A 72089-nucleotide genomic window follows, 5' to 3' on the forward strand; every position below is an offset into this window, starting at 1 on the left:
ACAGAATGTTGTCGCTGATGCCTTGAGTCGTGTGCCTTTCGTCAAGCAGAGAGTCAGTCACAGATTACTTGAAGAGCCCTACAAGAATCTCCTCTCCGAAGTCCAGGATGTGTCGAGTGCTTCTGTACAGGACGCCTTCCGGTCGTCCAATGATAGTGGTGACACTCCACGCCAGGCAGAGAGTTACGCTCAAAGTGTCCCATCACCTCTGCATGTCCACGCTCAGTCTATGGAGATGGATGAAGTGTCTGTTGTTCTACAGTCATATGACGATCTGTGGGAGGTCGGAGCAAGAACGCGCGCTGTAGCAGTCTTGCACCATTTGCCTCAGTTAGTCCCAGGTGGTCAGGACTCACTTCCTGCTTACAGTGAGAAGGAACTCCGGGATGAACAGCTCAGAGACAGGACTCTCTCTCGAGTCTTGTACTATGTGGAGAGACATCGGAGACCCTCCAGGAGAGAGAGAGATAAGGAATCAGTCACAGTCATGAGGTACCTGAAGCACTGGGAGAAACTTGTTGTGAGCAATGGGATACTCTACAGAGTCTCGAGGGATCAAGTCGTGAAGTCAAAACGCCGCCAGTATGTGGTTCCTGAGTCTAAGAAAGTTGAAGTTCTGAGAGGTGTTCATGACCATGCTGGCCATCAAGGTCAGTTCAGGAGTCTTGGCTTGGCCAGACAGAGGTTCTTCTGGCTCAACCTCGACAGAGACGTAAGAGACTACGTCCGTAACTGCCAGCGGTGTATTGTCAGTAAGACTGTTGAACCTGCTGCGAGGGCGCCTTTGCAGAGTATCACATCAACCAGGCCACTTCAGCTGGTTTGCATTGATTTCTGGTCAGCGGAGGACTCAAGGAACAAGTCGGTTGATGTGTTAGTTGTTACTGACCATTTTACAAGAATGGCCCAGGCATTCCCCTGCAAAGATCAGTCAGCCAAACAGGTGGCGAGAGTTCTATGGGACAAGTTCTTCTGCGTCTTTGGGTTCCCAGAACGTATCCACAGCGACCAGGGAGCTAGCTTCGAGAGTCAACTAGTGAGTGAGCTGCTCAGAGTCTCCGGTGTCAGAAAGTCGCACACAACCCCGTATCACCCGATGGGTAACGGTAGTGTGGAACGTTTCAATAGAACTCTCGGTAACATGATCCGAGCGCTTGAACCAGAGGCAAAAATCAACTGGCCGAGGCGTTTGCAAACTCTGACGTTCATGTACAATAGCACAGTGCATGAGTCAACTGGCTATGCACCTTTCTATCTGATGTTTGGGCGTCTCCCTGTCGATATACTCTTCCGGACAGTCCTGAATGATCCAGCTGTGGTCAGCTACGACAAGTATGTGATGTCTCTCACGAAGGATCTGAGAGAAGCTATGGTCATAGCCCAGGAACATGTCATAAAAGAACAGCACCGTCACACAGAGCTCTACAACAGACGAGTAAAAGGGCCCACCATTGACGTCGGAGACCGTGTGCTGTTGGTGAACAAGAGAGAGAGAGGAAAGAGAAAGGTGGCTGATCGTTGGGAGTCTACTGTATACACTGTGGTGGATAGGAACTCTGAGACTCACACATATAGGATACAAGACACTGTCACTGGACGAGAGAAGGTAGTCCACCGTAATCTATTGTTGTTGGTGAACTTTCTGCCGGTGTATGATACGAGTGTGATCTCTGACCCAGTTTCATCCCTGTCTGCTGTTCATACATCAAATGAGCCAAGTGACATGTCTGTGTCGGAAGTGGAACAGGATTCCTTGCCTGGGGAAGTGAGTAGAGGAACCGCGTTCGAGTCGGAGAGAGTGGATTCCTGTCCTGGGAGTGAGGGAGGGGAGGTTGAAGACATGGAGTATGGGGGAAGAGCTGTTCGGGAGAGGGATGTTCCCTTGACTGTTCCAGAGCCCAAGGATCCCAAGGGAAGAACCCTGGAGTGGGTCACCCAGTTACCATTCCCTGACCACTCACGGACAGAGGCTACTAACACTGTAGTGTCTTCAGTCTCGTTTGCCCCTCAGAGGGTTCCCGAGCAGATGGCTGAGGAGCAAATGGTAGATCAGTCCATTAACTCTGATTCTAGATTTGTGGTTAGCGCTGATGATTGTACTGATGTTTCTGGTAACACAAATCAGACAGATGATGCTAGTGACACACAGCGTACTGACACTTTAGCTTCTGTCACACAGTGTGAACATCCTAGTACAGTCACACAGGTCAAGTCCAAGTTTGGTCGCCTTATCAAACCAGTTGACAGATTGATTTATACTATGTCAGGACAAGACATTATTCAAGACACTAAGTCAAACATTCGAGCTGTTTGCAGGTCAGTGTTCCAGGCTTCCCACAGTTAGATAAGCCGAAGCTCAGTTCAGTGCATGTATACACTGTGCACACTGACATCCTATGACATATAGGTTTGTTCGTTATTCTGATTGTTTCATAAGAGGTTGTGGCCTCTTGAAGGCTAGTAATACACAGTGAAAAAAAGGGTCTTGTGGGGTGTAGAACGCATCCTACCGCCAGTAGTTGGTTGGAGAGGTAGTTTACCTCTCTTTCCACTTCATCCTTATAGGATACTTTTCAAGTTGGCTGTCCTGTCCTTTGGCGGCCCTATGTAATAGTGTAAAAAGTAAAAAGTAGTATTTAAATGTATAGTTGCTGCTCAAGGTTGGCGAAATTCAGGGGAGGTGGGTGTAACAGAGTTGGGAATGTATGTTTAGCTGTGGTGAATGTAGATGAGTTTCGCCGTGCTTTGAGCAGCCCTGGTTGTTGTTGGAGCCCCCCTTTGGAGTTTGGGTGTACTGCAGGTCTGCACGTTCGTTTGTCCTTCTCTTGTTGCCGTACTTGCGGTGGTGCGTCAGAAAATGGCCGCCAGCTTAATGGGTATGTGCGCATGTAAAACGCTCCTCGTGTTTTGTTGTTTGTATGGAGAATCTTGTAATGTAGGGTGAAAATGTTGGTGTAGTACTGTGCTGTTTGTTTTTACATGTATTGTGATGTATTGTGATGATGTGAAACAGAACATTTATTGTATGTTGTTTTGAACGTGCAGATTCACAAGCAGACCAGAGAAGAATTGTGTTCTATATGTCTTCTCTGCAGGTATGTCGCTCCACATGTTGTTTGTAATTGTTATTTGTAATGTTTGAGGGAAGTTTGTGTTCTTTCTGTGAACAAACTGTCCTGATGTGAAATGTACATAGACGGTGGACCGAGAAAATGGCCGCCAGCTTAATGGATTCACAAGCAGACCAGAGAAGAATTGTGTTCTATATGTCTTCTCTGCAGGTCAAATAAACGAATTAAATGAAAGAAGTTTGGCTGTATGACCATCGTTACACATGCACAGCCCAAGAGAGAGGTACAGCAGCATCCCTTCGTGTTTCCTGGATCTTAGCAAAGAAGAAAAGGCCATTCACTGATTCTGAAACCATGAAAGACTGTATGCTGGCCGTCATAGATGAAGTGATAATTGACAGCAAAATTAAAACGAGTGTGTCATCTGCTATTAAAAACGTTCCCCTGTCAGACACTTCAAACATTCGCAGGGTTGGAATTCTTGCTACAGATGTGTTTGAAACACTGTTAAAAGAACTGAAGAAAGCTGATGTTATGTCTATAGCAGTAGACGAGTCCACAGACAGAACCGATATCGCACAATTGTGCATATATGTCCGTTTTTTTGACGGCAAATGCTTCCGAGAGGAATTGCTCGGTTTACTGCCGTTAGAAGGACACACAACTGGTGAGATAGTCTTTAAGAACATTTCAGAATTTTTCAAAGACAATGGTCTAGATATGAAGCGTGTGGGAATGCTTGTGACGGATGGGGCTCCATCCATGACAGGGAGAGTAAATGGTTTGACAGCACGCTGGTCCGCTGTTGCACCTCAGATAACATCCTTACACTGCATTGTGCATCAGACGGTGTTGTGCGCAAAACTCAGCGGGGAGCTTAAAACAACAATGGACAACGTGATGGCTACAATTAATTTTATTCGCTCCACTTCGAGCCTCCAACATCGCTTATTCCGCAAGCTGCTGTCAGAAATGTCTGCTGAGCACCACGACCTGCTTTTGCACAACGACGTCAGGTGGCTGTCCAAAGGCAAGGCACTGGAACGTTTCTGTGATCTCAGAGAGGAGATTACAACTTTCCTCCGCAGCAGCAGCAAGCAAACGAAGGCAGAAACACACTTGAATCGCATACTGGACGACAACTTCATGGCTGATGTCTGCTTTCTGAGCGACATGTTCAAACACCTGAATGACCTAAATGTGGGGCTACAAGGCAGAGACAAAACTGTGATTGATCTTGTGGAACAGACGCGCGCGTTTCAAATCAAACTGGACCTTTTCGCGGCCGACTTGTGCACCGGCAGAATGCTGCATTTTCCAACGCTCCGCAAATGCGTCTCATCCCCGGCACAAATCACAGATGTGATGACTGATTTCATTGCGAGGTTGAAAGAGAACTTTGCTGGTCGACTGGATGGGCTTGCTCTGCCCGCAGAGGTGATGGGCTTTGCCAGAGACCCGTTCACTGCTGCAATAGAAGGGGACTTATCCACCAGAGGAAAGGGAGTGGTGCCTTCCATCGACGAGGGGAAATTCGTACTTGAACTTGTTGACATGCAGTCATCCTTAACCATGGCACAGGAGCTTCGCACTAATGGACCTGCGAAGTTTTGGAGTGATGTCAACGTGCACCAGTTCCCTAACATTAAGAAAGTAGCAATCCATGTGCTCAGTATGTTTGGATCAACATACACCTGTGAAGCAAGCTTTTCACACATGAACACAATAAAAAGCAGCTCTCGTTGTTCCCTGACTAACAGTACTCTTCACCAATGCCTTCGGATTGCATTGACATCTTATGAGCCAAATGTCACTGCTCTTGTTCAGAATAAAAAATGTCACTTCTCACACTAAGAAAGTCAGCGGGGTAAGATTAGATTAGATTAGATTCAATGTTATTGTTTAACTGTAACTGTAACTTGTTTAATTGTGCACTCAAGGCATTGATGGTTATTTTCATTCAGTTAAAAGCACTTTGTGATGTGCCTGGGTCAGCTATGACCAAAATGTTTATTTTACAAAAGGCCTTTTTTATTGGTATATGTACACTTTTGTATGCACTTTGAGATGTGCATGGGTCAGTTGAGACCAAAATGTTGTTGTTTTACCTAAAAAATGAAAAAAGTATTGATATTAGGTTCTGTTCAATTACAGCTCTTTTATTGTGTTCAGCTATGACCAAAATGTTTATTTTACAAAAGGACTTTTTTTTTATTGGTATACTACTGTACACTTTTTAATGCAGTTGAGACCAACATGTTGTTGTTTTACCTAGAAAGTGAAAAAAGTATTGCTATTAGGTTCTGTTCAATTACAGCTCTTTTATTGTGTTCAGTCAAGTCTTTTTGACGTGCCTGTGTCAGATGTTACCTAATTTAAAAGGAAAACTATAAATAAACTGCTTGTATTTCTTTAGGCCTACATTCATTTGTGTTGGTTTGAAATGTGTCATTACCTGGTGCCTAGGCTACTGGTCGCTGAAAATGTCTGGCCCAGCAACATTTCTTGGTTTTCAAATCTGGCCCAACTGAATTTGTAATTGAATACCCCTGGCCTATTGTATTCGGTTGTTAAGTCGCGACGTGTTTCCGGTCCAAAGTTGGCTGAGGCGCTGTCTTCGAAATGCCGCAATAATAATAATAATTAATTATATTTATATAGCGCTTTTCCGAGGCTCAAATACCCTGACAATATGGGGAAAACGGGAAAGTGCTGTGTCCCTTGTTGTATGAATAGATCCGAGTCTAAAAAACGATTAAACTGTCATTCTACCTCTGTAGTACACTGGTATTCTGGTGCGGAGAATTTCTGGTTTGGACCCGTAAATTGCAAAACGTCACGTTTCACGTCAGACTTAACAACCGGATATAGCCCGTAAGAATACCTCTAAACTAAACAGATGTTTACAATACTACCTCTGCACACTACATTAGCGGAATGAATTATGTGTGAAATTAGCATGTTAGCAGGTGTTTTCATATAAAATGTCCATACCTACATGAAAGCTATAGCTGACTAGTGAGCCTGCGTCAACCTTAATGCTATTCAAGTGCTAAGAAGATTACATTTGCCTTCCCAGTTTAAGATACACACATTCGGACCTTGATGATGGTCTTTTAATGGCCACACACGGCAGTTTTACACTCTGATCACACACATGCAAGTTTTTAGGTGAACACACACACAAACACAAGCACATGCACTATCTTCGGCGGGTTGCCAGGTGGAAATTGTCCTCTGCCTTTGTAACCCATCCGGGCTGCCATTCCTCCACTGGCAGCCAGGGGCAGCGGTCGCCCTTTTGGCGCGGCATGAGCCGACGCCCGGCGCCCCGGGGACCAAGTAGCGTTCTTCACCATCGTGGTCAGGGACGGGTGTTCACTTTGGCATGTCTTTCCATGTGGGGTGAAGGAGACCCCTAGTGGACATGGGGGGAACATGCCAACCCCAAGCCACATATATGTGCCACGGCAACCAGGCTTTCACCCTTTTTGGACTCCCATCCAGGTTACTAACCAGGCCCAGCCCTGCTTAGCTTCAGAGATCTGACGAGATCAGGCTTGACAAGGTGGTACGGCCGCACACAAGGTAGTACGGCCGCACTCATCGGTGGTAGTAAGCACACAGCGGTAGAATGACGTCACAGGCGGACAGTATTTGGCCGATTAGTCGGGGAATGTGCGGAATGCACGTCGGCATAGCAACAGCGTTCGAACGATCTGATTTTTTTGTTTTGGTCGTTGATGGCCCCGACTAATTGGCAGGTGGACAAAATTTGGCAAGACAGTGCCCCTGTCAACACATAGCCTCATACTTTATCATCAATAATATCATACCTCATACTTTATTTCGCCAAGATGGACAGAACATCGAAGGAAAGAAGAAATGTGCTGATAAAGCTCCAGACTAAATTATCAAATGAATTCATCAAATTAAAAAACAGCATTAAAAATGCATTCTAAGAGTATAGGTAATAAATTAAATATGACTAATTGACTCATTATTTAAACATTTATAATATGATTTGCATAGTTTTTTTTTTCCCCTGATAGGAAATAATAATGGTTGGTTGTCTTGTAGCGTCTTTCATGACAGATGAAGCTAGCGTCTTTGTGTTCCCTCCTCAACCCTCTCTCCTGCTAGCTTCTCATTAAAGTTTAAACAGAGAGGCTGTTTTAATTGTCAATCCGTTGGCAGGTTCATAAAAGCAACTTGACAATTAAGTTCATGGGCTCCGTTATGCATATTAATTAGATCGTATTTGGGTTTTTATTGTTATTGGAGGGAACACTCATGGTGTAGCGAAATGTCAACTCTCTTCTTAAAGTAATTAAGTCTGCCATCGTGAGACTACCAGAGACTCTGGAGAGATGAACTTTTAACAGTCATTGTTTTAGTTTTTTTAGCAGTCATTGTATCAATGAGTAATGTAAGTCATGTGACACTATAACAACTATGTCATTACCTCAAATCAACAATTCAAATCTATAACAGTCAGACTATCACGGACAAGATTCGATTCATGGACCAATGAATTGGCTCCTCTTTCAGGTCAACTCTTTGGGACAGAAATAGATTGCTGTTTAAGATCATTCTTAGGATTCTGTAAAGCCCAGTTCAGACACAACGGCAGAGACAAGACGGAGGTTTGTGGTTCTAGATTGCAGTTTTAAAACGTCAGATGCCGGCTGTTGTCTCCAAGATTCAACATGTCACCGCTCAGCTGTTGTACAGTATCTGAACCGGTTATGGAGTTTGACACATCTCACATCACATCACATCAACTCTGCCAGTTTTCCATAGTAAGGTTTTTGACTATAGTGCAGTTAGGAGAGAGTGAGAGAGTATGTAGAAAGAGAGCAGAGAACATAGTGTGTGTGTGTGTGTGTGTGTGTGTGTATGTGTCTATGTGTGTATGTGTGTGTGTGTGTGTGTGCGTGTGTGCGTGCGTGCGTGCGTGCGTGCGTGCGTGCGTATGTGTGTGTGTGTGTGTGTATGTGTGTGTAAGTGTGAGAAAGAGAGAGAGAGATAATACAGGAAGAAAGAGAGAGAGTAGTGTAGAAAGTAGGGAGGTGGTGAGGAGACCCAGCACACTGTACACACACCTTATACACACATACACACACACTGCTCTTCAGGGCCCACACACCCAAATCAAAGCAGTACCCAGTATCTTCTGCCCCGAAGCTCAGTCGGCCCCTGTCCACCTCCCATGTCACTCCACACATCCTCCTGTTCATGCTAAATAATTGACTGACCTGTTTTACAGCTCAGCATTTGCTAGGACACGGCAGTGTTACTCTGAATGGGGCAGGAGGTCCGTGAGGCCTGCTGTGTGGACGGTTGGCTGATAAATCTTGGCTACTAATAGGCTTCAGTGTAGGGAAAGTTCAAACAAACCTGCATTGTGGAAATCGAATGTTATTCAAGTTGCTGTCTTTCTGCTTTGTATGGAATTGGAGGTCTTTGCCCGCCCACACACCTACTTCAAAAAGGGAAGTTGACTATTTTATGTTGTACTTATTGACTGCTGAGGTTGTTGGCCGCCACTCAACAGCGACAGAATGCCCATGCATGGAGAAGGACAACGGCTGCCCAGGGTGTGTGGGCAGGGACTGGTGTGTTTGTGCCAAGGGCCATCTCTGAAGTCACATAAGCCATTATCAGTCTGTCAAGCCAGGTCTCTATCAAGGTCTCTTAATAACAGTTAAGCGGTTTGGTGGTCCCTCTGATTTGATGACAGTCATAATGGCTCCCTACAACTGGAATGGAACAGTGGTCAAAAAGTTGAAGGGAGAAACTGCAAACTTTGCAATAAAAATGACATTGAACAATAACATATGAAATCTAATTATACTATCGGAGGCAATGAGACCAATTTTCAATAAATAAAGCAGAAATGCCCTCAAAAAAACTAAAAACACAATTGGTCATGAAAAGGGAGTACAAGGAGGGTGTTAGTGAATAGTGACTGCGAGGCTTCACTGTTCCTCACACTCTGCACACTCACTGGGTGTGCCTAGATCTCCTGACGCACGTAGATCTGATACAGCCAAAACATTTGAGCAGCTCGGACAGATTCTATTGCTGTCATGCAACAGGTATCGAAAGGCCCTGTTCATCGCTGGTCGACAACCGATCGAAATCGATCCTCTCAAACATGGTTTTAAAAGGGATGTTTATTCATCATATCCTGTATAGTATATGTGACACGTTCTAATGCTTTGGTCCTCATATCGGCAACCAATCAACATGTTCTGACTTTTCTTTTGAAATGAAACTACGTTTCAACGTTGTTGAGAATCAATGAAAACACAAACTCGTTAGTCAAGCCAAAATACTGCAACGCAATGGATTCGGTGAGTAATTAATAATCAATTATAACACTACTTTACATTGTTAGCAGGCTCACAAAACAAGCTGTGTTAGTTGACTAGCGATGTGTCATTGATTTTCAACAACGGGAATGTATTCACATTTTTTCTGAAGAAAAGTCAGATCATTACATCGGATCCCGATATGAGGTCCAAAGCATTAGAACTTGACACATAATGTGGTAACTTAACTTATGAATATAATGAATGCCGCCCAAGATTCAGGTGAACTGTTTAATTAAGAACTTCACAATTACACGTGTCACTTCACTTGCTAGCCTATTCTCCTATTCTTCTTTAGCCTAAATAATAAACAGATAACTAATGCGTTGGGCACTGATGATGGTACCTTACTGGTGTGGGGTGGTACTTCAGGTAGTATTACACAAGATATCACAGTCAATTTGAGGCGTATCCAAATGCAATAAACTAGGACCGTGCCATGAGCATGGCGAGCATTAAAATGTGTGGTATTTAACAACCTCGATTTCTCACCGGTGTGCATACGGGTGGTCGTCCACATGTTAAATGATAAATCACAATTATTCTTGTGAGTACGAAGGATTTGAAATCATTTCTCGGCATTAATAATAAATGAGGACCCCTGGATGTTCATTTGATACTTTACCTTGACCTCTGGAGTGTGTAGTCTCACCACTGCCCTCAGGGCTTGGATTGGTCCCACATCCCCCCACCCCCAAACACCCCCTTCCACAAACACACACACACACACACACACACACACACACACACACACACACACATCTAACCCCCCCCAGGGATGAAAATCTCAGTGTGGGTGTGTACCATGGACACCAGACACAACACCATTAGCTACAGCTCCTCATTAGGAACCCCGATCAATATAGCGGAACCATCCTATATCACTCTTCAGTTTTATTGTGAACAGTAGTGGTGCCCAAGAATTAGAGCTGTCCTGTTTTCTTTACGTCGTTTTACAGGGGAGGGTTAGCAGTGACAATGACAGTAGTTAGTTCAGCTAATTACAACTCTTGTTTGTTTTAGGACCTCCAATGTGTTACTGTGTGGAGTTGTGTTTTTTCCTGCAATGAAATGGAAGCAAAAGGACAATGTCATGATCTGCTCTTTCGTCAATGAGCTATTTGTATTGTACGGTGACGTAGTAATAAAACAACCTAACGGGGAGAAAGAGAGTTAAACCATCACAGGGAAGGTCATTTGATGGTTAGGGCTAATGGTTTCATTATTTACTGCAAACTAATTTGGGACCCTCAAATGATGACATCAAAGCCATTAAAAGAAAAGTCAAAAACAAAACAACAAAAATAAAACATGTTTGGATCATAGAGCAAAAAATTGTTTCTCACATTCTTATCTTTGAAACCTGAGTTCTGGACATATTATTGACAGGAAATTGTAGATTAAAAGGAAAAAATGAGAGTCCAACTGTTTTTGGCTGAGAGAGGATCACACCGAAGCAACATTTTAGAAACAAGAAAAAGGGGAGATGTATTGATTTTTGGTAGAGCCCAGGAAAAAAGAGAGAAGGAATAAAGAAGTGCTCTTTGGCCTATGTGTCCAAATGAAGTCTCAGGGGACCTGCTTAATGGTGGGGGTGGGAAAGGGGCTGTGTGGAGGTTAAGGGGGTGAGGTGGGGGTGAAGGGGGCAGGTGCCTATCCTGACTAAGGCACGGAACTGCCCTAAGGCTAGGGCTAATGGTATTGGCTGAGCTTACTTTAAGCAGCTCTTTCCTAATGGCCAACTATGAGCGTGCTACTGAACAGACAGCTATTGATTGGTTCAAATGCTCTTGAGTTGACAACATCTGAAAATCCCTCAAGCATAATATACGATCCTGCAGCAACTTATGTCACACAGAAAGGTGATTAAAAAACAATGGGCTAGACTAGGTATACTAATTAAAGGTTTATATCATGTTCTGCCTCTTTCTCTCTCTCTCTCTCTCTCTCTCTCTCTCACTCTCTCTCATATACAGTATATATATATACTACGTATATAAATATATACTGGATAGTGCCTCCCTTTGCTCTTAAAACAGCCTCAATCCTTCGTGGCATTGATTCCACAAGATGTTGGAAACATTCCTTCGAGATTCTTGTCCATGATGACATGGCATCGCATTACGCAACTCCTGCAGATTTCTCAGGTGCACTTTCAAGCTCAATCTCTCATTCTACCACAACCCAAAGGTGTTCTATTGGATTCAGATCCGGTGACTGGGAAGGCCACTGAAGAACACTGAACTCATTGTCATTTTCATGAAACCAGTTTGAGACGACTTTTGAGACATGGTGCATTATCATGCTGGAAGTAGCCATTAGAAGATGGGGACATTGTGGCCATGAAGGGATGCACATGGTCAGCAACAATACTCAAATAGGCTGTGGCACTCAAGCAATGATTAGTTGGTATTAACGGGTCCAAAGTGTGCCAAGAAAACATTCCCCACACCATGACACCACCTGAATGAATGAGACGGTGTACAGGTGTTCCTAATAAAGTGTTCGGTGAGGGAATAGCATTGTTGTCTGCCTTGGTCTGAGTGAATGACCTCCCCACATTTACTCTTAATTCAAGGTAACCCTTTACCATCCATGAGGAGACTCATAATCTGATACATCCTAACATGATAGATAATGACAGAAAAGACCCATAGGCCTATAAGTAAAGAATGAGCCTTCTGTTTCTTATCTTATATCTTATTCAAACAGAAACTTCTAGTAGTACATTATATCATTGTCCCTCACAGAGTCTACAGGTACAGATTTGGTATATGTGACACATTCTAATGCTTTGGTCCTCATGTCGGGATCTGATGTAAGGATTCGTCTTCTTTCGGAAAATGTGAACACATTTACGCGTTGTTGAAAATCAATGCCACATCGCTAGTCAACTAGTCAACACATCGCTAGTCAACTATATAGTAGTGTTATAGTTAACTAGCTGTGGGGATTACTCAACGAATCCATTGCATGCAGTATTTTGGCTTGACTGGCGAGTTTGTGTTGTGATTCTCAACAACGCTGAAACGTAGTTCCGTCTTTCAATGTGACTGTGTCACATATATTATTGTCCCTCATAGACTCTACAGGTACAGATTTGGTACATATCCTGACAGCTCTACAGGCGGTGTGATGTTTATGCCCATCTTTGAAAAATAATGCTGTGTACAAGATTTTATCTTATTCACAAGGGGCATTTTCCAGACTGCTAGAGGCGTCTTCTTTGATTGCATAATTCCCCAGAGGAGTAAAAGCAGAAAACAAAAATACTGACTGAATTCAGACCTATAATATACTGAACAAATAACACACCCGAATTGGAGAATAACTGAAAGGGGGGTGGTGGGACTGGAAACAGTTTGAGGTTGTTATGTGGTTACAATCTTGTAACCACGTGTGGTTATGTGTATGTGGTTACAATGTTGTATGTGGTTACAATGTTATACCAATGTGTAGCATTGCTATAGCAAATAGGCTATAAGTTGTCAAGACAGGTATTTTTTTGTAAGCCAATACAATTAATACTTCGATACAAGTCCATGTTACAAATCCCTCTCTGATTTTCTTCATTTAGCAAATTATCGGTACATGAAAAATGTTGGTAGCTTAGAGTAGCAGAGTTTAATATATCCTTCTATTTTATGCTGGATGGAAGTTAAGACACAAGCTAAGTTATGCCCTCCCGACACTGCACTCTTTGCACTTTTATTTGTACTGCACCTTGCTTTTAGTGTATTTTTCTTTCAGTTTTCTTTAATCTGTATTTGATCTCTTTTATCTTGTTTTTCTCTTTACAGTTTATCTGTTAAGCACTTTGGGCGGCTCTTGTCGTTGTACATGTTGTGCTATATAAATAAACGTTACTTACTTACTTACTTACATGAACTAAACTTCATTGTATGAACAAGACTTAAATAAAACGAGAGGAAATTGTAAAACCTGAAGAAGGCCTGGCAAAAACACTCTTTTGCTGCAATGAAACGATACGATAGGGCAACCCTCAAAGCCACAAGAGCCACAGTTTAGTTCTCTTTTGATTAAATGCCTCTTTCTCTGGCTGTTGGCTTGGTGCTGTTCAGTGGAAGTGCAGTGTGCTACATCGCTAGCTACTTTCTTCTCTACAGGGGCCCCATGGGCTCTACCCAGCAATAGGAGTAAATTAGAGAGCACCTGCTCCAGCTCCCCGATAAGACATCTCCAGAGGCCTGGCTCTGAGTAAAATGAAGTGAGTGAAGAATAAACAGAATATCACAGCATTACTCCACCAAGGTGAAGTTGCTGCCACTCATGGGACCGTGTTTTTCATGGGTTTGTTTTGCACACACACAACACCCTGTGAAAATATCCTCTATAAACCTCTGCGGAAGACCGTGTCGGACTGGTGGAATGGTCTCTGCGCCGCGTAGAGAGGATAGAGGAGTGTAGTATGATGTGCTAAGACAGAAACGTATTACTGCTTATTGTTGAAACGTACTATTGCTTTTCGACGGTATCTGTTTAAATCGTTATTGTTAAAAGGGTCGTTTTCAACAGGTTTAGACACAGCGTGAACATAGTCAAACATGCAAACAGTATATAGATTTGCCTCCACTCACAAGGGGCGCTAAAACAATAAAACAATACGTAATATTGTATTTTATCTTTACCTGTTCTTTTTACTGTTTTCCCCTGTTTTTATATTCATTCTATGCTTGTATATGTTTTTATATATGTTTTTATATTCACTTTATGTTCTTATTCCTGTTGTAAAGCACTTTGAGCTGCATTTCTTGTATGAAAGGTGCTATATAAATAAAGCTTTACTTGCTTTTTTGTGCGTTATTTATTTTGTGAGTATTTAAAAAAAAAAAAAAGTGTTTAATTAGCAGACAAAATTCAACGAAGGAATTTGCCTTTTATGCATCTCCCCCTTTCTACCCGCCGGCCTAACCACATGACTGTTTCTTCTCCTTCTTCTTCTTCTTCTTCACCCTTGTTTCATGTTTCTTAGGGGAAATAAAAGATACAACCCCAGTGTGATATCTGAACACCACTGGCCAGAGTATGTAACATACTGTTGGTCTCCATATAAAAGGAATGGGTAATTAGAGTTTAAAATGTAATTCATCCGCCTGCGTTTGATAATCAAATAGATATTGTTTCCTATATGCAACAGAGTATTCTAATAACCCCCCTACGATGAGCCTCCCTCTCGCCAGTCCTCTGTCTCACCCTGCCCTTACTTCCTCAAAACCAGATTATCATTATTGTAACTAATTGCATAGTTTTGCCTTAATGTGGTGTTAGAGTCTCATGATCTAAGGTTGAAACGTGGATAGGGGGGCCTGGTCTTCCTCACAGCTTGCGTTACTGTATGGTGCTAATTACTGTAGCAAGGGGCTACGGCCTACTCCTCACTGTGGGCAAGCTGTGGTCCAACCTGAATTAGGTGGGTTGGGTTAGGGGTGGGTGTTTGTGTTTGTTTGTGTGTGTGTGTGTGTGTGTGTATGGTGGGATGGGGCGGGTTAATAGAACATAGAGGTGGGCTGGAGGTGGGAGGGATGCTTTAGGGTGGCACACGGGGGCACGGGGACATGGCAAAAGAGGCCAGGTTAGGGGGCGTACTATAGGCTTTGGGGATGGTGGATGGTGGCTGGGTCTAAGTGTTGGATGTGGGTCATAGGGAAGGAGCACCCAGAAGACTATAGTCAGTTAGCACCGCATTACCCTCCTCTGACAGGATTTGAGCCCCTCGGTCCCAGCAGAGGTTAACCCTGGTATCCTGGGAGCTACACGGGCTAATCTACTTCCTGGAACAACGTTTCCCTTCAACTGTACGGTCGAGAGACTGAGTTTAAACATACATACAGGCCATGGAAAGATGACTTACGGGAGAAATAAGAGAAATATAAGTTTTGATCATACATGATTTAGCTCTTCCCAACATATACTGTATGTATGATTACAATCCTAATTGTATCCTAATATTACAATACAAGAATGCAAAAGTGTACACATTTTTATAGGAGTTGAACTGACGATCGAGTTATATCAAATATTGATGCTCTCCTGCTCTCCATGCTCATTGATAGGATAGGATTACGATCGTTATCTAGATTTCTCAGCACAGTTTTGGACAGAAGGACAATAAATGTTATCCCACACCCCCCATCACCTTGTTGCTCTGCAAAATCTATAATAGAATAGAAACACTGGGTTCCACAGGAACAATAGCAAGTATTCACTTATTAACTTATTTTGCCTCTTGGAACAGTTCCTGTATGATTGTATTGTATCATTTAGGGTTGATCTGGGTACTAACAAAGGAGCTGTAACATACATACATACATAAAGTGAACTGCTATCGAAGATGAAGTTTGCCCGAAAACGAGTCAGGAAGAGCCTATTTCCACAACACAACACATATCCATCAAAACACAGCTGTATTCATTTATATTTCATACCTACTCTTTCTCCCGGTGCTTAAACACTGTTCTTTGATCAAAGGAGAAGTCGGAGAAGTCGGTTTCTCTACAGGAAGGTTCCCTGCCAGCATCAGAGGAGATGAGAGAAGGGGAGAGAGGGGAACGCTGCACACACACCACACCACGTATAGCTTCTAGCTGAACCTCCTATTCACTAAAGACAACGACCATGTTCATTTTAGTCTGTTAGAGATATGAATGAATGAATGAATGAATGGTCTTTATTGTCATTGATATAGTACAGGTACCATACAACGAATACGATATGGACTCATACTGTCACAATATTCAGGATTCATGTGATGTTCAAGCGAAGTTCATATCCAGTTTTATTGTAAACCTGTATGTACATCAGTGAGTGAGTGAAAAGTTGTTGCATGTTGTTTATGTTTAACATTCATGTGACATGCAAGGTTTGAATTGGTGCACTTCTCACTAACTTAAGTCGTGGCAAATTGATCTTGGATTGTGAATAATTCATCTTATATGATAGAATGATGATGTTGGATGAGCTGGGGGCACGGTGCTTAGACAGCTCAAGAGTGTCACCATGTGGGGAAATGTGGACATGACAAAAATGTCCAAATGGCATATAAAGTATCATTATCAACATTACATTTGTTTTTGTCTTGCCATAGTCTCACCAATTCATGGCAATGGAGCTATGTTGCTCAGACACAAACACAACATCATGTATCAGATATTTGGAGATTCTGTTTATTCATCTTTCAATTATGTGTTAACTGCCAACCAATAATAGGAAGCATTCAGAGCACCTTCTAACTCTCTCTTCTCATGTTCCTCAAGAAGGTATTCTCACTATACAATGGAGATGCCAAATATTGAGTAACAACCTTTCCTGAGTTTAGAATGATAAGGTTCTATCTCCATCTAGGGCAGTTCAGAGATATTGAGCGTCAAAGTTTTTACATGCCATTATGTTTTGTGAGATGGAACCTTTGTATTTTATGAATTACTAACTCAAAAATGTCAACATTTTAAAAATAACACCACACAGGCATTAATAAACACCTAATGGATCAGATTATGTAAAAAACTCAATTTTGACCAAAAATGGAGATAGAACCATATAATTCTAACGTCACGCTTTCTAAGTACCGCTCTCTGAAGTGTTTGAAGACCCCGCTCCTTGGCATTTAAACTCCCTCTGAAGACTAGACTTTGCCTGCCTGCGGGATCATACGTACGACCCACATAAACCTTTAATTGATATTCAGTCTCATTGTTCACTCTGGGGAAATTCAACCAAGCACCTAATAATGAAGACAGGACAAGCACCGGATCAGACATAATAACTTAATCATACACTCAATATCAACCAGCTTACCTAATGAAGAATGCTTGAAAGTGATGATTTGTTTATCTTCAATTCAAGCAAAAATGATCTTCAAAATATGTTTAAAACTTTAATTTCAAAGGCATGGCGTGTACTGTACTCCTTGCACCTATACTGTAGCTCGGACTTTACATTTAGGTATGGGGTTACATTTCCACAGTCCCATCTCTCAACTTCATCCGAAAATAAGTGGCAGGTCAACCATTTGGCTGGTAAACAATTGAAGTATTGCACCTATCATTTTGGATATAATAAACGTTAGCATGGGTATTAAAAGCTACATGTCCTCTAATGTGCTTGATTGACAGATATATTACAATGAAATACGGTATCCTTGAATAAGGCCTTTCCTAAAGCTATTATCCAAAACGGTACTGTTTTTGAAGATAAATAAAAATGACATCAAAATCAAAGTATCAAAACATGTATCGCCCTTCATCACAGTATTCCCTCAGAGCTGGGGACAAATAACAATGGGCCATTCTACCTACCTATCCTTTCCCTCTCAGTACGCCAATGGATGTGACCTCCAAAGGCTCCAACAATGGACCAGAAACAACACATGCACTTGGCTTCCAGCCACAACCACTAAAGCCCAATAAGGGTGCTTTCATCTCTCTTGTTATATTTAAAGATGACATCCTAGCCTAACCAGCCCTCTACCTATTGTCCCTCTCCATGATTATTTTTCTACCGTTGTTCCAGCTCCAGTTTTGCAGGGTCTTTGGCGAATAAGGTCGCCTTCTCGATTGGAAAACAGTCATTAAAATGCGGTGGGTACTATTCACCAGTGTGCATGGGGGAGCAGACTCAACTGAGCTGGTTAATCAAAAGTTAATTATATAATTTTCATGCAGATGAGGGGAACCATGCGAAATGAATCCCCTACTCTACGATCATTACAAAAAATAAATAAATAAAGAATTCTTAAAATGCCTCAAATGCTCAGGGAGTTAAGAGGCTGTAAACAATATGAAGTTTAATTTGAGGTAAACAAAGTGGATAGCCACCGGGGGGTATGGGAAGGAGAAAGTGAGGTTAAATCAAATTTGGAAACACAGATACCAGCAGGTTGCTTTCTGTCAAGACGCATGCAGTTTAAGGGTCCTTGATGAGGACGTTTGGAATAGAAAGTTATATCTTCAAACAATGCATGGCTATTCTATAGCAGTATCTGTGGGAGAAGGCAAGAGCGTTGTTTGAAACATTGGACAAACTAATACCATACAGTAAATGCCATTTAGGCAGACCTAAAAGTATTTTGGCCATGTTCACCTACTGAGAAATCAACATAGGAAAACCCTACAAATAACAAAATGAGAAGTTATTAAAGAGGAGGTACACATACAGTATATGAATGAATGAATGAATGAATGAATGAATGGTCTTTATTGTCATTGCTATAGTACAGGTACCAAACAACGAATTTTAGGAGGGGTGGCTCCCCCGGTGCTAGGAAAGAAAAAAAAACTAAAAAAAACACAAGAAGGAAAGGAGCTGGTTTACATAAATAAAGGCTATGTACACTATCCACTATACTATACTGTACAGATAGACGACTAGGGTTGTCATATTGCACATAGTGTTATTGCACATTCATTTAAAGTGTCGCAGTTTGCAGGCTTGAAATGTACATATTTGTGCCTCAGCACTACACCTGATTTTTTCAGTCCAGCAGCTGCCATCAATCCGTCCAGACTGTCTCTCTGAATCACTTAAGCCTTTACCTTCATACTATTGGACCAACCGATACTTGAACAACTTCAGAAACATCTAAAGGTAAATTAAAACCACTTCTCTCATCAGAACAAAATGATTGCATTATGCAAATCACCAACCATGAATATTAAACCAATGATGTGAAGTATCACAAAATGAAGAATCATTGTTCTAAGAGTGCGATGGAATGTGGTTTAATTTCTTTCTAATTCCATGTGCCTTTTTTTTTTGGTATAATGTGTTTTTCCCAGATGTACAAGCTTGGTTCGGGGTTCATTGGTGTGCATTACAACCACGCTCTAACAATGCAGGCCTCTCCCTGGTGTCAACACAGTTCATGAATCACAGCCCCTTATGCACCAGGCGATTAGTATGGTTCTCTCTCTCTCGTCTGCGGGGCTTTGCCAGAAAATGAGTTCTCTTTAAAACAACCGCCCCACTACTGAGTGCTTTCCTTCCCTCATATGAAATTCACATTTTTATAATGAACAACCAATTTCCTGGGTACAAGAAGGAAAGTTGTTTACACATTGTGTGTTTGTGACATCTACGATCCTGGAAATCTAGGGGTGTCAATCCATGTTAATATTTCAGAGAAAGAAGTGAAAATCTAAAATTCTCTAAATACTTGATACACGTGATATGAAATATGAAAAATATTTTTGTGTACTTTCAGCATGATGTATGCCTGACAGACAGTGAAACAGATATACAATTAAACAGATATAAGATACTGTTTCAAATCTAAAGAAGCCATTCAATTCCACTGAATTGACTTGATCATCGCTTGTCAGTATGGTAACACTGTTTAGTCAGCAACACCCCAAGGTGTGAGTTTAGGCATGGTGAGGAGCACATAAGCTACAGTATAGTAAAAAGATCAAACAAACTTTTGAATCAGTATTTTTAGACTGAAATCTTTATTACATTTGTACAGGCAGATCTACATGCTTCAAGTAAGTAACATCAATATAAAGGTGATGTTGGTAGGGAAACAAGAGATACTCTGCACTGGAGTGGTCCATCATGTGTGGTGATAATGATGTTTTCTGCTCACTGTTGTCCTGTGGCTTCTTTATATGAAGATGGTCTTCTAGCCCCTCATTGATGGAGCATCCGTTTCTTTGCTTTGAAATGGTTCGATTCATCATCGATCTGGAATGAAAGTGTTACGTGAGAAGTACACAAACGTTTATATTGTGTGGTGTCTATAGTGTAAAGATGTGTCCAAAAATATATGATGATGTACCTGGAATTAGAGCTAGTGGCACACTAGACCATCTGAGAAAATCTTAATTCACATTCAAATATACAAACAAAAGATGATAGATGTAGAGGATCAAAGAGACGGTTAGGAATTCATAGAATGCAATGTTAAATTCAATTGAATATCCAATATGTCAATTAGGCATATGAGTACTTACTATCTTGTACGGCCTAGGCCTCTCATTAGAGTGAGCACTTCTTTCTTCTGGGAGAGCCACTACACGTCCTGTGTCCATCATCTGAGTATAAAGACATCACTTTTACAAGTGTGGAAAAAGCTCCAAATCTTTGGGGGTTCTTTTCTCTACTTTGTGATTTCAGATATACCAACATTCAAATACGCATTTCTTCTTCAACTTGTTTTCCAATTTCAATGTATGACACGTCATTTGAAAGCTTACAAACTGTCCTTTCAGAGAAGAAAAAAAACAGAAAGATTACTTTGGCTACTGGTTGAACTTTTCACCAGCAACTGTCACATTCTTTGATAAAAAAATATATACTGAGATATTCTACACATCGCCACCTTCTTTAAATAATGGGTTATGTCACTTTTGAGGAAAATTATGTTTTTCCCTAAATATCATATGTCTATTATATGTTTATTCAGTTTTTCTCACAACTTGAAAATATGGCTTACGCCATTATTTTAAGAAGGTGACGGCATGTTAACGTGTACTTACCCTGATGGTGGCCTCAAGCTCTCCAACACCTCGTTTTCCCCCTGGCAACCAGCCATATGACCAGTGCTGTGACAGAGTGACCTGCGCTATCAACGCCAACACAACCACCTGCATAACCGTTTTGCTGCTAAGATCCATGGAAACTGGAAGAAGGGGCAAAAAAGTTGGAAAAAAAGAGTTGCAATTATCAAATGATGGACATAGGCTTACTACACAACATTCACTCCAGATAACTCATACGTTAGCTAACAATAACCAATTATTGTTACAAAAACCAATGTATATGTGATATAAACAAGCTATGCATTGTTTTACCTGTGTGTATGCCTTCTTATGTGTGGTCGGAGTAACCTGGGATCTCTTTTATAGATGTTGAACATGACACAGGTAACGTCATTGTGATTCTAATCTTTCCTCCAGAGTAGTGACACTTCAAATGACTAATAGGACACAAACCATCACTAATGGGACCGGCTAAGTGCATGATTGCATCATCAGTGTTGAGTCGATTCTGCAATAAATGGAAACATACAGTATTAATAGTAGTAAGTAAGTAATAAGTATGTAATAATAATAATACAGTATATCATACAAATTATGTAATGGTACATATTATGCAATTAAGTATATTGAAAAAAAGTAAATCATCAAATAATTATCAAAAAAAGAAAACAAGTTTATTTATTTTCAATTCATTTATTGCAATCAGCATTTGCAAATAAAATGTAAAACGTCTTACAGAGTTATTGTAATAACAACAGACAGTAGAGGAACACGATGCTTGTGAACTAAAACTCAACCACAAACAGTTTCTAAACGCTCCGAATGAAATCCACAGTATACTTCTGACTCTGCCTAAAAGGCTGCAAATCTATAACTGTAACTTTGGTATGAGAAGCATAGCAAGACTGCCTTAGTTGATAGCCTGTTAACTCAAGATATGTTACTGTATTTACATGGTATGTAATTAATGGTCATTGCTGTAATGTAACTCATGTAACTGATCATAACTTTCCAGAAATTCCATCTATCAATTACATTACAGTGATCAAATATTCAAATAATTGACAGTATTTCAGGGATACATTTTCCTGTTAGTTCTTGATAATAAGGGTCTGTTACTAAAAGTGACACTCTGATTGAAACCTGTCTTGAGCATCAGTCTGTCATGATGTCTGTTGAGCATCAGGTTCTATCTCTGCGTTCTCCTCGACCGCCCCCCCGCCCCTACACTACTGTAGCACCACCTGAGGGCACCACAAACTGTAGGCAGTTTTCAAAATGACCTCAAAGCATCCTCTTTAGAAAGGCTTTGCGTTAGTTTGGGCTGTGCTCCTTGTCTCTGTCCTTTGTAGTCTCAGCGTTGTTATTGTTTTTATTGATTTTTAAAGCACTCAATGTGGCACTTTGAGATCATTTTACAATGAAAAGTAACACATTTAAATGTATCATTATTATTATTATTATTATTATTATTATCATAATGATCTATTAATTACACTTTCCTGTCAATGCATGAGAATTGCAGAAATTATAAGAACCACTGAATGTACAAATAAATGGACTTTGTTGTAGTACATTTTGGATACACTCTTGACATAATCTCTACCCCACCCACCCAACAGCCCTCCCCCCACAGCCTGTGAAGAGATGAAGACCTATACAGACATTTTAAAATAAATAATATATATTGCATTCTATCTACGGTATTTATCTATTGTATTCTCCCCCTGTCTTCGGTAGGTTTTAGAAATCATAGAACATTCTGCTGGCGCACATCTATTAAAAGTTGAAGTCACTTGGTGACAGTAATTACATGATCAGAAATATTGTCTGATCAAACATATGGCAAGTGCAAGTGTTTAAATGCTACAGTACGTACAGTTGTTTTTTACAACACGATGCAAAGACAAACTAACAAAGCTATTCTTGTACTGGTGTTTCAATGTGTGAATTGGATTGCTTCAGGGTAAACAGTTATTCACTAATTGACTGCAATGAACATAATTAAGTTAGTAGTATGTACGGTTAGATGCTAATAGATGTAGTGTATATTAATAGATATACATACACATAAATAGATATAGACCATATGCACAAACACATTTTTGTAATACATTTCCTAGTGGTCCTATCTGAACATACAGTATAAACACACATATATTACAATATATTACAACATTTTTTAAGTACTGTGGGCAAGTGCAAAAAGTGTAAAAAAAGATCTTGAAAATCATCTGACAAAATTGCATAAGTTAGAGAGAAAAATCACATGGCATTATTGGCATACAACAGATACTGTCATTTGAAATTAGCGTAGTCTGAAAAAATGTCAACAAAATCTTGCACCACCCTGTAGCAGTAGTCATACTGCTCCTAGAAGGAAACACAGAAAAAACAGAAAATAAGTACACAACACAAAAATAAAATGAGTCCTTGACATTGCTGACTACATGCAGCGCTATGGTAGCTATGACTATAACCGTTTTTTTATCTGAACTTCAGTTCTACAAGAGTGAATGTTGCTAGTTCATTTGTTCCAACATTATCACTGAATAAATTATACAGTTTGTAGAATTATTTGTTCTTTCATAAACTGTCAAAAACAGAAAAATGACCTGCCACTACTTGCAGCCTTTTCCACCAGACCCTGCCACATATGTTATGTTCTAAACAGGAAGAATACAATGCAATGAGAATTTGTTCTCAATTGACTGGCCTGGTTAAATAAATATTATTATTATTATTATTATTATTATTATTATTATTATAAAATAATATTACAGTTTTTTACGATTGCTAACTCACCATGTTCAATACTGAAACCACAGTTTCACAACTCTTCATACAGTCTGCATTCGTAACACTCATGTTGGCCAATGACTTCATTCATGTCTCAAAAGAAGCTCGTTCAACCACACACTGTCAACAATGTTCACTCAGAAGCATACACTGTCATTCATAACATTCTGACTTACAAAATACTAACAACAGGGAGCATTACATAGTTTGAATGATTTTCACAAGAATGAATATTTCATTATAAAAATGGTTTGATTTATAGTAATCATAGACAGAATAGTTGACTGTACAATTGTAAAGTATTAGGCAACAAGAATGAATCAGAAATGCTGCAATTTGCTTCTATCCTTTATCCTATCTTTTGCTTCTATCCTTTACTGTATTCTATCGTTTATCCTTTTTTTTCAGTATCTTTGCAGAAAGTAAGTTACGGTACATTTACTTCAAAGTACACTACATTTACTTGTGTAAAATCAAAAGTGAAAAATAAAGTGGAAGATGCAAAGTTCAAAGTAACAAAAAAGAAAAACTGAAATTCCAGGGCTACAATACAATAGCAATCACACCAAAAATGTCTCACTCCTGAGGGTTTTGGTCCACCCTCTGGTCTGCATCTGGTCACATCTAATGTCTTCCCTGGCAATGCATCTAGTCTATTTCATTTCATTGTATATATTCTGCTAATATTTTCTACACATTTCAATATGATTACTGCAAATAGTGAAAATACCACCGCTCATCCCTTATCAGACTTTGCTGAGGTGCTGGAACTGAAGAGTATCAATAGAGTGCAAAATAACAGCATCTGCACACTCAAACACTGTGCAAAAAAACAGTTTATTGCGAGCTTTCTGTCATATATGATAGGAATATGATTACTGCAAAATTGCACCAAATAATTCAGTTTTGAACGTGTTCTTCAGAGTTTTGAACACAGTATGTTAGCAATGAAAAAATGTGTTGCAAATACATAGTATTTTGCAAGTGGGGGAGTTTGAATGAGAGAAGTGTTATGGCATTTGGAGAACGTAGTCATTGAATGCATTCTGTATGAAAGCAATGCACAAATCACAGAGAAAGAGTCACAGTTTTGTTCACATGGGTTTCTGCTCTGCTGACTGTATGAAGAGTAGTGAAACTGTGGTTTCAGTATTGAACATGGTGAGTTAGCAATCGTAAAAAACTGTAAATAAACAAACACAAGTTGCAGATGTAAGCAATCTGCATCCAAATAAACATATACATGCTCTTTAGGCCACTAGGACCACGTTTTCTACCTACCACAGTTTGAACCATGTGCGGTCTCTGCATGCGTAAGCTCTTGACCGTTTGAAAGACGTCCAGTAAGCCCTCAGCTTTCACCCGCTCCAGGATGTTACTGAGGGCGATGAAGGTCCCGGTCCGACCTGCGCCAGCACTACGAAATAAACCCAGGATAAAACACTCATATATAAATAAACCCAGGATAAAACACTCAGCATATTCAGCCACAGTACGGTTTATCATGGGCCAACATAGGCTAACAGTGGAAGACCTTGAACGTCAAGTCAACTTTATTATCCCAGAGATGTGAAATTACTTTTGGCAAGCTTTCACATTATTCAAAATCACATAAAACATTTTAAAAACATACAGCACTCTTGGTCAGTCGTAAGAGTTTAACAGACGCTTAGAACTGGCGCAACTGAATTAAATTGTGAATGTAAAACTGATTATATATCAAGAAGGGTTTCTCAATGGAGCAAGTGAGGTAAATTAAAAGATAGAAGATAGCAGAACTGTTTTTAACAAACAACTCTCTGATAATGTTTATTTTCTCCAGCCACACCCACACTCTCCATTTGAATTAGAAAAAAATGACAAATGCTGGAGAAAAGGTGATCTTTGAAGAGTACACATACTCAGCCTCACTTACTCACTTAATTAAACGATGCTAATTCAAAAGCTAACACGAATCAGTCTCTCTCTCTCTCTCTTTCTCTATGTCTCTTTCAGGGAGGGAGAGAGAGAGAGAGAGAGGATTGCAATGGGCTAGCCTCGTTCCCAATGGAAAAGGGAAACGCTATAAAAAAGCCCATCTTAGACAACTGGTGATAAAGGAATAGAAGAGTGATGACACCATTTCCTGTTGTTAGCTCATCTTATCAGATTAATGGAAGGAGGGAGTTGAAGGAGATTTCACTTTGAGAGGTTTTAATTGACTGTGATTCAGTGGATTGGACCAATCCCGGAGGACCATGCTGCATTAGAGGAACGTCACCTGCGGCTAGTACTTCCTGATCAAGGCTTTCACAGCTAAGTCTTTATAAGGGATAACATACGTGGTTTAGGCATAATGCACACTGTCAACTGAAGCGACGTGTAAGATGGCAGGTTGGAGATATTGAATGTAAAAATGGGTGTTTAATGTCTTTAATAATGACACGTAGAAATGTAGGAATTGAATATATTATGTAAATGTTCTAATATGTTTCATGTCTATCCATATAGGAAAGGTGAGACAGTCCACTAGTACATTTGTGAATGGTGATCAATGCCCCTCTCTCTCAGCATGGAACATATTATGATTATTAGAATCATATTATCGTATTTATAGTTGATAATAGGCCTGGTGGACGTCTTGAAGATATCGCGCCTGTCATCAATTTCTTTTTGTTTGAAGAAAGATACAGGCAGACCATCCATTATTTGAGTTTTGGGTTAGGTCTATGGCGGGCACCATTCTCCTGTCTCCACATAGCGCTAGACATATGGTTAAACTTCCCTTTGTTTACTACAATTTGTTTCTTTTATATGTTTCTTTGATGCTATTAACACTAGGACAGACGTGCCTATTTCACCTACTCTTAGTGCCACCTCGGGGGTCAAATGACCATAGTCTTTAGAATGGGAAGCTGCTACTTACACACAACGACCACTAGTTGGTGCCTCTTGTAAATTAGCCTGCTTCCTACACAGAAAAACTGCAAAATAGCTTTATACTAGCTTATCCTGATGTGATTTTGAAAATGTAAGAATACTGGGTGGTAGAACACACATATCTAGGAAAAGTCATGAAAGGAGGGTCTTGAAATTTGATCGAGTGCAAAGGTATACTTTTTTTTTTACTTAATTGGTCAAATGACCGCACCCATGGCAGTTCTAGTGTTAAATTGGTTAATTTGTTGATACTCTGTTCTCATTTCTCCAAGGTGCATTAATGTGATGTTGTGCACTAGATAAAGGTCCGTTAAAACAGCATCATATATTCATGACCAGGTTATCACAGAGTTGAATCTAGGATCCCAAATGATCGAGCGTCTGTCACACAGGGAGGAGAAAATCATTATCAATCATTATTAAGCATTAACATTATTATCAATAATTATTTAAAAAATATTTTTGGGGAGTCAGATATAATGTAATGATAACTTTCGTTCGTTGTGTGACCACTTGTGTGTAGAGTCTGCTTTATCATGCCCATAACCTTCTGAAGTTGGACTGGTGAATAAATTCGTTTTTATTCTTAACCTGTTCAGTCCTTTCTCCAGTCCTTTTTTTATACCAATTCTACTGTTTAATAAGAAGAGGTTTAGGGTCTATTGAAAGTCGTGAGCTTATAATTATAAGGTTCTATCTCCGTTTAGGGCTGTTCAGAGATATTGAGCGTCAAAGTTTTTACATTCCATTATGTTTTGTGAGATGGAACCTTTGTATTTTATTAATTACTAACTCAAAAATGTCAACATTTTAAAAATAACACCACACAGGCATTAATAAACACCTAATGGATCAGATTATGTAAAAAACTCTATTTTGACAAAAATGGAGATAGAACCTTATAATTCTAACGTCACAAAGTGTAGTTAAAGTGTTTCTTTTGGCTTACAAATATGGTGTTAAAAGTTACAGTAGTGCATCAACAATGTGTCATTGATGATAAAAGAAGACATCTGTGTTTAGTCAAAATATCGGGGGCTTTTTCAAGTTCTAAGTGTGTGACAAAGTGTGTGACAATATGGATAATTTACATGCGAGTAGAGGTCTGTGTGTGTATTACTGTATAATCTGTATAACACATGACCCTCACCTGCAGTGGACTATTATGGGATGGTTCCCAGACTGTTGCTGCTGCTTCTGCACTGCAGCGATGATTTCGATCATCCCCTTCCCTTCTGCCGGGATGCCGACCTCAGGCCATCCATGGAAGTGAAAGTGGCGAACATGACGTGACTGCTTTTCCTGGAGATGGACGGGAGGCATACAATAATACTATACAATATGTGACATAGAACACACATACAATATGTGACATAGAACACACATACAATATGTGACATAGAACATGCCTTTACATATTGTATTTTATTGTAATGGTATTTGTTGTGTAATAGTTCAAGTGTAATAGTACTTGAATGTACGTTTTTAATTTGTATTGCTATGAATTGTATTGTGTCTCACAACTCCATGTGAGTGGTCCTCAACTTTTTAATGCACCTTTTGTTGCTGTTCTTTATACCATACCTGTTTGTTGAGGAGTGACACATAAATAAAGATATATCTATCTATCTATCTACAATATGTGACATAGAATACACATACATATTATGTGACATAGAACACACATACAATATGTAGAATACATACAATATGTGACACCTTCTAGTCTTTTGGTCCGCATATCGGCAACCAATCCAACATTTTCAGATTTTTCTTTTGAAACACGGAACTACGTTTCAACGTTGTTGAGAATCACAACACAAACTCGCTAGTCAAGCCAAAATACTGCAACGTAATGGATTCGGTGAGTAATCCCCCACTGCTACCTAGTTAACTATAATACTACTTTACATTGTTAGCAGGCTCACAAAACAAGCTGTGTTAGTTGACTAGTGATGTGTCATTGATTTTTTAAAAAGATATATTCCGATCAGTACACAACAGTACTCTACTGTCATACAGCTGATACTCATGAACATACCTTGACTATTATAGTTCATTAAACATAGTACAGTCCAAGACACAGGAACAAAGAAGCCCTACTATTTCTAAAAAATAAAAAAATAAAAATTATAATATCTCTTCACTGATCATTTATTTATCAAGTGTAACTTACTGGTCGATAGGTGAGCACCATGTCCTTCAGAGTAAAGGTGTCACACAGTGCATCTCCTGTCAGCTCCAGAGTGTACTCTCCAAATGTCACACTGCCTTCTGCTGGCCAATACTGGAAACACTTGTCCTAGGAAAAGATAAGAACATATTATTAACAGTAAATGTAACACAGAAAATGTTTAATCACATATTTTACTTTACTTTACTCCCTAAAAAGAACACAGTTTTAGGTGAAATGGGACATTTGTGTCTACATTTACATTTTTGGCATTTAGCAGACGCCTTATTCCAAAGCGACTTACAATCAATACATTTGAATACTAAGCATGTGAATCAGCAGTCCACCATTCGTTGCAGGAAGAGTACTCTAGCTCGGGCCCGGGGCCACTGATAGAAGGAAAAACCTTCTCCCTATTATCGCCTTCTACTAAAACGTTTTTTTTTTTTTTGTCTACTGGCTATAGTTCTGGAGTTTAACAGCAAAAAGAAAAGGAAAAATGCTGCACCCTGTGTTCTATGCTTCTTCAACCCAAGTATGTTAATACAAAACTAAACAGCAGTTAAAGTAGGCCTTTGGGACTTCATCAGAAGCCACAGTGCTGTACCTGCTCCCTCTCCTTGAGCTCGGTAAGCATGACGATAGAGTGACACCCCCACTCCCACACCATCCTCCAGAAGTCCTCCACCGTTTGGGACAAAGGACCCTGAGTTGCGATGAAGTGGTCCTTCTGGCGGTAGCCCTAAAGATGGACATATACAGATAGAAACATATATATATATACAGTATATGGTTGGTCTAAGCCCATTCACCGTAGAGTAGGTAGACACTTGTGTAAATCTGAAAGGATTGGATCATTTTGAGCAATATGTTAGTAACTATATTGTGCACTCTGAAAGGTTAGATGGAATAGCTATCTTTCTAAAAACGTGTGCAATCATTTCAAAACTACTGTACATACTGTAAAGGTCTATTGAGAGAGTCTGTGTTTTGTCTGAGAAGTGGCCATATTCTCAGAAAACATGGTATTGGTAAGACTTTGAGCATGCATATGGAACAAAAACAATGCAAGTGGTAGATAGGACATACTTACATCAATAAAGGACGCGTTGATGTAGTCTGTGAACTCCTGGCCCCTTTTCATTGATAGAATGACCCGGTTGAAGTCATCTACAGTGGAAGTGGAAAATTACTAAACTTAACTTTAAACTTCACTATTTTCATCAAAGTTATATAAAACATATGCATTTCCAAACATTAAGTCTGTATTTCAAGTATATCATCCTGACATCATCAGTGCAGTAGTTATGTGATGAAATGAGTAGTAATAGTAGTCCTTGATGGTGGTGGGTTCAGATGCCATGCCCCCTGGGGTGTTCTTTCCTTGGCTTACTCCTGGGGGTCTGTGATTGGGTGCTAGATCAAATTGTCTGAACTGTATTTATTGTATATATTGTTTAGTATTATTTTGTTGTGAAGCACTTTGGGACATTTATCTGTAAAAAGCAAATAAACTTGATTGATTGAATGATGAGAAAGTGTTCGCCTCCCAGCACAAAATGCGAGAGATTTTTTTTCCCCACCGAATACCGCTTTTCACTTTCAGAATGTAAGAAAAAAAGTAGATTATTAAAAAAAAATATTATAATATTTTTTTTAAAATAAACAGAGAAGGCTTACTTACAAAGAAAAAGGAAAATCTACTCTCAAATGCAAAAATGTGGGGAGCATGCAGCGTTCTGGCCTACAGAGAGAGCTGTAACAGGACTGTGGTGGAGAGTGGTTGATGGGATGATGAACACCGGCTGGTGTCCATCATGTCATCATCATTTGGCCATTTAACTGCACTGCTGAACGGACATTATTGTTATTTGTGTTGAACGTTTGATTAAAGACTATTCCAGCACTCCTGTCGGTTGTTGACAAATAAAACGGGTGGCGTCCCAACTACACATCTGTGTTCCGACCTCCCTCTCTGCCTGAGTACTCTAGTCTTCACCACCAACTCTCTTAATACGTTAAGTTAAGTCCATCTGAGTGGAATGAATCTGAATAATAGTTTAATCTGATTTCAGAATTCATATATTTGTCTAAATGGGTCCCTGATTTTAATATGGATCAATTACACCGTGTGTTGATTAAGCCATCACTACCAGCTCAGCAAATGTGTGTTCTATTGATCCTGACAAACTCCCCAGTCTGCCAGTGACAAGCATACCCAGAACTTGATGATGCTCCATGCAGCTACAGTACCACTCTTCTACACATGACGGATGGCGGGTGAAAATGGCGATGTGTGTGCTGAATTAGCACTATGATGAACAAATATTTCTAGCCACTTAGAGGTATTTGACAGAATTATTGCAAAAATACTTATGGATAAAAACATGTTTTTTAGTGACTGGAATGATGTTGCCCCATCGATGTGTTTTTTCCTTTTACGTTGTTTTTTAATTTTTTTCTGAGTGGGGCAGTCCCACTCATATTTTTTCTTTTTATTGACAGATACAGTCGAGATTTAGACAGGAAGGATGGGTGAGAGAGAGAGGAGGGATGACATGCAGGATATGTCCCCGGCCGGAATCGAACCGGGGACCCTGCGGTTACATGGTCATCGCTTAACCAGCTACGCCACCTAAGCACCTCCAAGCAGATTCTCCCCCCAGGCCCCAGGGTAGCATTGCTGAGCTGTTTTGTTCCTCTCCGTTTGCTCAGTTTGCAGTGACAACGTGATCAACATACAACATACAAATTAATTGTTAAAGATTTGGTATTTCAGCTGTCAGAGAGGTCCTTACATGGAATGATCTGAAGCACACGGTTCTTCTTCATGTTGGCAGGAAGGTTCCCCGTCCGCATGTTCTCCTTCATGACACGCACATTGGTCAGTTTCTGAGAGGAGGAAACAGGGTGACATTAACGCCCAGATTCTGTTGATTGCAGTTAGTAAAATATACAGTAGCTGTTACTAGAGGACATTGTTCATGATACACATGTTATTGGTCAGTTTTTGAAAGTAATATATTAGGTTTAAATGAAGACTACTTGATAATAATAATAATAATAATAATAATAATAATAATAATAATAATTCATTGTATTTATATAGCGCTTTTCCGAGGCTCAAAGACGCTGACAATATGGGGAAAACAGAAAACACAGAAACAACAAGCAACAGATAACATGAGCACAATGTCCAGGTGGGGGGGGGGGGGGGGGTGGCAGGGTTAGGGGAGATGGTTAGGGGTAGGGCCATGCTGTACGAAGGCGAGTCTGAACAGATGCGTCTTGAGTCTGGTCTTGAATGTATTGATGGTATCAGAGCATCGGATGGCTGGTGGAAGGGGGTTCCACAGCTTGGGTGCAGCAACAGAAAAGGCACGAACGCCAAGTGTGCATCGCTTAGTGCGGGGTATGACAAGGAGATCAGCATCGGAGGATCGAAGACCACGTGCAGGAGTGTAGGGTTGGAGTAGGTCAGTTAGGTAGGCAGAAGTCAGGCCATGGAGTGCCTTAAAGGTGAGGAGGACCAGAGATCCACTAGCTGATGGTTTGTGAATCTCTCATGTTGCCTGTTTCCAATGATAACTGGGATACAATTAGACTGAGGACAGACTAACCGACTGGCAGAGTTTCAGGGAGTGTTTGTTTAGTAGTCCAGGCTCACTGTCGAGACAGATCGAGGTCGAAGTTGTCAATAAAGTGGATTCCAAGGGTTGTGCACTGCCTTTTGTGGAGAGAGCCAGTTGTGGAGAGAGAGAAGCCTGGTAAAGCGGCCATGGCCACGTCCCAAAGTTTGAATTGGACCGGACACTAGGGTCCCTTTACCTGTGGACAGGAGTGGAGCTCCTGGTCACTCCTCACTCTGATGCCCCTCACGATGGAGCTCCCAAGGACAATGGTCGATGGGGTGGTCAGGCTGAGAAGAACCAGGAGGATTGCGGGGATCGGTGGGATGTGCTGGACTGAGGTGGCTGGCATCTGGTGGTGAACAGTGGAGAGGCATAGGCGAGTTGGTGAGGCCTCCCCGTCCGGGAGTCCCTTGTGACCATGAACCACCGCCTCAACCCAGGATGACTGATGGTCAGGTGTTGAGCAGAAGGAAAGCCATGGATAAATGGAGTAGAACACAGTCCTCACAGGGCGTAGTTAGCAATGTATGTTCCACTCAGTTGAAAGCTCTGTTTCTGTTGTTTATCTGTAGTAGAGTTCACTGTCAAAATCCAACATTATAGTCCCTAAATCAGTCTGTTAGATTCTGTCAAAATGCAGATAGAACAAAACATCAAAGGAAAGATGTGTCTATAATCCAAACTCCAACAAAAATAATCCCAACTCGGTGTCTCTGTGTAGGTAGGGTATATAAGGTAGGGTATATAACAACATATAACATCTGCATTTTCTCCTGCTACAGTAGGTTAACAATAACCTGTGGTAATATCTACAGTATGTACCTATGTAACCCTATGTAATAGTAGATATGGGAGTGGGAGTACTTTTATTCATAGCAAATGAATCAGACAATACAGAGTTGTATGACAAAATAAGGAGAAAAGAGGAGAGGGACGGGATAGGAGAGGAGAAGTGGGGAGAAAAAAAGAGGAGAGATAAGGAGAGGAGAGGACCGGAGAGGAGAGGAGAGGAGAGGTGAGGAGAAAAGAGGAGAGATAAGGAGAGGAGAGGTGGTACAAGACTGCAAGGGAGAGACGAGAAGAGACGACAATATTGTGGGTGGAGCACAAAAGAGGAGAGGGGAGAGGGAGGCGAGGTGATGCCAGAGCTAGGTGTGTGTGACTAGGCCTCACCCTGAACTCCTCCTCCAGGCCCAGCCTGTCCAGGGGCGCTCTGGTGTGGTGGAGCTTCTGCAGGTGTCCCTCCAGAGAGGACACGTCCAGCTCCGTGTCTCCGTATAGGTAGTACTCCAATAGAGCCTGGTAGATGAACGAGTACTGCATCTGTTCATAGAAAGAGAAAGACAAGAGAGACAGAGAGAGAGAGAGATAGGGAAAGGGGGCAGAGTGAGGGAAGAGAGAGAGAGAGATACTGTACTTAGAGACTTGTTACAGAATGCAGTTTTATAATGGAAGGAGCATATAATGTAATTGTGCACCAACCTACGGACCTTTGGGGACAGAGCATTCAGCGTGGCCGCACCTACTCTCTGGAACTCCCTCCCCTCAGTGATCCGCAACGCCCCCACCCTGGACTCCTTCAAACTAGCCCTCAAAACCGATCTGTTCTCCAAGGCATTTGGCCCCTAGTCATTGTTTTAGTTTTTGCTTTGTTTGTTTTCTGTTTTGTCTGTCCGTTTTCATCCCCTTGTACAGCGTCCTTGGGCTTTTGAAAGGCGCTATATAAATTATAATAATAATAATTATTATTATTATTTTGCTGCAGTAAAGCTGTCCCAATGAGGGAGAGTAGACGTACATCTGTCTGGACGAGTTGAGAGCGCTGCTCTCGTATCCTGGACACGCAGCTGAACACGTCCACCCTGCACTCCATGTGCATCATGTCAATCATCCCGTCTATGACGATGAAGGTTCCGGTCCTCCCCACACCAGCACTGTGGAGAGACACAGGGCAAGAATATCCTCTCCATTACTCTCTAGACCGGGGCAAAGGGGTCTACGAGGTAACTGAATATTCACTAGGTTCTAATAGTATAATAGTATATTGTACCATACTGAATGTTAGCGAAAATAAAGAAAGCAAAAAGTCTGGGATGTTGTTGACATGTCGCCAACATCTCTGTCTCTGTCATGCCAAAACATCAATGGCAGGAATAGTCTATGGCAGTCAATGGCCATAGGAAAATTTCGAAATCATAACCAGGTTAATGTTATGGTTCAAAGACTGAAACGTGTTACATTCCTTACACGTGTCAACAAGCCAATAACACTCCCAGTGCAGTGGGCCCTTATGGGTCATTTCAACAGCCAACAGCCAACGGGACTGTCAGAGATGCCAGTTCTGGGTGTGGGGGGGTTGTTCAATGGTACCCATTCAGTAACCAGAGCCCAACCCTCAAGCACCTGCTGCAGCAGTTGTTATGCTGTACGTCTCCAAATTCAGTGGTGGTTTTTTTTACATTACAACACAAACAAAACTGACATTCCATCTCCAATACCAATACGAAAGGGAAAGTGGTTGGTACAATAATTCGGACACAGTAATATGCAAACTATTTGACAGTGTTTCTAAGGAAAATAACACCCTGACAGCCATGACTCATATATACCACCATGGTGGCCTTCATACGATATAATAAGAATGTATGGTGTATACAGAAATGTCCAGTAAGAATGCGCATCCACACACAAATGCAAACACACACACACACACACACAAACACACAAACACACACACACACACAAACACACACAAACACACACACAAACACACACACACACACACACACACACACACACACACACACACAAACACACACACACACACACACAAACACACACACACACAGTTCCCATAGTACAGTACCTGCAGTGGACCACTATGGGTCCTGCGTAGGGAGGGTTGACCGTCTTGACCTTCTTGAGGAACTTGAGCATGCCAATGGGGGAGAAGGGAACCCCAAAGTCAGGCCAGCTGGTGAAGTGGAGCTGGGTAACCAGGCGGGGGGCCCTGGGGCCATCGCTGCCCTGCTGCTTAATCACACACAGACAGATCACACACTAACACACACGATTCAACTAAGGGTCTGGTGATTAGTTTCATCTAGGGCGCTAAGAACAATAACATGCAACAACAGTAAGTGTCCAAATCACTAATACAAGGTACAAACATGATTTATGTTTACCAGTTATTCTGGTCAGAAAAGCACCCCTTGCTGTTGTTGACATAATAAACATAATAATATTTCTGTCATGGGTTCTATCAGGGACATGTTATGTAGACGCACTACATGGCCAAAGGTATGTGGACACCCCTTCTAATTAGTGGGTTTGGCTATTTTAGCCACACCCATTGCTAACAGGTTCATAAAAGCAAGCATACAGCCATGCAATCTCCATAGACAAACATTGGCCATAGAATGGGTCGTACTGAAGAGCTCAGTGACTTTCAACGTGGCACTTTCGACAAGTCAGTTCGTCCAATGTCTGCCCTGCTAGAGCTTCCCTCGGTCAACTGTAAGTGCTGTTATTGTGAAGTGGGAACGTCTAGGAGCAGCGACAGCTCAGCCGTGGAGCGGTAGGCCACACAAGCTCACCGAACAGGACCGCCGAGTGCTGCAAGCGCGTACAAATCGTCTGCAACACTCACCACCGAGTTCCAAACTGCCTCTGGAAGCAACGTTAGCTGTTTTTCATGGCCCCTTTCACGTTCCAGTGAAGGGAAATCATTCATGCTACAGCATACAATGACATTCAAGTTTCAAGTTGATTTGTTACGTCACATTACACAAGTGCTTCATTCTAGACAATTGTACGCTTCCAACTTTGTGGGAACAGTTTGGGGAAGGCTGTTTCCTGTTTCAAACATTTCAAGAACATGACTGGCCTCCACTGAGCCCTGACCTCAACCCCATCGAACACCTTTGGGATGAATTGGAACGCAGACTGCGAGCCAGTGCCTTCTCGCCCCAACATCAGTGCCTAGAGCTCTTGTAGTTGAATGAGAGTGAATCCACCACAGCCCATATATCCACAATATAGTGGAAAGCTTTCCCAGAAGAGTGGAAGCTGTTATAGCAGCAAAGGGGGGGGGGGGGGACTAACTGCATATTAATGGCCATGGTTTTGGAAAGAGATGTTCAACAACAACAAGCACATGGGTGTGATGTTCGGGTGTCCACATACTTTTGGCCATGTAAGATAGGCCCATACTTACATATTGTACACAGAACTTTCTAATGGTGTAGTCCACCAGCACTGTGAAGTCCTCCATGGCCACCCTCACATCCCCATACATCCAACAGCCTTGGTCAGGCCAGTACTGGTAACACTTGTCCTGGGTGGAGATGAACAATCAATTGGAAACACATCAATAACTGCAATTCGTGACGTTAGCATTATAAGGTTCTATCTCCATTTTTGTCAAAATTTTGTTTTTTACATAATCTGATCCATTAGGTGTTTATTAATGCCTGTGTGGTGTTATTTTTAAAATGTTGACATTTTTTAGTTAGTAATTCATAAAATGCAAAGGTTCTATCTCACAAAACATAATGGAATGTAAAAACTTTGACACTCAATATCTCTGAACTGCCCTAAACGGAGATAGAACCTAATCATTCTAAACTCACGAATTACTCTTGTAATAAGTATTGTAAAACTACTCTGTACTTACTTAGTTCTAACCCTAGCTGGAACCTTTCTAATTGAATGGGGGAAGTGAGTCCAAACTTTGGACTGGTACTGTATTCTGTTGATAGGCTGTGCTAGCAGCTATCATGTATGTGTCAGGGTCTAACAATTCCCTGGATGGTTCTGAAGTTTTCAAAGTCTGGGCTTTTGTTAGATCATTTTGTTAGATCCCACAATCCAAAGTCATTGGCCTAAGTTCCTTTGACTTTTATGAATTTGAATGCATACAAATTGTCACCCCAATTAACGTGGCATCACATCGTATCGAACCTCAAAGGGATGATCAATAGAGAAGAAACAGAGGGTTTTGTTGGGCATGATAGGAATGGGGGAGATCGATAACTGAATAATTGTTAATCAAGTCCTCTGAGGCTTCATTATGATTAGTCTACGATTTTCATTAATGGGTTGAAACATCACTGGGACGTGATTGACTGGCAGACAAGCACTGATTCTACTAAAGCTCTGTGGCTCTGTGGTCAATGAAATACACATAGAATACACATGTACTGAAATATAGGTAACCATAAACTCAATATACTGTATTTCTAGATTGAAAAACAGGTACTTTCTTTCCCCATAAACTCACTTCTTTTCTCTCTTTCAGGTTAGTCAGCATCACTATAGTAGCAACCTTCTGTTCCCAAACCATCCGCCAGAAGTCAGCCACGGTGTTGTGCGTTGGGCCTTTGGAAAGAAATGGTAAATGGTAAATGGACTGACTTATATAGTGCCTTATTCCAAAGCGCTTTACAACGGCCTCTCATTCACCCATTCACACACACATTCACACACACCAATGGCAGCAAGCTGCCATGCAAGGCCGGCCCGCTCATTGGGAGCAATTTTGGGGTTCAGTGTCTTGCCCAAGGACACTTCGACATGTGGCTCGAACGGCGACTCTACCTCCTGCGCCACAGCCGCCCCGAAAGAGCAAGACAGGCTTAGGGGTAGGTACCCATTTAGACAGGCTTAGGGGTAGGTACCCATTTAGATGCACTAAATTGTCCTAGAAAAGATGTAAGTCTCACTAAAGGCATCTGTTTACCAATCCTGATCTCCTACTTTCAATGTTGTTCATGTTTTACTAAAGAAGCAGATTATGTGATAATTGAAATAAAGTGGACAGAACAGTGTACAGTAACATTAACGTTACATTCCCTCCACTCTCTTGAAGAGCTGTACGCTGTCTCAGGAAGGCCTCCAAGATCTCCAGGGACCCAACCCACCCTGGGTACGAACACTTTACCCGGCTGCCCTCGAAAAGGCGGTTCAGGACCATGGCCGCAAGGACAAACAGACTGAAGAACAGCTTCTACCCCAGGGCCGTCCAGGCCCTGAACACAGCATAGACCTAGGTTCTGGGCCCTGGACAGTCTGGACGGATTGATGGCAGCTGCTGGACTGAAAAAATCAGGTGTAGTGCTGAGGCACAAATATGTACATTTCAAGCCTGCAAACTGCGACACTTTAAATAAATGTGCAATAACACTATGTGCAATATGACAACCCTAGTCGTCTATCTGTACAGTATAGTATAGTGGATAGTGTACATAGCCTTTATTTATGTAAACCAGCTCCTTCCCTTCTTGTTTTTTTTTAAAGTTTTTTTTTAAAAGTTTTTTCTTTTTTCTTTCCTAACACCAGGGGAGCTACCCCTCCTAAATTTCGTTGTTTGGTACCTGTACTGTAGCAATGACAATAAAGACCATTCATTCATTCATTCATTCACATTGAATGTTCTATAGTATATACTGTATATATGAATGTTCTATAGTATATATGTTACGGTACATGTGGGAATACGGTACATGTGGGAAAACTAGGGTTAGGGTGAGGTGCTAGGGTGCTACGGTTAGGGGTAGGGTTAGGGCTAGGGTTAGACATGCCAGCGACGTAGCACCTAACCCTAACCCTAGTTTTCCCACATGTACCGTATTCCCACATGTACCGTAACATACATACATATATATATTCAAAGTTAGGAGTTAATTGACTGTATACCAGTGATATTTCCTAGGAATATTCCTAAACATAAGTGATGTTACAGAGTAGTAATGTTACAATGAATAACATGTACAGTACCTTGAGCTGCAATTATTTTATTCTTCTCTTTGAAACCCTGTATGAAAGAGCACATGTTTTATGGCATGACATTCACTGTTAGTCAGTATTGAATACATTACAATACATATACACCTATGGTCAGAAGACAAAGGTCCACAGAGAAAAGAATAAACCAAATGTATATATATACATATATATTTATTTTTACTTATTTTTTCTGAGTGGGGCAGTCCCACTCGTATTTTTCATTGTATTGGACAGATACAGTGAAGACAGACAGGAAAGTAATGAGAAGAAGGGAGAGAGGGCATGAGCCGGGTTCGAACCCATGCCGACATGGGCATATAATATAGACCACGGTGCTAGACCACTGGACCACCCCAGGCCCACCTGCTAGACCACTGGACCAGCCCAGGCCCACCTGCTAGACCACGGGACCACCCCAGGCCCACCTGCCAGACCACTGGACCACCCCAGGCCCACCTGCCAGACCACTGGACCACCCCAGGCCCACCTGCTAGACCACTGGACCACCCCAGGCCCACCTGCTAGACCACTGGACCACCCCAGGCCCACCTGCTAGACCACTGGACCACCCCAGGCCCACCTGCTAGACCACTGGACCACCCCAGGCCCACCTGCTAGACCACTGGACCACCCCAGGCCCACCTGCTAGACCACTGGACCACCCCAGGCCCACCTGCTAGACCACTGGACCACCCCAGGCCCACCTGCTAGACCACTGGACCACCCCAGGCCCACCTGCTAGACCACTGGACCACCCCAGGCCCACCTGCTAGACCACTGGACCACCCCAGGCCCACCTGCTAGACCACTGGACCACCCCAGGCCCACCTGCTAGACCACTGGACCACCCCAGACCCCAGGCCACCCCAGGCCACCAAATGTAAATACTAACAACTTACGTCTATGTACGAGGCATTGATGTAGTCTGAACACATGTGTCCATCTGTGTGAGTCAACACCACTCTGGAATGGTCATCTGTTCAAAAGTAAAGAATTAGACAAAGTTGAACTTCTAAAAATGTTTTACTTTATCTGGTAACAGTTCACATTAAGGTCACATTTGTAAAGAGTTTATACATGGTATCATAATTAGTTAATAAATAACGTATAATCAAGTTATTATTCAATTATAAACCATTCACAAACAGTTGTAAGGCATTCGTTTAGACTTATTAACTTGGTGCTTGTCAAATAGACAAATATGACAAAGTGTTAGCCTTTACCTTCATATTTATTCAGTTTGACTGTTCTATGTGAATCAAGTGTATTATTTCAGTGTTGCACCCAGTCAAGCTAGTCAAGCACAGGTGGTCAGTAACAGCTACAGAATAGAAGCGTGGCCAGGTTCCATGACTCACATGGTAGGATGTTGGGGTATCTGTTCTTCTCCCTGTTGTGGTCCCTGTTGGCCTGTTCATATGAGCCATACTGGTAGCCACAGGGCAGTGACTACCAACACACATAGGAGGAGAAGTCAATCACTGTAGGATTTTAATTACATTTGAATGTATACCATTTAGCAGACGCTTTTAATCCAAAGTGACTTACAATTAGAGGTTACAGGGAGAGTCTCCCTGGAGTAACTGAGGGCTAAGTGCCTTGCTCAAGGACACACTAGTGGTGGTGTTCCCAGGTCTTACTCAAGGACACACTAGTGGTGGTGTTCCCAGGTCTTACTCAAGGACACACTAGTGGTGGTGTTCCAGGCGGGATTCGAACTCATGACCTTCCGATCACCAATCCAACTCACTCAACTCACCATCCTCACTCAACTCACTGTTGCCATCATACAGACAGCATATCATGTCATATGTTAAGCATGCATAAACATTACAACTACTACGTACTGTATGTGTATGTGGCCCTATGTCTGGTCTCACTGCCTCTCAACTAGAGCTACAGTACAGTATGTCGAATGCATGCCTATGTAGTCAACAAGAAATATTCTGTTATTAGAGAGTCCAATCCAAATTGAAATAAAAAAAACGATACTTATTTCATTTGTTAAATTGACAAAGGGAACCTACGTTGAACTCTTCCCTGAACATCTTTCCGTCGTCTGCGGAGCGTGTCCGGTACTCTTCCTCCAGCGAGTCGAGGGCGATGGGGAAGAACCTCCTGGATGGAGAGGGAGATCTGGGGAGGAGGACCACTGTCTGCTCTCCTATATGGAAGGCCATGACCAAGGCATGGAAATGGTAAATGGACTGACTTATTTATATAGTGCCTTATTCCAAAGCGCTTTACAATGGCCTCTCATTCACCCATTCACACATTCACACACACATTCACACGCAAGCTACCATGCAAGGCGCCAGCCCCGCTCATTGGAACAATTTGGGGTTCAGTATCTTGCCCGAGGACTCTTCGAGGACACATGTGGCCAGCCGGGGTTCGAACCGCCGATCTGCCGACCTTGTGACCATTAGACGCTGACTCTACCTCCTGAACCACAGCCGACTCCAAGCCCCCCCCGCCAGCATGTAAAGATATGTATACTGTACAGTAGCTCTATAAGATGGCAATACACAGGTGCCCCACGGTGGTGTAGCGGTCTAAGCACTGGCCACTAGTGCAAGCTGCCCACCGGGGACTGGGATCGAATCCCAGCTCGCCAGATCCGGATATGGCTGGGGCACACACGGGGAGCGGCATATTGGGCGGCCGCTCCCGAGGGCGGTATAGGAGTATTTCCGGACAAGGATCCGTCGTGCAACACCGCCCCCTGGGTGCCGGAATAACGGTGCTGGGCTCGAGGAGCCAGTCAGCTAGTCTGCCTGGCGGCCTCCTCTGGGACTGCCGGCCAAGGGGTCGTGTGGCGGATCCTTCGCAATAGGCAGGGGATAATTGGATGCTAGGTTGGGTTCAATTGGCTACCAAATTGGGTGAAAAAGGGATAAAATCTGAAAAAAAAAATGTATAAAAAAAAAAAAGATGGCAATACATGAACCTGTTTTCAGAATATAGATGTGCTTCTGTCTTTTGATAAAAAATCAGTGTTGCACCTCATACATGAAGTGATATATATCTGGTAAAACATTTAACTTTACTTTACTTTTACATTCGCTTACTTTGATTTCTGTCTCGAGAGAAAAGAAAATCAGTCATAGAAAAGTATTTTGCTTCAACTGTTGTAGACTGTGAATCTTTTTACCATTTAATATGTTTTGACTTGATAGTTAATGCCTGACAGAATCCCACTACCTGCATGCTGTTGAGCAAGCTAGCATATCTCTGGAGCAACCAGAGAACTGTGTGCAGTGTGTCTTGATTCCAGCAACTTATCGACAAGATTGATTCTATCAGTAGATCAATTCAATGCAACAGGAACCGAGTGCACGCACGCACGCACGTAAATATCCCAACATCAACTTTTCACATCGACTAACATAGTATTAATGATTAACTCTTATTATACTCAATATTATTTATATAAGACAGAAAATGGGGACAGTATTTTTTATTACTGCCCCCCTGTAAAAGGATTTAATCACTTTGACAGAAATGTTGATTTCTCACCAATTATCAGAAGCAAACTGCTGACAGTTTTGACATTCTCAGTGTAAACATGAATTACATTTAACTTAATTAAATTCCTTTCTCAGAAACATACCTTGTTCGTTCAACAGACCTCTATTTTGACTACATATATGTAGGTATGTGCAATATGTCTAGCATATATATGTACAGTTTGACCTACTGCAGATTTTGTACTGTCATGAAAACTAAGTTATAAATAAACAAAGTTGTGAAAAAAAAAGAAACATACCTTGTTCTTCCAAGAAGCCATTGGGTATCTTCTTATCACCAGAGGTTACAAGAGCCTTCCGGTGGTTCTTAAACCTGACCACAGATACCGTAGAAAGAGAAGAGACGAAAACCACAAAACCATGAATGATTTCCCCCCAAAACAGTGGATTTCTGTCCAACAAATACATCCTGAGAATGAAATAAACCAAACTAAAAATGTTACTGATAAAAAACTAATTCTAAATCAACAAGTAGTGTATTATAGAAACCCACCATCTGAAAGAGACAAAGCTGTTTCTGCTCATGAGAAGCACAGAGTATGGTCAAGACAGAGAGAGGGAGCTGAGTAAGGGAGTGAATGAGTGTGCATGGTCAGCTCTGACCCAACTAGCAGCTGTTTAACTGGGGGAGCAGCTGTTTGAAGCCATACCCACACACAGGCGTGTGCACACGCACACACACACACACACACACACACCCACACACACACACACACACACACACAGAGAAACACAGACACAGACACACACACACACACTCACACACACACACACACCCACACCACACACACACACACACACACACACACACACACACACACACACACACACACACACACACACACACACACACACACACACACACACACACACACACACACACACACACCCACACACACACCCACACACACACCCACACACACACACACACACACACACACACACACACACACACACACACACACACACACACACACACCTAGAAAATGGACACATGGTTAAAGACAAGGGTAGGGTGATACCAGAGACGGGATGGGGGTGATACCACACAACATTGTTGTAGTTAAATGACGGTGTTACCTTAATAAGTACACTGTCAGGAGAACGATGAGGATGAGAAATAGAGAGATAACCAATGTTGAGGGCAGGACATGGGCACCATGGGGGGTGGGGCTTTCTGAAAGATCAAAACACATCATTTAGTTTGAGATTACTTCTGCTTTTTACTGTATAAAGATATACGCTTTGACAATCTTTTCAAGTATTGATATGCGAGATCTTCGGTATTGGGGTATACATTGTTTAAAGTTATGATCAGGTTGTTTTATTATGCTAATTGTTCTATTCCTGTCCATGTACATATAAGATAATTACCTCGAGTCTGGTTTCCATGTGATGAATCGTTCAATGTTATTGTAGTTGCGATCAGAAACAACACCATTGTGACTATGGAGAAAAGCAAAACATATTGTAAGTTAAACACAATTAGGTACATTAAAACAATATTTAAGGTTTACATCCTGTTCATTGAAATCATTCATTCCAAAATGTTTCTTCATGTACAAGTATGGATGTTTTAAGGATCCTATTCCTTCATTCCTTCCAAATGTAATGTTTTATAAAGTCCACTAGAGGGAGACCCAGCTACAAGCAGATTCTGTCTAGGTGATATTACAGTGATGTGTAGGGCTATGTGGAGAGGATTATTATTCGGATTGAAAGTCTAACTGGGGACTGATGCCGAAAATTAGCAGGATGGTGCGATGCATCCGACTGTTAATTAGATTGTTAACCGATTGTTAATCAGTGTGTCAGCATTTAATTGTAAATGTCCCTACCTAAATAAACTATTCTTATTTGCAGGTTGTCTGTATGAGGTGGTATGAGTATGTAACTCCTTGGGCTGCATGTCATTCCAGACTGACGTCCCATCCTTCCTTCCGCTTCACAGATCTGAGATGACCAGGCATGTATATAAGAAACTGCTCCACTATGTTTCTTTCACCTATCCCAGTCCTATCAAATCTGTGAATGGTAGTAAATGAGGGCAGATAGAAGAGAGAAACCTGTTTCTGGAATTAAATGCAGAATCTGCAGCCAATCTGTTTCCTGTTCTTTTCAAACACTTGATTGAGTAACACAGTGCATCTCGAATGACATGAAGTCACAAAAGAAACACATCTCAAGGACCAGACAGGAAGCGTTATGTCATAAGTTGCAGACAACAAGATTTCCCTCCAGGTTTTGGCGAACAAGGAACAACAAGGACAAGGACAAACAGACTGAAGAACAGCTTCTACCACAGGGCCGTCCAGGCCCTGAACACAGCAAAGACCTAGGTTCTGGGCCCTGGACAGTCTGGACGGATTGATGGCAGCTGCTGGACTGAAAAAATCAGGTGTAGTGCTGAGGCACAAACATGTACATTTCAAGCCTGCAAACTGCGACACTTTAAATAAATGTGCAATAACACTATTGTGCAATATGACAACCCTAGTCGTCTATCTGTACAGTATAGTATAGTGGATAGTGTACACAGCCTTTATTTATGTAAACCAGCTCCTTCCCTTCTTGTGTTTTTTTAAAGTGTTTTTTTAAAGTTTGTTTTCTTTCCTAACACCAGGGGAGCCACCCCTCCTAAATTTCGTTGTTTGGTACCTGTACTGTAGCAATGACAATAAAGACCATTCATTCATTCATTCATTCAACAAAGTGACTTTAAAAAAAAAAGATTAATATTTGACACACAAAAACTCAAGAGACAAGGGCACACAGAAAGCAATTCAAGCTTCTGCAAAGACTCAACTGAAAACACTCCTCTCTACCCTGACCCACTCCTCTCTACCCTGTGGTCAGACGGAACCATGGCAGTAACACTATAATGCTGGTATTTGAAAGTGATGCAATGTAAGTGATAGTGATGTTATGCTGTGAATAAGATGGAGAAAGGAAGGGAATGATGCCATCGATAATCAGCTTAAAGGAATTCAGCGTATTTAAGATTATTGCCGCAAGTCTGTGCAAACAGATGGCCATGTACTCTCTCTCTTTCTCTCTCTCTCTCTCTAATCTCTGAATTTCTCGCAATTCCTCTCGTTAACTCGTTCTGTGTCCATCACTCTCACTCTCATTCTTTCTCTCTCTCTCTCTCTCTCTCTCTCTTTCCCTCTTTCCATCTGAGACTCACATGTGACACATATCTACATCACAACATTTTCGATCAACGTGCACACAAGTGTAAGAAAGAAATCCAAAGATGAACTAGGCAAATGTGTGAGTACAGTGCAATTACATGAGGGTAGTGTCGATGGGACTGCCCAGATGTTTTCTCCATGTGCAGACCTGAGTGCCCAACTTAATCCTCTAGCGTCTAGTCCATGTCCCCTTGACCTTACAGAGCTGTGGGTCACACAAAGAATAAGTAGTGCTGTCTATGTAGATTTACCACAAGTGGGTCAGATTGTGAAAGGCCTTGGGCGCTTAGGTGGCGTAGTGGGTTAAGCGCTGACCATGTAACCGCAGGGTCCCCGGTTCGATTCCGGCCGGGGACTTATCCTGCATGTCATCCCTCCTCTCTCTCTCACCCATCCTTCCTGTCATAATCTATACTGATCTGTCAATAATAATGGAAAATATGAGTGGATCTGCCTCACTCAGAAAAAATAACTTTAAGATTGTGAAAGGCCTAATTCAGGACTTTCTGGAAACACATTTCAACTCATCCGTAGGGTGTGTGAAAAACATGTCTCTGTAAACGTCTCTTAACTGGAGTTACATAACAGCCTCCATGCCATGTCTTTTGACACTTCCTGTATAGACACGCACATACAGACGCACACGCACACCTTCTTTCTTCACACGCACTGTACACACGTATGGCATGAACACGTATGCGCAAAGATTTTGCCGTACATGGGTATGACAAGTAACTATTTCAATGGAGAGTGATAAATACCTTCTGATCTGGATTGACCTTCAGAAACAGTCAATGGTTATACTGTACGTCGTACGTAGGTGAATATTAATCTCAGTCATAACCATGAGTGGAAAATCCTATTGTTTATCATGAAAGGTTTCCAGGAAGCCCTGCATAGATGCAAAATGTACGCATGCATGCACACTCGCACATGCACACACACGCTCACACTCACACTCACGGCCACACACACGGCCACACACAAGCCCGCCCACACGCGCACACGCGCACACACACACACACACACACACGGCCACACACAAGCCCGCCCACACGCACACACGCACACACACACACACCACTGAATGCACTATCCTTGTATATGACCTCATCTTAACAGAAGGCATTGAACATAAAGGGTTAATTTTCCATCGATTGAATTTCAATTGATTCCTGGTATAGATTGAGCTGAAATGAAAATCCCCCATACTGTGGGTCACAGGGGATGAAACTTACAGTTCCTAACAAAGCCTGTAGGATGTCAGTAGGAGTGGATCCAGTAGTCCATAGCAGCCTGCAGTCTCTTATTCTGTTCCTTGACTGGGTCTTTGGGGGTTCGTACCCTCAACCCCTGCACCCTTCACATCGTCTTTGAGGGTCTGGATGGACTAAGGGACCAGGACAGGACACACTCTGTTCCGGTAGTTGATGTCCACTTGATGAACTGATGTTATCCTGAACGGATACTACCTAGAGAAAGAGGGAAGAGGAAGACATCAGGTCCAATAAAACAAGAATCGAATCGAATAATGACCACACGACCTATGTCGGTGGAATTTGTTTTCGGTACAGGTGGAAAAGCTCAATACAGCAGTGTCAAAAACATACACACATTGCACATAACTATCACATGGACATGTACACACGTAACCACAAGACAAAATCATACAATATTTACAATTTATAAAGTGCAGTACTTCTGGCAGGGTTAGTGCAGTGAGTCAGGTGTTGAGAGTCCTTATGGCAGAGGGGAACAAACTGTTTTTGAAATGGGATGTTTTGGTGGCCAGGGATCGGTAGCGCCGTCCAGAGGGCAACAGTTGAAACAGGTGGTGAGCAAGATCTTGTTTTATATTTAGTTCTTAGTCAATATAGGGATTTTCTCGACATTGTTTGGACCTGATGCAGGGGAGAAGTATGTATGAGAGGATACAGTTATAAACGTGCTTCCTGTGTCCATGAGTGGGATTAGGCTTATGTGCACAGCATTTTGATACAGTGAGGAACATAAAATCAGTTAGGCTCTCACAACAACAGAAACCATAAACACAGAAAAATATGTCACGTGATCGACCGAGGCTAAATGCATTAACATGGTGTTGCATTTTGAAATCGGAGAACTCTGTGAGCTGTTGAGTTCACGACACAAAGCCTTTACTGTGTGACGTTGTTCGTCGACTGTGGCCGCGGTATGAAAGAGAGAGAGAGAGCATGCCTCTGAACACCCACTCACTCCCACTCCCCTGTGGGTTCCCCCACCCACAGGTGGGACTGACACAAAGCCATATTGTTGAAGCTCGCTCGGGCCACTGGGATAGAGGAGAGGTGAGTCAGTCAGTGAGTTCCAGCTGGACAAGAAGGCCACTCAGTCAGGGCAGTGGTGGGGAACATGGGGGCCTCTAGACACCCGTTGGAAAAAGAGAGGAATACTGTTCCCACCGAGACCAAATCCTTATCGTTCTGTGAGAAAACGTGAAACAATACTATTGTGCAATATGACAACCCTAGTCGTCTATCTGTACAGTATAGTACAGTGGATAGTGTACATAGCCTTTATTTATGTAAACCAGCTCCTTCCCTTCTTGTGATTTTTTTTTAAAAAGTGTTTTTTTCTTCCCTTTCCTAACACCAGGGGAGCCACCCCTCCTAAATGTCGTTGTTTGGTACCTGTACTGTAGCAATGACAAATAAAGACCATTCATTCATTCATTCATTCATTCATACATTCATTCATTCAAAATGCAGCAATGGAACTGAGAAGGATCATTTGAAGCCAGAGAGATCCAGTGCCAATGATGAAGACACTGTTGTATTATGTACTGGCACGAAGCAATTGATTTTTTAAAATCATAGCCTTAATTGGAATATTACACAGAGACTCAAGTACTGGAGATGAATCGCAGCACTGCAAATCTGTTGAGCTTGTTTACCATGACAATCCTCTGGGTAGTGGTACAGATGTTACGGTACATGTGGGAGAACTAGGGTTAGGTTTAGGGGTAGGGTTAGGGTTAGGGTTAGGGTTAGGGTTAGACATGCCAGCATGTACCAAGTCACCCAAGCACCTAACCCTAACCCTAGTTTTCCCACATGTACCGTATTCCCACATGTACCGTAACATATACACACCTAAGCCAGGGACAGCCAGAGCTCCACCTGAACTCCCCACAGGGAGAAACACAGGTTTTAAGATAATGACATGAACTGTTTATCCTAGCCATTGTTGTGGTGTTGGGTTTTGTGATGGCACACAAACACTGACATTAAGACATTTGCCCACTGGGCTTTTGTTAGTTTCACTGGCTGCAAAGAGATTTGAAAATGGATGTGGTCTACCGCATAACAATAGGCCTAGTGTAAGTCCTCAATTAACATGTATCTAAACCCTCAAGCCAAGTATGTCTGAATGTCTCATCATTTATACACTTACTTTGACCATTCTTATTGGTAGAACTATGTCTGAAAAGAGAACATTTCATTTCGACACGTTCATTGTTTTGTTTCCCCCATCATTCCGACCACCATGGAGTATGCGACTGTCCAGCACACACACTATCCGCTTGTTAAGTCTGACGTAAAAAGTGACGTTTTGCCATTTCCGAGTCCAAACCAGAAATTCCCTCCACCAGAGTACCTGTGAACTACAGCGGTAGAATGACAGTTTAATCGTTGTTTAGACTCGGATCTATTCATACAACAAGGGACACAATACTTTGCCGTTTTCTCCATATTGTCAGGGTATTTCAGCTTCGGAAAAGCGCTATATAAATATAATTTATTATTATCATTATTTCGGCATTTCGAAGACAGCGCCTCAGCCAACGTTGGACCCGGAAACACGTCACGACTTAACATGGGTACTACAGTGAGAAGGGACTGTCACCACACAACCACCATGACCTCTGACCAGGTCATGCCTACACAAATCACAAGACAAGCTGCTAATCAGGGTTGAGTCCTACAGGCGTATCCGGGCAGAATCGGACATGTAAGTGATCTTTAGAGGTCATGATTTGAAGATCTTCAATGGACCTTTATAATGCCATCAGATACACCATGCTGTTCTTTACAGAGGGGAAAGAAAGGGTTTAGTTGCTATGAAATAAGTAAGCAAACGAAATAAACTATGATGATAATGATGAAAATGTCTGATGATAAGATGCATATCTGTTGTCAATGCTGTAACTGTAAGTTATATTACCATAGACTGAAAATAAAAAAGTATTTTGACAGCAGCTGGTGAAAATGGGAACAAGTCGGCGACCGACCAAATGTTCAGACTTTTATTCAGAAGAATGTAAATCAATATGGTACTTACTGTGAAGGTTACTGGCAACATTCTCACTTGAACTCACAAAAGTAATTGGCATCCATCATTGTTTATTCCAGACTTTGCTTTTGATTTTTGATTCAACAGAATATTAAATAATAAAACAAATGAAAATGGCATGGACAAAAATGATGGGACATTTAACATAATATTTTGTTGCACAACCTTTAGGGCAATCACTGCAATCAAGTGATTTATGTAGCTCTCAATGAGACTTCTGCACCTTGTTTGGCCCACTCTTACTGAGCAAACTCCTCCAACTGTCTCAGGTTTGGAGGACTCTCCTCCTGTTGGAGGACCCATGACTTGTGACTGAGACAGAGCTTTCAGACACTGGGCAGTATGTTTCGCTCCAGAATGCCATGATAGTCTTGAGATTTCATTCTTCCCCGCACAGATTCAAGGCACCCTGTGCCGGACGCAGCAAAGCAGCCCTAAAACATAACCTCCCCTCCTCCATGTTTCACAGGTGTGGTGCTCTTTTCTTTGAAAGATTCCTTTTTTTGTCTGTGGAAAACAATAGAGCTGACGTGACTTGCCAAAAAGCTCCAGTTTTGACTCATCTGTCCCAAGGACGTTCTCCCAGAAGCATTGTGGCTTGTCAATATGCATTTGAGCAAATTCCAGTCTGGCTTTTTTATGTTTTTCTTTTAAAAGTGGAGCCCTCCTGGGTCTTCTTCCATGGAGCCCAACTGTCACTCAAAAATTGACAGATGGTGCGATCAGACACTGATGTACCTTGACCTTGGAGTAGTTTGAAATATCACTATAATCCAATTATTTATAATCTTTTCTAAGGGGTACCAACACATCTGTCCATGCTGTTTTAGTATATAATTGATCTCTTTTCACAGTTTCTTTGCTTTACTCAATGACATACCAAAGGCATGCAGGTATGCATGACAAAATTGCTTTTAATGTCATCACTTTTCAGGAGGAATGAAGCATTGTTTCAATGAGCTCTAAGGGTACCAACAAATCTGTCCACGTCTGTATATAGGGCCTTATTCCAAAGTGCTTTACAATAGCCTCTCATTCACCCATTCACACACCAATGGTGGCAAGATACCATGAAAGGCAGCAGCCCGCTCATTGGGGTTCAGTGCCTTGCCCAAGGACACCTCGACACATGGCCAGCCGGGGATCGAACCGTAGACCTTGCTCGACCTTAGATGCTAGCTCTACCTCCTGAGCCACAGACGCCCCATGGACATCTTTTGTTGCCTAAAATGAACTGAAGATGATCTCTGAACTAAACTAGTACTCTAAACTCAGAACTAAGAGCAAAATCTGTTGTTTCTTATCCAGAGTAATAAACAACATGGTAAGATGTGAGGAGGTGGGCTTTGTTTTTGAATTGTTGATGCTTCTTGATGGATCTTGCCTATATTATTATCTATTTAATATACTGTATGTGACACGTTCTAATGCTTTGGTCCGCAGATCGGGATCTGATGTAATGATCAGACTAGGTAGCAGTTGGGATTACTCACAAAATCCATTGTGTAGCAGTATGTTGGCTTGACTAGCGAGTTTGTTTTGTGATTCTCAACAACGTTGAAACGTAGTTCCATGTTTCAAAAGAAAAATCTGAACATTTTGATTGGTTGCCGACATGTGGACCGAAAGACTAGAATGTGTCACATATCCACAAGACTGACTGCCATGCATGTATGGACTAGAGAGTGGATGGGAAGGGAAGACATCCACAACCACTGACTTCATCCCCACCCTTGAGTTTGAGGGGACAGAAAATGACACTTCTAGGCCATTGCCAAGGCGGGACTGGGGACCGACAAACATACTTACAATTCCAACTCTCCAACTCCTACAGTGTAGAGAAACTCTCCAACTCCTACAGTGTAGGGTCGGATTTGAGCAGAGCTCCTCACTGAACTCCTCACATGGGTTTAGTGATTTAATTGTGTGCGTTTTTGTATAAGAATTGTTATGTGTGTGTGTGTAATATCTGAGACCACTGGCGGACTCAGGGGGGGGGGCAGGGGGGGTGACCGCCCCTCCTGGTGCCCCCACGGTTGAAAAACGTCTCGCTTAAGTGCCCTTTTGAGTGGCAAAAATGCCCTTTTGAGTGGTGAAAATGAGAGGACGTGCCCTATTGGTGCCCCCCCAATGGTCTAAACTTGACAGTTTTGCCCTCACAGTTGAAAAACGTCACACTAAAGTGCCCTTTTGAGTGGCTAAATTAGAGGATGTGCCCTATTGGATGCCCTTCCAATGGTCTAAATTTGACCATGTGCACTGATGGGGTCCCATGTTGTGCAGTAGGTGCCCTTTTTTTCTTTTCACCCCTGCCCTTCAAACAGCCTGAGTCCGCCACTGTCTGAGACACAGAACTAAATTTCCTACATGGAAATAACATAACATAACGATAAAGCACACTTAGTTATTGTTTCAGTTGCCTTACCAATGTTCTTAACATGCTTCTCACAGATGGGTTCCGTTACTGCTTTAACTCTGCGTGTGAAAGAAGCAGCTCTTCATGTGTTAGTGCAGAAGGCCTCGTTACGATGAACAGATACTTCCTGTCTTCTCTCACCATCATTGACTGACTGTCAACATCCAGCTTTTAATGAACTTCCTCTCCACTGAGTCAAATCAGGATACTTTATGTTGTTGATCATTTATCAAAGGATTTTGTACATACTACAGGGCTGGCCTGAGCTGTAATTATAGCTATGGTGGATGCGTCATCTGGCAAGCACCTCACCTGGGTTCGGCTCTCGGTTATAGAAACCATGTGATGAGATTGTTTTTTGGCTAAGCTGTGAAGTTACACACTTTCTACAACAGTAATTTGTGACAGCAGCTGGTGAAAGGGGGAACAAGTCGGGGTAAACGATCCCCCAAAAATAATTTGGTGAGTAATCCCCACTACACTACACTAACTAGGTAGTAGTGGGGATTACTTACCGAATCCATTGAATTGCAATGTTTTGGCTTGACTAGCGAGTGTGTCAATAACGTTGAAATGTATTTACATTTTTCTGAATAAATTGATCGGTTTGCCGACTTGTTCCTGCTTTCATCAGCTCCTGTCACATTTCACTGCGATGCCTAATGATGATGAGAGAGGAGAGATAAATGTTTTTGGAGGGCAAAACCCGAACCATCCTTTAACCCACACTGGCCATTTAAGGAGCACAGGCGATTCCATTCCCACACACTTCATCATCATGATTACAAGACACACTTTGTTGTGTCCTTAGTTATTGGCTGGTCATCCTCCTCCCACGTCTCTCACTGTGCAGACAAGACCAGGCTGAACTCTAGCCTACTTCACTCTCCTGGGTGAAAAACAGAGTTGTGAAATTCATGCTGAGGTCAGTACTCTTAATTTGTCTGGTTTGTCACCCACCATAAATAGCTAGTTGTGTGCACATGGCGCATAAATGCATAACAACTTAAATAAAACACATTACTACGTTTTACAGCCTAAGTGTATCATCACAATTCTAATTAGGCCTATCTAGTCACTAAAATCACTCAGATTTTATGTGGCAATAGCCTATGCTAAGATGCACTCTGCATGCCATCTTATACACTAAACAACCCATCATCAGTATGTTGCTTGCCTTGCAGCTGTAATGTGCAATTGATAATAACATTAGTGGTACATGACGCATATATAGTCAAATCAAATCTATGATAATTAAACATACATAATCAGAACTTGCGGGTGGAAATATCCCAATATGTTCTACTTTGTATTAAATATAGATGCAAACCATTTTGAATTATGCCTTTATTTACTGCTACCAGTTAGCTACTCCCAACCAAAACAATGCAATAACTCACCTTTGCAATGGCTTACTTACTCCATAGGCCTACACCATGCTGGATATATTGAACGAGGCATGATGTCTCAGTCTGTGTTTAATCTAATGTGCAAAACACAGTGATGTCACAGTGATGTCACAGTGATGTCAACACGGTCTTAGTTTGTGTGACTCCCTGGAAATCAATTAAGACAACTGTACTGTACTGATACTGTACAGTACTGTCGTTGGAATACTACATTATAATTTACCAGTGAAAACAGTCTCTGAACCCTGTCTCACACTGATGCTGCTCTGAGATCCTCCATCTCCACCCCCTCTTTATTTCCATCCCTCATTCCTCTCATCCACCTAGCCCTCAGCCAACCTGCCAACCTGTACCAACCTTATACGATATCTGATGGGAGGGAGGATACAACAGGGGAGGCTGGTTCATTAGGGGCAATTGGACAATGCCCCACCAAAGGGAGAAGAGAGAGATTTTTTTTCTATGACTTCTAGACAGTGTTGCTTCTGAATATCATAGTCCAATCAGCTAGTGTTCTGTGGCGTATATCATAGTCCAATCAGCTAGTGTTCTGTGGAGTATGTTCCAATCAGCTTCAAGTCCCGCCCCTTTCGGGGCAACTTTCACACTACGCGAAATTGCACTAGGCTGTTCTCGTAGACTTGCATGTAAAATCTATTTTGGTAACTTCAGGCCATTCGGTCATTTGTCTATGGGGTTTTGGGACATGCACAAAGAATCGTACGTGCTTACGTCATGTCATACGGACGTTCGTTCACCTGCTTTACCATCGCTATGGCGGCTAGTAATGTTCTGAACAACTCGGTTGAATCTTTAAAAGAAACACCGTTCAGCCGTCGTAGCAACCAGGAGAAATTAACAGTAAAGGAATTAGGACCACCCAGACCAAATTTAATTATAAAGCAAGTTTATACAAAGGCAGGGAAAATGGGAAAATCGTATAACCGAGGATTTAGGAGGATTTCTTTCTGTAAACAAATTGAACAAATGGATTAGAAGGAGGCATCTTTTGTTCCCAACTTGAGGATATTACAACTGGACCTATTACCGAAGTCAAACTTCGTTTGTGGTCGCAATCTCCGCGGCTGTTAGGCTGCTACTGTTGGTGTTTTGCGAAGCCAGAATACACAAACTCGACCTGAAGGTAAGAGAGTCAGCTAAGATAAAAGCTACTTCAAACATTTAGTAATATCGTCAGCATGGTACGTTTTCTATTGTCGTCTTTTAGCTTGTTTGTTTATGTATTCAGCACACGCACACACACACACACACACACACGCACACACGCACACACGCACACACGCACACACGCACACACACACACACACACACACACACACACACACACTCACACTCACACACTCACTAGAGGGGATGAAGAGGTCTGTACAGGGGGGTAGGGGGGATGAAGAGGTCTGTACAGGGGGGTAGAGGGGATAAAGAGGTCTGTACAGGGGGGTAGAGGGGATGGAGAGGTCTGTACAGGGGGGGTAGAGGGGATGGAGAGGTCTGTACAGGGGGGTAGGGGGGATGAGGAGGTATGTAGAGGTGGGTAGGGGGGATGAAGAGGTCTGTAGAGGTGGGTAGGGGGGATGAAGAGGTCTGTAGAGGTGGGTAGGGGGGATGAAGAGGTCTGTACAGGGGGGTAGAGGGGATGAAGAGGTCTGTACAGGGGGGTAGAGGGGATGGAGAGGTCTGTACAGGGGGGTAGGGGGGATGAGGAGGTATGTACAGGGGGGTAGAGGGGATGAAGAGGTCTGTAGAGGTGGGTAGAGGGGATGAAGAGGTCTGTAGAGGTGGGTAGAGGGGATGAAGATGTCTGTACAGGGGGGTAGAGGGGATGAAGAGGTCTGTACAGGGGGGTAGAGGGGATGAAGAGGTCTGTACAGGGGGGTAGAGGGGATGGAGAGGTCTGTACAGGGGGGGTAGAGGGGATGGAGAGGTCTGTACAGGGGGGTAGGGGGGATGAGGAGGTATGTAGAGGTGGGTAGGGGGGATGAAGAGGTCTGTAGAGGTGGGTAGGGGGGATGAAGAGGTCTGTAGAGGTGGGTAGGGGGGATGAAGAGGTCTGTACAGGGGGGTAGAGGGGATGAAGAGGTCTGTACAGGGGGGTAGAGGGGATGGAGAGGTCTGTACAGGGGGGTAGGGGGGATGAGGAGGTCTGTACAGGGGGGTAGAGGGGATGAAGAGGTCTGTACAGGGGGGGTAGAGGGGATGGAGAGGTCTGTACAGGGGGGTAGGGGGGATGAGGAGGTATGTACAGGGGGGTAGAGGGGATGAAGAGGTCTGTACAGGGGGGTAGGGGGGATGAGGAGGTCTGTACAGGGGGGTAGAGGGGATGGAGAGGTCTGTAGAGGAGGGTAGAGGGGATGGAGAGGTCTGTACAGGGGGTAGAGGGGATGGAGAGGTCTGTAGAGGTGGGTAGAGGAGATGTAGAGGTGGGTAGAGGAGATGTAGAGGTGGGTAGAGGGGATGAAGAGGTCTGTAGAGGTGGGTAGAGGGGATGAAGAGGTCTGTACAGGGGGGTAGAGGGGATGAAGAGGTCTGTAGAGGTGGGTAGAGGGGATGAAGAGGTCTGTACAGGGGGGTAGAGGGGATGAAGAGGTCTGTACAGGGGGGTAGAGGGGATGAAGAGGTCTGTACAGGTGGGTAGAGGGGATGGAGAGGTCTGTAGAGGTGGGTAGAGGGGATGAAGAGGTCTGTACAGGGGGGTAGAGGGGATGAAGAGGTCTGTACAGGGGGGTAGAGGGGATGAAGAGGTCTGTAGAGGAGGGTAGAGGGGATGAAGAGGTCTGTAGAGGAGGGTAGAGGGGATGAAGAGGTCTGTACAGGGGGGTAGAGGGGATGAGGAGGTCTGTACAGGGGGGGTAGAGGGGATGAAGAGGTCTGTACAGGGGGGTAGAGGGGATGAAGAGGTCTGTACAGGGGGGTAGAGCTATTCTCATGCTAAAATCGACTGTAAATCCAGATTTTAAAGTTGATATTCTTCCCCGTGGAGCATGCCCCCATAACCTGTGCCCCACCCAAAATGTTTAGCACCAGCCGCCACTGAATACAATGATTTATTTAATAACTGTAATATAATCTAGTGTTTCTATGGCAACTATTGAATTAGCCTAGGCCTACTCCTCGGGCAGATAGCAATACGTTTGCTCTCTGAATGGCCAAGTGAATCAAGACATCGTCATGGGCACATAGTTGGGTAGGTTTGTTTCAGTGTACCAACTCAGAGAACAGAACAACTAGCCTAGTGATCAGTGAACCCTGATTATGAAGACAATCATGAACAAGTATTAACATAAATGAACTACAGTAGCCTACATATTGAGACTCTGACCAACTGCTACACTCATTCTATGATTTCAGATCATTAGTGAGGATGGGGCAAAGTAAATGAAGTGAAGAAACCCCGTAAACTCTCCTAGGCTCTAACACGGACACAGAGGACAGTTTGTCTTCTTCGATCTAACAGAAGATAACACAGCCCATGTTAAGCCATTTTGGAGAAACTAAAACAAATAGAAACTGGCTAGATTCTAATCATCTAGGTACCACTGCTTCTGCTGAGATATGTTATACAGCCCTTATTTCCTCTTTCTTGTAAGTTGAGGTAACGTAGGCTAACTCTGTTATCACATACAGGCACTGTAGTATGCATATCAATGTCTGCAATGTCAAGGAACTGAAGCCTAATGGCATACAATAAACTTGAAACTTGAAAACTTGAAATTCAACATTGAATCAGTCATACAGTACAAGCATCATAACACACATACCATGCCATTTGTTTTGACATTCTCATATCAGATCACCAGCTAGCTTTGCAAGGCATACTGTTGTTGAAGTGATTATAAACATGGCTTTGAATCAGGACAGGAGAAAAAGGTAATCATGAAATGAATCTCTATTCGAGCACAACATCCAGGCTCACATCATTCCCAGGTCATTGAAAACAGGGTCATTGCCAATGTATCCTATTATTCACGGCCTTCTCGGCGAAGCATTTGCAATGGAATCAAACATTATTATCTTGCTTGGGTTTGCATTTAATCAGAGAACTTGTGAATGGACCAGATGTGTAATTCGTGCATGCATAGTCCCATTATATGGATTAATCATTTGAATAATTTGCTGTGTGTGTGTGTGTGTGTGTGTGTGTGTGTGTGTGTGTGTGTGTCTTTGCATGTCAAATATTGGAACAGTTAAAGCCAATTTACTGTCATAAGAGTAATAGTGGTACATTAATATTAAACATACCAATATCTTTGGCAGATTGCATTGTAACCTTTCTAACCTTTCTATTTTAGTGTGGTATTTATTATTAAACTAAGTCATTCAACCAATCCGAACTTGCACTTGCTAACCTGTCTGACAGGCACCAAATTGCCTGTTGGAGTAACGTCATGCAAATATAGGAAGGTCAACAACACTGACCTCAATAAGGAGTGCACAGAGCATGTTGAAAGCTTATTTCAACATGCTTATTATTTCTTAGGCATGATTCAAACGTCCCAGAGAGAGTTAGACATGAGCAGGGGGTTATTGTGTAACATCAAACCATACAACCTTCTACCATTCACACTGCACTAGGCTATAGCCTACTTGTTCATGAAGCCTAACATTGGCAGCAAAGAGATAAATGAATATGTTGTCTTGGTCAACTTCTTATAATCAAAATAATGTTTTTAGATAAAGCTAACCTAATGATCAAAATATGTAGATGTCATGAAATATATCATATTGGTATCCCTATTCTTCATTTAGCTACTAAACTTGTGTACATAAGGTTCAGATATAGGAGAAAGTTAGGATATTTATAGCATAGCATAGAGTACAGCACAGTGTTTTATTGTATAGTATAGTAGTATAGTATAGTAGATAGTGTACATAGCCTTTATTTATGTAAACCAACTCTTTTCCCTTTTTTTATTTTACCCTTGGCCCTCTTGTTTTTTAGTCTTTTTTCCAAGCACCAGGGGAGCCCCCCCTCCTAAATTTCATTGTATGGTACCTGTACTGTATTAAATCCACATTGGCGAAGAACCCATTCCAACGGTCTCCGAGAAGCCTGTGAAGAGCCTAGGTCGTTGGTATGATACCTCCCTCAAAGATAAAGAGCAAGTAGAGCAGCTCAGGAAGGAGGTAGCCAGCGGCCTGGAGAACATCGACAGAACCCTACTTCCTGGCAAGCTGAAGCTCTGGTGCATGCAGTATGGACTACTTCCACGTCTCCTGTGGCCACTAACCCTCTATGAAGTTCCTCTCTCAAAGGTGGAAAAGCTGGAGAGACTGGTCAACTCATATGCAAGGAAGTGGCTTGGCCTTCCCAGGTGCCTCAGCAGCATTGGGCTCTACGGCAAAGGGATGTTACACCTGCCCATTTCCAGTCTGACAGAGGAGTACAAGTGTGCCAAAGTCAGACTGGAGATGATGCTTCTGGATTCGAATGATCCATTTGTAGCCCAAGCTGCCCCCATCCTGGCCACTGGGAGGAAGTGGACCCCATTGGCTGCAACTGAGCAGGCAAAGGCAGCACTCAGACACAGGGACATTGTGGGCCGAGTGCAGGAGGGGAGGAGTGGTCTTGGCCTCGGGATTAGTACACCATCTCCATCTCAGAGACGCAAGCTGGTGGTCCAAGAGGTACGTCGGGAAGAGGAAGTAGGAAGGCGCGCAAAAGCTGTGGCGCAGGCAAAGCAAGGGCAGTGGATGGCATTGGAAGGAGTGGAAAAGAGGAACATCTCCTGGAAAGATCTGTGGGAGATGGAGGCATTCAGGGCGAGCTTCACCATCAGGGCTGCCTACGATGTCCTGCCTTCTCCTGCAAACCTAAGCCAGTGGTATGGCGAAGACCCCACGTGCCCTCTATGTCAATGTCCAGCAACACTGAAGCACATCTTAGTGGGATGCAAGACCAGCCTCACCCAAGGCCGTTACACCTGGCGGCACGACCAGGTGCTAAAGTGTCTTGCAGCAGTGCTGGAAAGTCAATGGACAAGTGTGAACGCCCTTCCTCCCCCGTCATCCCAGTGGCAGCCAGCACCATTTGTTCGGGAGGGCGAGGGTCAAGCCAGCCTCACCACCATAAGACCAGACACTGGGCAGCTGGGCAGAGCACGGGACTGGAAGCTGCTGGCAGACTTGGACAAGAAACTCTGCTTCCCAGCTGAGATCGCATCCACCAACCTGCGACCAGACCTTGTGCTGTGGTCAGCCTCGCTCAAGCTCGTTTACATCATCGAGCTCACTGTGCCCTGGGAGGGTGCAGTGGAGGAGGCCTACGAGCGGAAGAGGCTGAGGTACACTGAACTCGCAGCAGATGCCCAACAACAAGGCTGGACAGCGAAGGTACGCCCAGTGGAAGTAGGCTGCAGAGGGTTCGTAGCCACCTCAACATCCAGGCTACTCAGGGAGATGGGAGTTCGAGGGAAGGCCACCGGCAGGCAATCAAGGACCTCTCCAGGGCTGCTGAAAAGGGGAGCCAGTGGCTGTGGATGAAGAGAAAGGACTCGACCCGGGTGTTCAAATGAGCTGATCGCATCTAGGGAGTGAACCTGGGACACTGGGATTCACTGCTGAACCCTCTGGAGGTGTCGTGGGCTTATCAGCGAAACATTCATGAAGGAGGGCGCCCACTTGACAACCCAAAGGATGCCATCGCTCATTTGAACACCACAGAGTCTCATCGGTGCCTTAAGTATGTATCTATCGAGGGATATCAACATCTAGTCCTACACAACAGATCAATAAAGACCATTCATTCATTCATTCATACTAGTAGGCTAAATTGTTAGTTGAAACTGCAATTGTACGTGAGGCTTCTCGCATTAAATAGACAGTGGAGCGAAACACACACACACACACACACACACACACACACACACACAAATCCGCTGAATATAGAAACCTGCTTCGAGATACTGTATGATACTGTATGTGTTCGTTGTGTTAAGATCAAGTCAAAATACTCACCAGAAATTATGTTTGAGCCGACGGTCAAGCCCGATAAACTTGTGACACAGGCACATAAATAACGCCATAGACCTGCAGCAGGCTGCTTCACCGTATGAGCGCCTCGCCTCGCCCCTGCCTGCAGACTGTCTCGCCTCCTGTGTTGCTCTGTGTGATACTAGTTTACTAGACAATCCATATTAGCCTGCCGAGGGCTTAGTGTTATTCGCTCTAATTGCAATGTTTGTATCCACAACTGTGAAGAAGACATTCACAGTCACAGACTGTTATGAATGAATACTAGAGAGTGGTTTAAAGGGTTCTTGGTGGGCGTACAGTACAGTAAGGGGCGCGGGTTTGCTCCACTAACCCATATTTACTGAAGGCTCAGGCGTCAGTGAAATAACCATAAATAACCTGCTACTGACGGAATAGAACCACAGGATCTGACACAATAATACATAAGGCCACGTTAAAATACTGTAGCGTTTGCTAGAAATAGCGTTGGGTATTCGGACCATCCAATGACATGGAGCCTACAGATGTGTTTATTCCCTGCACAACTGGATGCTGTTTTGCATCCATAATGTTACGGTATTTGCATTGGACCTTGACACGAATCAAATGACAACATATGAGATAATGTATGATCGTGAGATATCTCCACAATCATCGCGATTTAAAATGGGTATTAGTAAATGATGAAAAAGGTAATAGTGACAAATGATCCGTCTTACCGTAGGTTGCGCTCTGTCTGAGTAGGAGAAAATAACAGCAGCTGCGAGACGGACGAGAGTCTTGTCAAAATAAAAGTCCGGATGATCAAACCGCATTTCGTGACGTTAGAATTATAAGGTTCTATCTCCATTTTTGTCAAAATTGAGTTTTTTACATAATCTGATCCATTAGGTGTTTATTAATGCCTGTGTGGTGTTATTTTTAAATTGTTGACATTTTTGAGTTAGTAATTCATAAAATCCAATTGATTGATTGATTGAAAACTTTATTAGAAGATTTGCAGAAGTAGGTACATGAAAGTACATATTACATACAAGGTCAACTAACAGGATAAAAACCCAAGAAAGCCACTGGCTTATTTCAATTGGGGTCCTTGATTCTCAATTCATCGTTACATGTAAGACAGACAAAAAAAACTAGTACTATCTACAAGATAATACAGACAAATAACTAGTACTATCTACAAGATAAACATACATCCATCATGGGAAGAACAATACAACAAAACATTAGGTATGTAGGGTAGGACAGGTGGGGACATACACCACAGGTGGGGGCGGGGGACAAAACACAAAGTATGTACAGTGGGTAGTTCGGGTCTTTTAATCTGATTTTTGATTTAGAGGTTCCAGTTACGGATTGCAGCCTCCTGTAAATGTTTTTTTTTGAGAGTGGTTTTGAAGGTGGGCAGTGTTTTGCACTCCTTTAAGATTATAGGAAGGGCGTTCCACATTTTTACTGCATAGTTTGCAAACGAGTTTAACCCCTTGTTTGTGGTGCAACGCGGTTGAACGTGGTTCGTGGAGCTTCCTCTGGTATTGTATGTGTGGACGTTGTTCACTTTTTGGAAGTATGTTGACAGGTACTTGGGTGTCTTTGTGGTGTAGCGTATCTTGAAGACCAGGCCCAGTGCAAGCTGCTGCACTCTGTCAACTACTCGTAGCCAATCAAGGCTCCATCTCATGATTACATCTCAAGGCTCCCAAAGGTTCCATCTCACAAAACATAATGGAATGTAAAAACGTTGAAGCTCAATATCTCTGAACTGCCCTAGACGGAGATAGAACCTTATCATTCTAAACTCACGATTTGATTTGGAGAATCTCAACCTTTGAATGTGGCTAAGAGTGTAATAGACTACAATGGTGATGCAACATCTTAAAATCAATTCAGATGTGTATCTGATTTATAATAGGCCTAAACATGTATTGTGTATATTAGTAGAGGCCACATTTGAGGGAAAAAAAACATGAGTTTTGGGATAAAAGCACCCAAAAAAGACCAATTTAAAAATGGCCGATTGGGGCCAAGACCACACTCATTTTGAATGGCCATATCTGAATACATTATTGTTGCAGAAAGAATATGTGACAGGGTCTGGTAAAGAAAAGTAGGCCAATGTCTTTTTATTTTTTTTCCAGACTATGAAAGGATAGACTGTAAGCTTGAAAATGATGTGTGAACAATGACATCTGAAAGAAGCTGAAGAAGATATGCAGATTTGAATGTTGGTACACCTCAAATCAACTCAGAGAAAATCACCCACACAGTTTTCAGACTTTTCACAGGCAGGTAATGGGTGGGAACAATAGCTGGTTAACTCCTCCCTAACGACGCTCCCAGGACAACCACTCCCCCATTACACTACCTGTCATTATCTACCTGTCACTGTCAGTGGGGTTGTCAGCTAACCCTCAGGAAACAAACTTGCAGGGCTGACATGTTTAAATTGCTAAATAATAATAATAATTCAAGATTCAATAAGATGTTATTGCCATGTGTGCCAAAAGTTAATTTATCTGCTTAACACTTTCTCTGTTCCCTCCACACTAAACAGTTGTGCTCAACAATAGATTGTATATTAGCTTACAACGAGTGAACAGTCTCAAATTAAATGTCTCATTTGATTGCTAATGTAAATTGGGGAGTGGGGTGGAAAGGAGGAGTGCTTTCAGGCTGTCCGTAGGCTGCTGACCAGGCCCTGCATGTATTGTTGTAACTGCTGCAGCATCACTGGCTGCAGTGTCTCCTGGGTAGAATAGCGATCCAGGGGCAGAGTAAAAATGGCATCAAGAAATGCCAGCAGCATCGTCTGAAGACAGAAAGAAAAACAAAGTTAAACGTGTGTGGCCAAGTCAGTGACTTCATTTTCACTCTCATCGTTTTTTTTGTAGTGGTGGCTGAAGTTAGTAGTGGCTATTTAAACAACTTTATACAACAATTAGTTCCGACCAAGTCATTTGATTGGACAAGAGGCATTCCATGAGTGCTGATATACAGTATAACAGCACTGGGACTTTTAACTATATGTATCACTCCGAAATGACCGTTAATACAAAGTAGCTAGCCTGCAGATGTTTGTGTTCAGGTTACTAGGCAACAGTCCAGTTGCGGAAATATTTTTTGTTGACGGAGCCAAAATAAATGATTAAATAAACAAACAAATCATAATCTGTTGTCACTTATTACTGTTAACTAATAGATTGCGCTGTAGAACTGTTGTATAAAAGCAATATCACACTCGAGGTCGTGCTGTTATACACGGCCTGTGGCCTCGTACCTACGACCGAATCACAGCCGTGCTGATATTCAGTATAACAGCACTCCCTCTTGTGTGATATTGCTTAAGTGAAGTGATTTTCTACCGGCACAAAGACTACTTTCAATGTAAGGAATCATCTCACTATAAATAAACAAATATTGAATGAACCCTTTAAGGCTCTTTATGTTGAGTTTGATCAAATCTGACCAGTAAGTGTGTGCGTGCCTACGTGTGTCTGGGGTGTGTCTTCATCAAGTGAATCTCTCCTCTAGTGGACACAAATACAGGGACCTTCACCTTGGGCTTATCCAGGGAGCGCTGGGCCTGGACCTGGGGGAGGGAGTGGAGCTCCTCAAACACCCCATCAGACACCTGGTAAAACAAGATCAGAGTCCTGTAGTTGGTTGTAAATTTATTTATTTTATTATTAGGATAAAACCCCTTGAGATGAGCCATCTCGTTTTCTCGTAGTCATCCAGCTGTGGTACGTATACTATATCCAGTTATGCCATGGTGTGATCCTAGCACCTGTACTGTACAGTATGTTGAAAATGTGACTTACACTGAGAGCTGGCTCCCTCTTGTCCTCCCCCAGCATTCCCAAAAGGACCAAGTCAAATAGGACGTCAATGACATTGACATCTGAAGGATCTGAAAGGAGTTACGAGAACTTATAGATGATTGTTTTGGAAGATTATGCAACTCAGATGTACACACCATATACAATCAAACATGATGAAATGGTCAATGTAATGACTCAGAGTCAGTGTATGTTCACTGTACATACTTTGTGTTTTGTCCCCCGCCCCCACCTGTGGTGTATGTCCCCACCTGTCCTACCCGCTGTACATACCTAATGTTTTGTTGTATTGTTCTTCCCATGATGGATGTATATTTATCTTGTAGATAGTACTAGTTATTTGTCTGTATTATCTTGTAGATAGTACTAGTTTTTTTTTGTCTGTCTTACATGTAACGATGAATTGAGAATCAAGGACCCCAATTGAAATAAGCCAGTGGCTTTCTTGGGTTTTTATCCTGTTAGTTGACCTTGTACGTAATATGTACTTTCATGTACCTACTTCTGCAAACCTTCTAATAAAGTTTTCAATCAATCAATCAAAGCTGTGTGCCCCCTGAGTCAGCCTCTTCTTGGATGCAAGAGATCAGCTGGTCTCTGAGCCTGGGTGTCCGTGTCCGTGGGACTGGACGGAGACTCACGGAAGGTCTGGGCTGTGGAGGAGTGCTTGGACTGCACTTATATAGCGCCTTTATCCAAAGCGCTTTACAATGGCCTCACATTCACCCATTCACACACACATTCACACACCAATGGCGGCAAGCTACCATGCAAGGCGCCGGCCCGCTCACTGGGGTTTTTGGGGTTCAGTGTCTTGCCCAAACCGCCGATCTGCCAACCTTGCGATCATTAGACGGCAGCTCTACCTCCTGCGCCACAGAGCTTCCCATCAGGTCCCATATCTGGCGTGGCCATGGCTATTGACACATCTGTCTGCTGTTAAAAAAACATACAAACACCCACTCCTCTCAGACTGGGTCGTATCCCACTGGTGATGCTACGTCAGCTACACCATACACGTGATGTTGAAGACCAGATACGTCTATGAGAAGGTCTTTGACTTACAATGAGTGACATAAACCACCTTACAGAATATATGATAGTAAAATATACTAGTAACCTTGAAACCCACTTGGGTATCTAGAATTAAACATACTGTAAACAGTACATGTAATAATTACCCAGTAATGCGGTAAGGAACGGTACACTGACCGATGTCTTTTGACACAGATGCAACTGAACCTGCCACACCTGGCCGCTCAGGAGCTAAAACAGCCCAGACAGAAACAGAATGTCACACAGACTCATAGTCCCATACTGAACCCAGGGCTCTCAAGTCTCACGCATAGGACGTGAGACAAGGTGTGGCGTGTGAGTGTGTGAACGGGTTGAAATGCTTGTGTCTCACACCCAATGCGTGAGACTTGAGAGCCCTGTGAACCTGAGCTAGAACTCAGATTCCATCTCATCTCACGAGGTTGAAATCTCAGTCACCTAAATGCCAGTAACAGATATCACTGTTGTGGTAGTGTAGCCTATGGGTAACCCTTCAGAAACAAACAGAAGAGTGGATTCATTGAGAGAGGAGTTGAGTGGGGAAAAGTAGCAATTTGGTTCCAGGAGTTGGAGCTTTGGATGGGAAACATGTGACCATTGTACCTCCACTCCACCATCGTCTGGCTGGGCTGCGTAACGCCCAGGCTCCACTATGGCCATCGAGCGTTGCGTCCACGTTGTGTTGCGTCCACGTTGCGTTGCGTCCACGTTGCGTTGCGTCCCATGGCTGCATCCAAAGTAACAATTCGGCATAGTTAGATTTTTGATGGCGAACGCATGCGTCCACTCACATATAGTGGCAGTGCATTAAAAATAATTAGATAAATGGTATATTTACAATTGTATATTGGTAGTTGGTTATAATTGTATATCGGTTGTTTTCTGGTGTTGTTTTCTTGTTTTGCTCTGTTTGTAATCTACTTTATGTTTTTTTTTATCATCTGTTAAATCACCACAAGTAAAGTACGGCATTCATGTAAATACAACCCAACTTGTGATGAATGTCGTAAGAAAATATAGGTGCTCTCCTCCTGACTCAAAAGGTAGAACGTGACGTACAGTGAGCTTCGTGACCTCGCGCTTTTATTTTGAAGTCGCAAAAACGAATCCGGAACTCTTTGACGAAACATGCCGTTTTTATCTAGTAATGGCTACTCCCTGCAGTCACGCCATTTCGCCCGGTAAAGGCATTTTGCCCACCCACGAACTATCCTATCTGAGGTGACAGTAGGATAACAAAAGCAGATCCTTTCAGCATTCGTCCAAACCTGATCACTGATTTTACCAATATATTCAAAATCCATATGGAAAGTGCATGCACATGTACCTACTTCAAATAACAAAACGTAAAAGTGCTTAAACACACCCCGCGACTCAGATAGCGGGAGAGACATGCAGACAGCGTAACGGAGCATAATAATTATTTACTAACATTACGTTAACAAGAATTGAGTTAGAGAGTCTCTCCCTCTCTAAAACAAAACAACAATTGAGAGAGAGGGAAATTCAAGCACTTTCAAGGACCCATGTCTATTTTTCAAAAAAAAAAAAAAAAATTTCACAAACTTTCAAGGACCCGTGGGAACCCTGCATTTTGATATTTTGATGATATCATATTATTTTCGAGGGCTTTAATGCTCTAATCATCAGAATGAGAGATGAATACATATGGGGCTTTTTAATATTATTATTTGTATTATTATCATTGTTTTTAATAATTTTCTTTGGTTAAAAATGGAGCTCCTGAGATCAGAATGTTCAGAAAACATGCAATATGACGTCATAGTCAACAGTCGAGAGGCCGTCACAATCAAATGTCTGCCACAGAAGCCAGGCGCCAGTGTATCAGGCCAGTTGAACTTCGGAGAAGGAAAATGAACATGTATTTCGTGGTGCAACATGGTGTTGTTGTCCTTGTAGCAGCATCTCTTGTGTAGTATTATTATTTTTAGTATTATCGTGACACAAGCAAGGTAAGCCTGTGTTAGCTACTTGTCAAAGTCTATGGGCTTGTGATATTAGTCATATTATTAATGTCTAGCTAGCTAGCCTGCCCTGTACTCACTGTGATATTAATGTGGAACATAGAAAGGAAGTGGGATGACCTCACTTTGCCTTTGTAGAATCCAATTGATAAATCTTCAAGCCTTAAGTTCAAGCCCTCAAACATGTGTATGAAGCATATGCATCTCTGTAACTGATGTGGCTATTGGAACTTGTATTCCACTCAGATGGGCAACGTCAGTCACTTTTGAAGTTCAAACAGCCTCACAGTCAAAGTAATTCTATAATAATAATAATATATAAATATAAAATACGTAATTTCACATTCTCTGTCCTTGTTCAGAAATGCCAAATAAAAAGAAGAAGAAGAGTCAGGGAGGTCAGGGAGGCTTTAATTTTGATGAAGCTTGGAGGTTGGAAAATGAGTCAGACGATGAGGAGATCATCTTAACCAAAGCCATGAATGCCGCCCCCATCATGGCCGCCCCCATCATGACCTCTGCCTCTATGGCCATGGCTGCCCCCGCGGACAACCAGCCCAAGGCTTCATATGCCAATGTGGCCCAGGTAGGCATCCCGCAGGTAGAGGCACTCCAGAGAGAAGCCAGCCAGGCCAAGAGAGCAGTAGTAGCCCAGGCCCAGAGAGCTGCCCACACAGCAGCCCAGAAAGCAGCCCGTACCCAGAGAGAGGCCCAGAGTCCCACAGCAGTCAACTGGGCCCAGGGTGAAGCCGAGAGAGCAGCCCGACAGGCCCAGAGAGCAGAAATGATACTGTCCCAGGCCCAGACAGCAGCCCAGGCCCTGACAGCAGCCCCACAGGACCAGAGAGCAGCCCAGGACCTGAGAGAAGCCCAGGACCAGATAGTAGTCCAGGCCCTGAGAGCAGCCCAGACAGCAGACGAGAGAGCAGCCCGTACCTGGAGAGAAGCCCAGAGTCCCACAGCAGACCCATGGGCCGAGAGGGAAGCCAGGAAAGCAGACCGATGGGCCGAGAAAACAGCCCAGGACCTGAGAGCAGCCCGATGGGCCCAGAAAGCAGTCGAGAGACTGACCCAGGCTCAGACAGCAGCCCCACAGGGAGCAACCCTACAGGTCCAGAGAGCAGCCCCCCAGGGAGCAGCCCAAAGCGCAGCCCCACAGGTCCAGAGCGCAGCCCAGGCTTCATATGCTTCTGTGGAGAAGGTAAGACCCACCAGGAGACATGTGCAATGTGCAATATACAGTAGTACAAAGGTAGTAATGTACATCAGTAGTGCAAAGGTTATAGAGTGATCACTTTAACCAGGGATGAGCATCCATTATTAAGTATTGTCATTGTCATCATAGTGTAGGCATTTTCCATTGTCATATCTATAGTATCCCAAGGTGGGGGGGGGGGGGGTACTGAGAGTCATAGTCAAGTGTGTGTGTGTGTGTGTGTGTGTGTGTGTGTGTGTGCGCGAGGGGGGGCAATAGTTCAGTGGGGTATGTGGAGGGGGGGATTGTTTATCAGAGTGATATCTCTGTTATCTCCATCGGGGAGTTTCAAAGGACTATGGTACTGTATTTGATAACTGCCCACTCAACCTACTTAGGATTGCTAAAAATAGACAATACACAAAGATGAGGGAAGACAACTGACTGGTTTTATTCTCAGAAAAGACAAGGCACCCCTCTTGCCAAATACATTTGAGATTGCACCTTAAGTGTGTTCACTGTATGTCCACAGGAGTGTAAAGAGGCCCAGGTTGCCCTGCTGTTGGAGGTAAACCAAAGAAAGGCGGAGCAAGAGCTCTACATGGCAGAGAAGGCCCGAGTGGCAGAAGAAACAAAGGAAGAACAAGGGGTCTGGAAGAGGGAGATGGAGGAAGTCCAGGCCAGGTACATGGCAGCCCAGGCTTCATATGCTTCTGTGGAGAAGGTAAGACCCACCCCATGTCAGGAGACATGTGCAATGTGCAATATACAGTAGTACAAAGGTAGTAATGTACATCAGTAGTGCAAAGGTTATAGAGTGATCACATTAACCAGGGATGAGCAGCCATTATTAAGTATTGTCATTGTCATCATAGTGTAGGCATTTTCCATTGTCTATAGTATCCTAAGGTGGGGGGGGTACTGAGAGTCATAGTCAAGTGTGTGTGTGTGTGCGAGGGGGGGCAATAGTTCAGTGGGGTATGTGGAGGGGTGGATTGTTTATCAGAGTGATAGCTCTGTTATCTCCATCGGGGAGTTTCAAAGGACTATGGTACTGTATTTGATAACTGCCCACTCACCCTATTTAGGATTGCTAAAAATAGACAATACACAAAGATGAGGGGAGACAACTGACTGGTTTTATTCTCAGAAAAGACAAGGGACCCCTCTTGCCAAATACATTTGAGATTGCACCTTAAGTGTGTTCACTGTATGTCCACAGGAGTGTAAAGTGGCCCAGGCTGCCCTGCTGTTGGAGGCGAACCAAAGAAAGGCGGAGCAAGAGCTCTACATGGCAGAGAAGGCCCGAGTGGCAGAAGAAACAAAGGAAGAACAAGGGGTCTGGAAGAGGGAGATGGAGGAAGCCCAGGCCAGGTACATGGCAGAGAAGGCCCGAGTGGCAGAAGAAACAAAGGAAAAACAAGGGGTCTGGAAGAGGGAGATGGAGGAAGTCCAGGCCAGGTACATGGCAGCCCAGGCTTCATATGCTTCTGTGGAGAAGGTAAGACCCACCCCATGTCAGGAGACATGTGCAATGTGCAATATACAGTAGTACAAAGCTGGGTTTCCGTTAACCGGCAATTGCCGGTCTTTGTCCGGTAAAATTTGGTGAAGTCCGACAAATTGAAAAGTCGTCGGACATATTGTCCGGTGAAAATAATTCCCTTTGAATACAATTCGCTAAAGCTGGCTGGGTGCGTTCGTAAACACGCTCTGGAAATCCGATCAGCACTCGCGGAACGCCTCTCGTCCAATCGAACGACTCGGTCGCTCTGTGACATGAAGCCAGCGTGCGCTCCGGCGCTCTCAGAGCGTGTTTACGAACGCACCCCTAGAAGTTTCCAGCCAGCTAGCTGAAGCTGCTACACACACCAGAGCCATGGCGACCGAACGGCAAGTTAAACAACATACTATAAAAGTGACATTGTTTTACTCATTACTCATACGTTTGTTGTCATTCGGCGGTGCTAATAGTCGCTTTCTTTTTTAATTTATTTAATTTATTTTATTTTAGCAGTTTCCCCGAAAGTTAAGTGTTTGTTTTTATATCACTATTTGCACTTCTGGTTAGATGCTAAACTGCATTTTGTTGTCTGGTACTTGTACTCTGCAATGACAATAAAGTTGAATCTCACCTAATCTAATCTAATCTAATCTAAAATAATCTAAAATAATCCCATCACTATTACTCCCTATTTTCATCAGTGTTTCAATCCTTGAATCTGTGATGGAAATCAAGCAAAGCCACTTCAAGTCTCCCCACCACTGACAGCGCTGGGTGTGCCTTTCCTTACACTCTCGGTTATTCCCTGTGGATTTAAAAAAACGGTGTTTTGGTTTCTATAATGTGGTCTATTCTCAGTGTTGACGAGCAACTCAGGGGGCTTTGAGATGGCTAACAGCTAATTAAAGGAGTAATTCCACTCAAAAGGGTAGAAGTAAGCTGACTGTCTGTCTGTCTGTCTGTCTGTCTGTCTGTCTGCCTGTCTGTCTGTCTGTCTGTCTGTCTGTCTGTCTGTCTGTCTGTCTGTCTCTCTGTCAGTGTGCTGGACTACCTATGACTTCCATGGTACCTGGGAACGCGTTGTCGGAGAGAAACGCCCTCTGTACAAAGGACCTACTGACCAAAATCCCTGTTCCCCGTAGCCTACATGCTTGCACTGTTACTGTTCAATAAAATGTTATACATCTAGACATTGTGGTATTTCTTTATATACGTATCCCAGACTGCCTATCAATTGTTTCTCAATAAACAGTTATGTTCTTCCCATTGTCATACTCCCGAGCTAAACGAAATGCCTTCCCAACCAGCGAGACTTATAGAAATGACGTTGTTTTATTGATAAAAATAAAAAAAAAGGGTAAAACTGTAAAGAGAAAATAGAAAACTCACATTAATCCCAAACAAT

At 42.6% G+C, this 72089-nt stretch overlaps 1 protein-coding gene across 1 annotated transcript; it reads right to left on the bottom strand.

Moving 5' to 3' along the window:
• Nucleotides 1–23241: 23241 nt before the first annotated feature.
• LOC308173798 (receptor-type tyrosine-protein phosphatase epsilon-like) lies at nucleotides 23242–44223 on the bottom strand (the record flags this gene model as incomplete). Its single annotated transcript, XM_080548855.1, has 19 exons — nucleotides 23242–23316; nucleotides 25024–25159; nucleotides 27812–27963; nucleotides 28838–28963; nucleotides 29442–29576; nucleotides 29928–30004; nucleotides 31633–31726; nucleotides 33640–33789; nucleotides 34265–34400; nucleotides 35333–35496; nucleotides 36683–36802; nucleotides 37748–37845; nucleotides 39244–39280; nucleotides 40152–40228; nucleotides 40611–40701; nucleotides 41280–41416; nucleotides 43022–43095; nucleotides 43863–43959; nucleotides 44157–44223. 19 exons carry the CDS (start codon nucleotides 44221–44223, stop codon nucleotides 23242–23244), a joined length of 2043 nt encoding a protein of 680 aa, XP_080404981.1.
• Between the last annotated feature and the right edge of the window lie 27866 nt (nucleotides 44224–72089).

The sequence above is a fragment of the Nansenia antarctica genome (assembly GCF_963989245.1).
Source record: "Nansenia antarctica genome assembly, chromosome: 19".
Lineage (NCBI taxonomy): Eukaryota > Metazoa > Chordata > Actinopteri > Argentiniformes > Microstomatidae > Nansenia > Nansenia antarctica.